Consider the following 72,089-nt stretch of genomic DNA (forward strand, 5'->3'; position numbering starts at 1 on the left):
CACTGCTATACTCACGACACACAACTCTACCTCAATGTCTACCCCTCAAGTTACCTCACTGCCACGGTTGCTCGTCTCAGCTCCTGCTTAGAGGAGATAAACGCATGGATGAGCCAAAACTTCCTGCAGCTGAATGGCTCAAAAACAGAAGCCATCCATATTGGTCCACCCCAACCTCAACAACTCTGCTCTTCCCCCATTATTTCAGTTTCACTCTCAGGCCACAACATTTCCCTCTTGCCATTTGTTACTAGCCTTGGGGTCATGTTTGAACCCCACTTCTCTTTTGACAATCATGTCTTCTACATATTCAAAACCACCTTCTTTCACCTCAGAAACATTTCCAAACTCTGTCCTTTCCTCTCCCTCCCAGCTACAGAGAACCTTGTCCATGCCTTTGTCTTCTCCAGGTTGGATTACTGTAACGCACTTCTCGTCGGGATCCCTGGCAGGAGCCTCCAAAAGCTCCAGTATGTTCAGAACAGCGCTGCCAGGGTCCTGATGAGGGTGCAGAAGTACGAGCACATCACCCCCATCCTCCGCACCCGATTGAAAAAAATCAATGGTTTAGTACTTTTTCCTTTTGTCCATTTTGGCTAATATTTCGTAGGTCATCCATTCTTTCTTTTTGAAATTATACTGTAATGGCAACACTCTCTTCAAAGATGTTTGGATACGTGTTTTCAGAATACCACCTCTTCTTGATGATTTAGTCTTTGGACTATGTCTTCTGTATGTAGTGTGTGTAGATATTTGTGACTTCAGTATTGTACCTGCATTTGTAGTCCTCTTGTAGTTGTAGGTTTATGTTTTGGTGATCTTTTATTTTATTTTTGGTTGATATTTTAAAGTTTGACTTGCATTTTGATCACCACTGAATTATGGTCTGAAATTATGTCTGCACTAGGGTATGTCGATGTGTCATCGAACTGACTTAGAGTTAGACAAACTTTAATGATCCACAAGGGAAATTGTTCCACACAGTAGCTCAGTTACAATGATGGAAAGTGTAAGGATGGAAAGGTATAAATAGACAGGGCAATGTTTGCCCCATGTGGATATGGGTAGTGTCCGTGCGTAATTCTTTCTCAATATGCTGATATGCTGAGGAAATGGGTTCCAACATTAGCACGGCTGTCATCATGGCAATGTGAAATGTATGGAGACAGCCAAATCACATGATAAAATAATTCCTCATTTGTGTAGCTGATAGGCATACCTTGGTAAAATGTCTCCTCTTTAGTTTTGGGCGTACATTAGGCTGCTAAGCAGGCTCTACTTATTTTCACCAGTATAACCATTGCTAGCGTTGGTTGTAGTTTGTTTTAGTCTTTTGTTTTCTGATAGTACTGACAATAACCATATAATTGTCATTTGTTGTGATATTGTACATGACTTCCTGAAAATAGCCTAATTTCTGTGTAAAATGTGTTGTTTAGAGATTTGTTATTGACAAAACACTTGTCTATTCAGCTATTATGTTCCGAGCACCTCAACCCTTAGTAAGAGGCAGTGGAAGTTTGAAGATCCTCGGTGTAGTCCATTCGATCGAGCTGGATTCCACTGCGTATCTGGCAACCTCAGTCAGGGAAAGGGAGGGGACTACAGAATTTTGACTGTGATTGCAGTACCATTTCTGGCCACAATATTACATATGGCTTCTTTAAACATCTGGAATCTGTTTTTGGATGGGGGCTACTGTCATGAATGTCATGGTTTGGACTTTGTTCATTTATTTTACTGTGTTTGGTATTGTTTCCTTTCCAGTGCTCTTATTTTCAGTTCTACTTCCGGTTTGCCTCCACCACTAATCTGGCCTGAGCTCTGTCTCCCTCACCTGATTGGCAATCGGGGCACACCTTTTTCAGGTTGCCAATTAGGTTTCTTTTTATACCAGCCTGCCCTGAACATGCTACTCGATCAGTTTGTGACTACGTTGTCTTGCATGCCATCCCCAGTCTCTGCATCTTGGGGGTCTAGACCGACAGAACATGAATGTACTTTATCTGGTGTGCAGTAAAAGATGGATGTTGTCATTATCTTTAAAAATAGTGCATTACTGCCTCTTGGTAGCTCATTTGTTGTCCCAAATAAAGGTCAAGCGTCCCTGAGGGTCAAATGAAGTTAAGATAGATAATGTATTGACAGTTTGGTTCAAAACCAGCTTTTCCATTGGAAACCACAGAAATCAACGAAACAGGACTTGCAATCAAAAAATCTTTATTATCGACACAAATAACAATGTTATTTTAACATTCTTCATACAATAATCTTAAGAAAGCTTGCCACTGCAAAAAGAAAAACAATCTTAATTTTCGTGATTAATATCACTTGTGCAGGCATCTAACTTTTTAACATTTAAATTGTCACTCTGGTCAAACAAAATTAACTGTTAAAGGTTATTGGTCAAAGGTAAAACCCTGAAATGACTTAACTAAAATAAAATGACAATGCTGTGGTCACACTGGAATGGTACTGCTTTTAACGAGTGTCCACCAACGGAACAAGAACATTGCACTTGAATTTTGACAAATCCATTTTTGGCATATCATGGAGCTTATTGTTAGTAATGTAAGGTGATACCAAAATATAATACTTTATGCTTTCATCTAAGGTATTTAATCTTAGTTGGCTTTCAGTTTGTGCTGTAAAAAAACACAATTGTTTCTCTTGTTCTCTTCATGTGTTCTCTTAACATCACTTTCTGACTGGTCCTCATTTAAGAACCAGACTGAACAAATTGATTTATTGAAATAAATGTGACACAACATGATATTCATCTCTAAACAGTGGTGATACCACGACTCCTAGCTTACATTTCAACACAACATGATATTCATCTATAAACAGTGGTGATACCACGACTCTTAGCTTGCATTTCAACACAACATGATATTCATCTATAAACAGTGGTGATACCACGACTCTTAGCTTGCATTTCAACACAACATGATATTCATCTATAAACAGTGGTGATACCACGACTCTTAGCTTGCATTTCAACACACACTTAAAGATTAAAATCAATAGGAAACACCAAAAACATGATATGATCATAACGCATTTTCTAAGCATCCAAAGGAGACATTGCATGGTAAAGCATGAGTATAATGTATCATGAAGAACAAAGTACATCTCATCTCCAAGTGAAATGATGATGGAGACATCTCGGTGTTCCAGTTCACAAGCAGTCCTGGAGGAAGAAGATGACAGCATATTACCCACAGAAGTGAATCCAAGTTGTAGATCATCTTCACCCAAAGTCCGAAGAACATTTGGAAGGGCAAACAATCCTTGTAAGGTAAAAATCCTTGTAAGGTAACTCACCAGCTGCCGTATCTCACTCAGGCAGCATTCTCATTGAGACAAGGACGACCGGATCGGGAGCTGTCGGACAAACACAGGTTAACATCATCTCTCATTTTTCTGATATTTATCACAAGAACACATGTTAGAGTTAGATACGCGAAACTGTGTCTTGTGTGCTCTTGCAGAAGGTTCACATTACTCCTAGGAAGTGCAGAGAGTGATGCTGCACTGAGAAGAAGACAGGGGAGATATGTCCCTCACCATGTCTCTCTCTGTAACGCTTGACCATCACGATGATGATGGCGATCAACAGATAGACCACCGTCGTAAGGATCACCGACGTGGCAACAACGCAGACGATGCACACCTCGTCTGTTGAGCTCACCTTTTCTGTTGAGAGAAAAAAGCACAACTTGGTTGCTTGTAAACATCAAACATTGTCATCATGACAAAGAATAGAATAGCATTTAAAATATGTATTACAGTTGAATCAATGACTACATTCAATGTCACTGTTGTGCTGCACAGAGAAACACATACACACATACTGCTTTTTGCAAGTTCAGTAAGATTATTATTATCACCATCTTGCACTCATCCAATCACCTCTCTCAATGTTTAAATGACCGCCCTGCATATATTTAGGCGTTGAGTTAAAATCCCATATTTATTGTCTGAAACATTCTATTTGTCTCTGTTTACCTTCCAGATGATCTTTGGACTTGGTGAGCTCAGGAATTGGTTGGGTGGTGTTTTGGTTGCTCTCAGTGGTGACATCCAAGGTGCCACTGGTGGTACTAGGTCGGGTGGTGGGTTTGTTGCTCTCAGTGGTGACATCCAAGGTGCCACTGGTGGTACTAGGTCGGGTGGTGGGTTTGTTGCTCTCAGTGGTGACATCCAAGGTGCCACTGGTGGTACTAGGTCGGGTGGTGGGTTTGTTGCTCTCAGTGGTGACATCCAAGGTGCCACTGGTGGTACTAGGTCGGGTGGTGGGTTTGTTGCTCTCAGTGGTGACATCCAAGGTGCCACTGGTGGTACTAGGTCGAGTGGTGTTTTGGTTGCTCTCTGTGGTGACATCCAAGGTGCCTCTGGTGGTACTAGGTTGGGTGGTGGGTTTGTTGCTCTCAGTGGTGACATCCAAGGTGCCACTGGTGGTACTAGGTCGAGTGGTGTTTTGGTTGCTCTCTGTGGTGACATCCAAGGTGCCACTGGTGGTACTAGGTTGGGTGGTGGGTTTGTTGCTCTCAGTGGTGACATCCAAGGTGCCACTGGTGGTACTAAGTCGGGCGGTGTTTTGGTTGCTCTCAGTGGTGGCATCCAAGGTGCCACTGGTGGTACCAGGTCGGGTGGTGTTTTGGTTGCTCTCAGTGGTGGCATCCAAGGTGCCACTGGTGGTACTAGGTCGGGTGGTGTTTTGGTTGCTCTCAGTGGTGGCATCCAAGGTGCCACTGGTGGTACTAGGTCGGGTGGTGTTTTGGTTGCTCTCAGTGGTGGCATCCAAGGTGCCACTGGTGGTACTAGGTCGGGTGGTGTTTTGGTTGCTCTCAGTGGTGGCATCCAAGGTGCCACTGGTGGTACCAGGTCGGGTGGTGTTTTGGTTGCTCTCAGTGGTGGCATCCAAGGTGCCACTGGTGGTACCAGGTCGGGTGGTGTTTTGGTTGCTCTCAGTGGTGGCATCCAAGGTGCAACTGGTGGTACTAGGTCGGGTGGTGTTTTGGTTGCTCTCAGTGGTGGCATCCAAGGTGCCACTGGTGGTACTAGGTCGGGTGGTGTTTTGGTTGCTCTCAGTGGTGACATCGGAGCTGCCACTGGTGGTACTAGGTCGGGTGGTGTTTTGGTTGCTCTCAGTGGTGGCATCCAAGGTGCCACTGGTGGTACTAGGTCGGGTGGTGTTTTGGTTGCTCTCAGTGGTGACATCGGAGCTGCCACTGGTGGTACTAGGTCGGATCGTGGCTTGGCTCTCAATGGTTGTGTCACCAGATGTGCTTGTATTGAGGTCTGGATAGAAAAAATTATCAAGCACAAAGTTAAAAGTGATTCCCACAATAAATTGATAAACAGGTTTGTTTGTCTGTGTTAGGGTTGATAACCGGACCAAGAAGTAGTCGTACATAGTAGCATCTGAAACAGTAGTGTGCTACTTACATAGCATGGATGAAAAATAGTGATTTAGACTTCTGATGGGAAACATCTACATCATTGTGCAAGTTAACCAAATGTGTCTATCTCACCTTCACCGCTCAGGACGCTTCTGCTCTCCAGCTTGGTGACGATGTCCTCCTTGACACCAGTCATCTGAAACACACATTCGTACTTGCCCTCCATGTCGCCCGCCACCTTCAGGTCCACCGACATCTGGAAGGTCCCGTCCTGATTTTCGAGCATTTCTGTTTGCTCCACACCCTCAAGGAGCTTCTCGCCGTCTTTCCTCCAAAACATGACGGCTTTGTCGGGGTAGAAACCTGTTGCGTTGCAGCTGACTGGAGAAGACGGTGTGTTCTGGTGTAGAGACACCATTGGAAGGTCTGCACAGGAAGTGAGGCCACATATGAACAGAGGACAATATGGAGAGAAAGTGTGGGAGGAAAAAAGATGGAAAAAAAGAGAGAGAATGAAAAGAGTATAGTTTGTAATGCTAGTAATGTTCTAAAAGGGAACAAGCTAACATGGTTACAAATGTGAAAGTGAAAGGTATGGTTCTACCTGTTCTCAATAGGATAGCCAAGTACTTCTTCAAGTCAGAAGGACAATTCTCAATGTGGTCCTTGAAGTACTCTGGTGGTGCTCTGTCGTCCTCCCAGATCAGTTTGGTGGGATCTGCTTGTTCTTTTGCTGCGGTCCATCTCCATGTCTTCCTTTCCTCAATGTTTCCTCTATCATACCTATCCCAATACCAACCTGTGATCTCACCAGTGTCTTCATCCAATTCGCATCCAGAACCCCACATACCGTAGTAAGTAACTAAGAGAGTAACACAAAGTATTTATGTGAAACTAGGTTCATTTTACTGACTTCAGTTCTTAAGAGTCCCTCACTGAAAAATATCTGGGTATTCGAGTCACTCGTCTCAAACAAGTTTCTCCTTAAGACTTGAGTGTTGCTAAAGAACTCGCGAGTCGAGAGTAAAACTAAAGTCCTTTAATTGGTGAGTCAGAGGGACTTACCGAATGAGCGAGTTAATTGTTCGTTTTGTCGAGTTTACGATGCAGCTTGGGCAGGAAGGAAAAAAAATAGATATGATTTGAGACAAGCGCCAGATCTGTAGCTTTACACAACTTGTTACTTGGTTCCCTTTCTTAATTTAGCGAGTGGTAGCAGGTAAGCGAACGAGTTGACTGAGTTGACCGAGAGTCCAGATTCAGTAAAAATCATCCCCACTTAGGGCCTGATCTACTAATGGTTTGTGTGTATAAAAACATGTGCAAACTATCTACCAAACTCTCATGGGCAGAAAATTGTGTCCCTTAAATGAGACACAATTATAAATATAATCTCTCTCTCTCTCGCTCTCCCACTCACACACACACACACACACACACACACACACACACACACAAACACACACGCACACACACACACACACACACACACAAATCTTGTGGTTTTCTTAAAGGTCATCCTGGCATGGAAAGAGACAAGACAACATATCTGTGATATCTTAAAGGTAAATATATCTTAAAGTACAGTATTAAAGAGCACATTCAACACATTTTACTGTCAAAAGTTCAACGTAAACAAACCTTTAGGGTTGGTGTAATACTTCATGTGAGGTTTATACATGCTTCTGCAGAACTGCTCAGCAGCAACACTGGTCTCTGTCGCTCTCTGCCAGTACTGTGGATTCTCTGCTGTGATCTTCTTCATCCAGTTCTGTTTGGGTAGGACGTTCCTGTTGGTGTTGTCGTATTGCCAAATAACATCTCCATCCAGATCGCACCGATCGCTGTACTCTGTGACGTGTGAATCTTCAGATTCTATATTTTGCGAATACAGCATGTAGTGATTCTCTGAAAGAAAACCAAAAAAAAAACCAAGATGACTTAAAAAAAAAACACGTACAATAATCTTTTAGAAGGCGCAAATCAAATTGTGTTTTTTCGATCAAAAATACATTTTATGTTGCCATCCTCATTTTATTAATTGCGTATTAACAGTTGCTCGGAAAACACTTTTCAACACTCATTAGAAATTTTAATAGCAACTTTGCATATTTTAATAGCCTGCTATAAACCAACAAACCTGCTGAAAACATTTGTATTCTTATTATAATTGTATGCAGTCCTCCCCAGTCCTCTGCTGTTCTACTGGGTCATCTCAGTCATGTCTCAGCTACCTCTACCATGAATTGATTAACGTGGACCCCGACTTAAAACAAGTTGAAAAACTTATTTGGGTGTTACCATTTAGTGGTCAATTGTACGGAATATGTACTGTACTGTGCAATCTACTAATAAAAGTTTCAATCAATCAATCAATCAATCAATCCTGCAGCTTAGAGACACAACACTTTTCACAAAATGTGAGCTGTTCCAAGGATGGCCACCATCTGTGCACTTCCAATGATCTCAGGAATAAAAATAGTATTGACAATAACAATAATAACAAATACGTATTTTATTATTGACAATAACAATAATAACAAATAAATATTTTTTATTTTAATCATTATAATAGTAATTATAACAATTATTATATTTATATTGGGCCATCTGTAGAAATTGTAGATAAATATTGTTTTTTGTTTTTTTTTACAGTGGGGGTTGAATAATTTCAAGTGTGTATACGCCCACACAACTTCAACACATTTAAAGGAGCCATATGTAAGAATTGCATGTCAAGTCATCATTAAATGTCCCTGATATGTCAAAAGGCATTAATAAATCATGTTTTTTTCCCCAATACCTCTATAACTGATAACAGTAGTTCAGCCAGGATATGCTCATTTCAAAATTAGATTTACAGCCCCGAAATCTTGTTATTTTCATTTTGATGTCCCGCCCTCCATCGTTTGACCAATTAGAAAGTCTGTTAGTGTGTCACATCCAGGTTGCCAGTCAGGCACCGCCACCTTTGCCTGGCTACTGCCACTGGTAAAGTTACTAAACATGTCAGACTTTGGTAAATCAAAAAGGCCTTGTTACCATTCTCAACTTATTCATGACAAAGCCAGGAACAAAATGAGAATTTGTATCAGGGATGCCTTTGAAAGATGGAGACGATTGAAGGCAGAGAAGATTTTTTTCATCCGACGCCAAACTTACTCATTTCCTCCTTGATAGGCAAGTCAGGCATTTACGTTTTCTTATTACTTGTGATAATTGGAAATGGACATTTGGTATGTAAACTATATTGTCCAATACAGTCTATGATCTTGTCTAACAAAGCTAGTATGTTCCTGCGACCAATGCTTAGTGTGATGGTGCTCAGCTCCTAGTGTAATGCTTAGCATGCTAGCCCGGTCAATGACACATCGACATATAAGCTAACGGGGGAAATATATGCCCGTTAGCCTGTATGTCCATGTGTCATTCAAATGACAGGCCAAAATATATTTTCGATAAATAAAACCTATGTGGATATGGGTAGTGTCAGTGCCTATTTCCTTCTCAACATGCTGATACGCTGAGGAAATGAGTTCCGACATTAGCACGTGAAATGTATGGAGACAGACAAATCACATGATAAAATAATTCCTCATTAATATAGCCTATAGACATACCTTAGTAAAATGTCTCCTCTTTAGTTTTGGGCGTACATTATGCTGCTAAGCATGTTCTACTTATTTTCACCAGTATAACCATTGCTAGTGTTGGTTGTAGTTGGTTTTAGTCTTTGTTTTCTGAAAGTACTGAAAACAACCATATGGTTGCCATTTGTTGTGATATTGTACGCCGGCATGACGTACTTCTTCCTGAAAAGTTCTGTGTTAAATATTTTGTTTAGAGATTTGTTATTGACAAAATGCTTGTCTATTCAGCATTTATGGTCCCAGCACCTCAACTCTTAGTAAGAGGCAGTGGAAGTTGGAAGTTCCTTGGAGTAGCCCAGTCCATCCAGCTGGATTCGGCTGCGTATCTGGCAACCTCAGTCAGGGAGAGAGGGAGGGGATTACAGAATTTTGATCCTTTTCTGGCCACATTATTACATATGGCTCCTTTAACAGTGAATAATAACCATTTTGTGTTTACTCTTACATTTTACTGCTTTCATTTGTTTACAAATATGTCACATTTCTGGTATTGTGGGTTAAATAAAGTGAAGTACTTGGGGATAGGTGGATTGGCAACACTAAATAGTCCCTAGTGCAGGGGTCACCAACCTTTTTGAAACCAAGAGCTACTTCTTGGGTACTGATTAATGCGAAGGGCTACCAGTTTGATACACACTTAAATAAATTGCCAGAAATAGCCAATTTGCTCAATTTACCTTTAACTCTATGTTATTATTAATAATTAATGATATTTACACTTAATTGAACGGTTTAAAAAAGGAGAAAACACGAAAAAAAAATGACAATTAAATTTTGAAACCGTTTATCTTCAATTTCGACTCTTTAAAATTCAAAATTCAACCGAAAAAAAGAAGAGAAAAACTAGCTAATTTGAATCTTTTTGAAAAAATTAAAAAAATAATTCATGGAACATCATTAGTAATTTTTCCTGATTAAGATTCATTTTAGGATTTTGCTGACATGTTTTAAATAGGTTAAAATCCAATGTACACTTTGTTAGAATATATAACAAATTGGACCAAGCTATATTTGTAACAAAGAAAAATCATTATTTCTTCTAGATTTTAAAAAACAAAAATTTTAAAAGAAATTCAAAAGACTTTGAAATAAGATTTAAATGTGATTCTACAGATTTTCTAGATTTCCAGAATAATTTTTTTTGAATTTTAATCATAATAAGTTTGAAGAAATATTTCACAAATATTCTTCGAATTAAATTAAAATTTATTGATTATTCTTTACAATAAAAACAATAAATGTTCTTGAACATTGATTTAAATTGTCAGGAAAGAAGAGGAAGGAATTTAAAAGGTAAAAAGGTATATGTGTTAAAAAATCCTAAAATCATTTTTAAGGTTGTATTTTTTCTCTAAAATTGTCTTTCTGAAAGTTATAAGAAGCAAAGTAAAAAAATTAATGAATTTATTTAAACAAGTGAAGACCAAGTCTTTAAAATATTTTCTTGGATTTTCAAATTCTATTTGAGTTTTGTCTCTCTTAGAATTAAAAATGTTGAGCAAAGTGAGGCCAGCTTGCTAGTAAATAAAAAACATTTTTAAAATAGAGGCAGCTCACTGGTAAGTGCTGCTATTTGAGCTATTTTTAGAACAGTCCAGCGGGCTACTCATCTGGTCCTTACGGGCTACCTGGTGCCCGCGGGCACTGCGTTGGTGACCCCTGGTCTAGTGTGTAAATGTGTTGGCCCTGCAGTAAGGTGGCGACTTCCGCCCCCAGTGCAGCTGCTGGGATAGGCTCCAGCCCGCCCCCTTGCTGACAGGGCAGCACAGTGTGACAGTGGTTAGGGCTTTTGCCTCACAGGGAGAAGGTCTTGGGTTTGATTCCCGGGCTCTTTATTATTTCAGTTGGCATGTTCTCCCCGTGATTGTGTGGGTTCTCTCCGGGTACTCCGGCCTCCTCCCAACCGCCAAAGACATGCACCTGGGGATAGGCTGATTGGCAACATTAAAATTGGCCCTCATTTATTTTACAGTGAATCCCTGGCAAACACACCGGCCACTATTGTACCGTAAATTATTTAGTTTTGTTGTAAACAGGTTAACGATACGTCAGCTTTTTTTTCATAGTAATTTACCGTAAGCAAAAAACAGTTAACTGTTAACTTATCGGATTCAACGCCAACATACCGTCATGTCCTATACATCGTGACTGTATTTTTCAAGGTGACCTCCTGGCAACCTCTGCTGTCGGTATTTCACCGTGAATTGTGCAGTCTTTTTTTTTTTTAAGTGTCATTTTGGGTTATCTACTCTTTCTAGGTTTGCAGGAATCCACTGCTCTGATAAACTATTTTTGATTTTAAGGTGTTTCACTGTTGCTATTTAACAATTGCTTGCCGAAGGTCATTTTTTTACCGTGTGGGTCTCGTCGCTCCTGATTTGTTTCAGTTTCCGTACTCCCACTTTGTCTCATCAACACCCCCCCCCCATCCTCCACACTGTAAAAAATATGATTTGTAATTGTTGGACTAATTAAAGTTTTCAAGTTAGTCAGACTCAGAAATAAGGTTTCACTATGTTTAACTACCAAAACAGTGTCTGGCCAGCAAACTTCTCTCTATCGTTGCATCAAAAGGTATTTTCAAGTCCCTACTACAAGGATTTTTGAGTTGCAGTTAGGCCAGGGGTCGGCAACTCAAAATGTTGAAAGAGCCATATTGGACCAAAAATACAAAAACAAATCTGTCTGGAGCCGCAAAAAATTAAAAGCCATATTACATACAGATAGTGTGTCATGAGATATAAATTGAATTAAGATGCCTTAAAGGACACTAAATTACCTCAAATATACCTACAAATGAGGCATAATGATGCAATATGTACATATAGCTCGCCTAAATAGCATGTTAGCATCGATTAGCTTGCAGTCATGCAGTGACCAAATATGTCTGATTAGCACTCCACACAAGTCAATAACATCAACAAAACTCACCTTTGTGCATTCATGCATAACGTTAAAAGTTTGGTGGACAAAATGAGACAGAAAAAGAAGTGGCGTAAAACACGTCCTAGAAAGTCGGACAAAGTTCTACATGTAAACAAACTATACGGTGAGTTCAAGGACCGCCAAAATTAGTAGGACAAAACGGCGCTCGCCAAATACTTGAATCAGTGAAGCATGTTTAATATAAACAGTGTGCTTTATAACAATTAGGGAGATTTGTGTCATGTTTGTCCTCCTACAGAAACCATATTAAAACAAACAAAAAAAATTTTCCCCCTCATCTTTTTTTCAACATTTCTGAAAAAGCTCCAGAGAGCCACTAGGGCGGCGCTAAAGAGCCGCATGCGGCTCGCCGACCCCTGAGTTAGGCAAACGTCTTTTTGTTGGAAACCCCGTAGATTCCGTTTCAGGGGCACGAGTGAGTGGGTGTCAATATCGACTTCGTGGCCATGCAGAGCTGGATAAGGATCAAGTTTTGACGATTTGTCGAGTATTTATTTGGCTAAAAAGGTAAGTGTTTTTCTTTTGTTTTCTAGACAAGGGATGTTAATGGCAAAGTGCACTGTACTATTTAAATTGAAAGATGGAAAAAATGCTTTGCTAGCTACACTACTGATATTTTGGGGCCGTATGGCCCCAAAATAATAAATTTCACGAACGGGAACAAATGGTCTAGCACTAAGGGCATTTAGTAGGACAACGGTGAGTTCGTGTAATTATGGCATAATGTATTTAGCAGAGAAAAGGTTCCACTCGTGCGTGGAAAAAAGACGGGGTGGGAAGAGGGGTGGGGGCGGTGCGAAGGGTTCGGTTGGGCCTGTCAGTCAAACAAGAAGCGTAGCTCAGGGAGTGCGTGTTTGATGGTGAGGCTCGCCACCGGAGCAGAGACTGAACAACAGGTACCCTGGTTATAATCGACACCCGTGTAATATACATCAGTTGTGTTTTTATTCGAGTTTTCGTTTGCCACTGACATGAAGTCATGACCGTGGTTAAGCGTGTGTCGTCAATGCCCAAGATGGCGGTCGCCGATAGCAATGACTACTAAATGTAAAGCTGGTCACTTTCTGCGTGGGTCGAAACGAGGGTAATACATGTTTATAGCTATGTATGGTAAAGACATTGTGGTGATAACAAACTGTGTGAATGATGAATCGGGTTAATATTTTCGGATACTGAATGAGCAGTGTGTATTGACGGAAGAGCTAAGCTAATTATTACCCCGCCAGAATGCGCTAGCCCAGGGTTCCCCAAACTACGGTCCGCGGGCCGGATCCGGCCCCCCAGCATCCAAAATCCGGCCCACTGTAAGTCCCAAGTTAAAAAATGTGTTTTTAATTTAATTTTAAATTATTATTATTTATTTTTTTTCCTAATCCATTTTCTACTGCTTGTTACTCTCGGTGTCTCCTAGCCGCACAGGCAAATCATATTGTCTAAAAATAAATTTTCCCACCAATAATGTGACAATGTTAAATGTTGATGAACATCAATGTTAATTGATGTTAAATGACAAAACGGATTAACTCGCTGGAATATAAAGACAATGTATTTATATACAGCCCGGCCCCGGGCCAAATTTTTTTAACCCAATGCGGCCCCCGAGTCAAAAAGTTTGGGGACCCCTGCTCTAGCCGTAGGCCGGGAATATCCGCCCCCCCTCGTTCAAATGTGTTGTGGGTACTAGTGCTGCCGTGATTAGTCGACTGAGAATTCACACGGCGGGCGAGAGAGAGAGCATTGTCCCACCCACACAACCATCTGATTGGTATACACGCAGCATTGTCCCACCCACACAACCATCTGATTGGTACACACGCAGCATTGTCCCACCCACACAACCATCTGATTGGTACACACGAAGCATTATCAGCCAATCAGCAGTGCGTATTCATAGCGCATGTAGTCAGCGCTTCAGCGTCGAGCAGATAGGTGTTTAGCAGGTGAGCATCAGGCAGCGGACTCTCCCCAAATGATAATAAACACCTCCCAGTCAACTACTAGTAACATCACTATGAGCCCGTTGACCTACTAGAAACTTAAACTGGAGCTCAGCTCACTCGCAGTCCTGGTTTGAGGTGAAGGCTAATTACCTCTCAGTTCCAGCCACATCGACCCCTTCTGAGCGCCCATTTTCAGCTGCTGGGAATATTGTAAACAAGAAAAGAAGCAAAGCAAGTAGACATGCTAACCTTTCTTCATTACAACTGTTAGTCACTCACTGGAATGAGTAGAATTGGTCATTGTGTACTGTGTTGGACTGGATGTTTATTTTGCACATTTTAAAAGCAATACTTAATGTTTACAGTGCTCCAGAATATTTAGATTGACTGAAGTAACAAGAATTTCCGAGTTAGTTGAAGGTAAAAATACATGGAATTGAAGCATGAACTTTATTGTTGGTCCGACGTAAATATCATAATTAGGTGAACAAGATCGAGTTGGCATAACTCTTATCTAAACTTGGAAATCTTAGTTAGGTCAACAACAGTAGTCAAAGTTCAACAAGAATGTATGAGTTTGCTGAAGGTAAAAGTACATGGAATTGAAGCATGAATTTTATTGTTGGTCCCACAAAAATATCATAATTAGGTGAACAAGAAGATCCGAGTTGACATAACTTTTATCTTAACTTGTAAATCTTAGTTAAGTCAACAATAGTAGTAAAAAGTTGAGAAAACGCAAAAATCTGGTTGCCTTGAAAATGTGCGTTTTCTCAACTTTTTTTTTTTTTTTTACAGTGCAGCACCCTGATTTGCCTTCTCTGCAGCAGCAAAAAAAAAACACACACAAATGTAAATTCATAAGAGCATTTTTTAACAGACTTCATAACAACTTGTTAGTTAGCTTAAAAGGCTCCCGACCTTAACTCCCTCTTTCTTATCTCCTATTCCTGCCACCCTGTCGCTGTTTCATTATTAACTGACTTCAACAGTAGTCATCCAATAATGTTTTTAATTTGGTTTGGAATTTTTGTTTTCTCCAGGCGGTGTTCAGTCAGCCCCCAATACTGGCCTGCAGCTCATTTATACTGGGGCACGTACCCCGGTCAAAGGAGGGCCATGGCTAATACAATAACCAGCATCTTAATACAGCCAAACTCCCTCTATCCATACTTTTTAATTCATGACATGTCAAAAGACAGTGAAGAGCAGATTTATGACAAGATACCAGACAAGCGCTTAAGTGGATGAAACACCGACAGCAACTAAGAGTGTTTTTGAGCTCTGTTTCATATCATCACATATATTAAAAAACAATTAAAAACAGTGCAATACATTTTCATAACATGACAAGAAAAAAGTGTTGACAAAAATACTAAAGAGATAAAGTAAGACTACAATTACCATGAATTGATTAACGTGGACCCCGACTTAAACAAGTTGAAAAACTTATTGGGGTGTTACCATTTAGTGGTCAATTGTACGGAATATGTACTGTACTGTGCAACCTACTAATACAAGTCTCAATCAATCAATACAAATACAACAACATAAGAATAAATAATAAAAATAATACAATGTAAGACAAGAATATGGAACAACTTCAGTCCACTTAAGATGTTACAAAGAAGTTGTAAATAAAAACAACTCACCGGGAGACACGCTCTGCATTTGCACGGCCAGAAGGACGAAAAACAACAAATTCATGACGTCGGCGCAACTTTCAAAGATATTAGACTCTTTTACAAAAGCATAATTAAGCTGTCGTCTTCTTCCAGGTCCTCTGAAAGACTGGGAAGCCACTCGGGCGATGGAGGTCACACCTTTGCAGGCTCCTCCTCCTCCTCCTGCGGCCCGCGACCAGCGCCACGGTGGTGTCACGTGTTCGCACCTTCACCCTGACGTCATCACGCCAAGGTACCTGCCGTCCAGGACCGCATTATTCGTTTAACATGAATACATGTTAAAATGAAAAAAGACTTGTGAAAAAGCTGAAATATTCATTTTTTTGTAAGTACTGCATATTAAATATTTGAAAAAGTAATTAGTGAAGTTAACAGTAATAATACAGTACTGACATTGGTCATTATTACACCATAAATAATATATATATTATAATGTATACAATATATATGGTATTATTATAATAATAATACTAGTAATAACAATGTTAACAAAGAATAATAATATGTATTTATATTATGACCATTACTATCATCTTAAATGTATTAATAACAATACCATCCATCCAGCTTCCTCCGCTTATCCGAAGTCGGGTCGCGGGGGCAGCAGCCCAAGTAGAGAAGCCCAGACTTCCCTCTCCCCAGCTACTTCCAGCTCTAACCGAGGCGTTCCCAGTTCAGCTGGGAGACATAGTCTGTCCACCGTGTCCAGGGTCTTCCCCGTGGTCTCCTACCATTATGATAAAGAATAATAATATTTTACCTTTTATTATCATCATTACTACCAACTTATATGGAGAAATACACTTATTAGATTAAAAAGTAGATTATAGAGAAAGAAGGAGCAAAAACTGAAGAAAAATGTGTAAAAGTATAAAGTGTTATGATAGCTAATGTGTACATATATGTGTGTAATATGTACACTATATTGCCAAAAGTATTTGGCCACCCATCCAAATGATGACAATCAGGTGTCCTAATCACTTGGCCTGGCCACAGGTGTATAAAATGCAGCACTTCGGCATGGAGACTGTTTCTACAAACATTTGTGAAAGAATGAGCCGCTCTCAGTGATTTCCAGCGTGGAACTGTCACAGGATGCCAACTGTGCAACAAATACAGTCGTGAAATTTCCTCGCTCCTAAACATTCCAAAGTCAACTGGACTTTATTATAAGAAAATGGAAGAGTTTGGGAACAACAGCAACTCAGCCACAAAGTGGTAGGCCATGGTACATTTCGGACTGCATTTTGCAGAGTGTGACATTTGGTGGAGGAGGAATTATGGTGTGGGGTTGTTTTTCAGGAGCTGGGCCTGGCCCCTTAGTTCCAGTGACAGGAACTTTGAATGCTCCAGGATACCAAAACATTTTGGACAATTCCATGCTCCCAACCTGGTGGGAACAGTTTGGAGCGGGCCCCTTCCTCTTCCAACATGACCGTGCACCAGTGCACAAAGCAAGGTCCATAAAGACATGGATGACAAGAGTCTGGTGTGGATGAACTTGACTGGCCTGCACAGAGTCCTGACCTAAACCCGATAGAACACCTTTACTATGAATTAGAACGCAGACTGAGAGCCAGGCCTTCTCCACCAACATCAGTGTGTGACCTCACCAATGCGCTTTTGTAAGAATGGTGGAACATTCCTATAAACACACTCTGCAACCTTGTGGACAGCCTTCCCAGAAGAGTTGAAGCTATAATAGTTGCAAAAGGTCATATTGAACCCTATGGGTTAGGAATGGGATGGCACGTCAAGTTCATATGTGAGTCAAAGCTGGTGGCCAAATACTTTTGGCAATATAGTGTATTTTATTCATCTTTAAAATATATTTTTGACCCCACACAAAGACGAAACATCTTTGTGTGTGTTGTGCTATGATACTATCAACACAGCACACTTCTTAGCAGAACTTGTGATGCGGGCCAGACTGAAGACACCAGCAGGCCACACTTGGCCTGCGGTTCGTAGTTTGGACACCCCTGGCATAGCGTGAAGAACAAGGTTGTTTGCAGATATATAAGACTCTCTGATTAGCCATCAGAAGCAGGTGAACCTTCTGGTCACTAATCAATGGCAGGTGAGAATAATCAGTGCTCAAAGTAATCAAAGAAAGGAGCACTGAAACAAAATAGACCTTAGAGATAGGAGAACTACAACAAAACATGTGATAAAGTCACATTCCTTTTGTCCTGGTCTGGACTTCAAAAGCTTGCTTTGGCACAGGACATGTACTTTTGTAGCAACTCATGTTTTAGGGAGTAAAACAAACCAACAGATGTGTCAGTGAAATACATTTGAACCTGTGACAATGTTTCCAATGTTTCCCAGTAAACACACCTGACTGTGATAGTTGGCCACATTGCTCCTGCATTCTTTGCATTTGAATATAGAGCAAAGTCTCCAACAGGTCCTTTGTTGCTGCCAGCAGCTAATCACCTGATTTTGAGTAGCCAATCAAAGGGGCAACGGCTGTTTGCTCCAACTCTTACGCTGCAAAAACTGAAATCTAAGTGAGATTAAAGGCCTACTGAAATGAAATGTTTTTATTTAAACGGGGATAGCAGATCCATTCTATGTGTCATACTTGATCATTTTGCGATATTGCCATATTTTTGCTGAAAGGATTTAGTAGAGAACAACGTCGATAAAGTTCGCAACTTTTGGTCTCTGATAAAAAAAAAAACCCTTGCCTGTACCGGAAGTAGCGTGACGTTGTCAGTTGTTCACTCCCTCATATTTTCCTATTGTTTTCAACGCAGCTAGAGCTATTCGGACCATTACCCCATTAATAAGCGAGGATGAAAGATTTGTGGACGAGGAACGTTAGAGTGACGGACTAGAATGCAGTGAAATACATATTTTTTTTCGCTCTGACCGTAACTTAGGTACAAGCTGGCTCATTGGATTCCACACTCTCCTTTTTCTATTGTGGATCACGGATTTGTATTTTAAACCACCTGGGATACTATATCCTCTTGAAAATGAGAGTCGAGAACGCGAAATGGACATTCAGTGCCTTTTATCTCCACGACAATACATCGGCGAAACGCTTTAGCTACGAGCTAACGTGATAGCATCGTGCTTTAACTGCATATATAAACAAAAAAAATAAACCCCTGACAGGAAGGATAGATAGAAAATCAACAATACTATTAAACCGTGGACATGTAACTACACGGTTAATGCTTTCCAGCCTGGCGAAGGTTAACAATACTGTGCTAACAACGCCATTGAAGCTAACTTAGCAACCAGACCTTACAGAGCTATGCTAAAAACATTACCTCTCCACCTACGCCAGCCAGCCTTCATCTGCTCATCAACACCCGTGCTCACCTGCGTTCCAGCGATCAACAGAAGGACGAAGGACTTCACCCGATGCGTTTGGCGGCCCGGAGACGTAGGAAGTCAAGGTGAGGTCGCGGCTAGCACGTCTGCTCTCCAACAAAGTCGTCCTGGTTGTGTTGCTGTAGTCCACTGCTAATACACCGATCCCACCTACAACTTTCTTCTTTGCAGCCTTCATTGTTCATTAAACAAATTGCAAAAGATGTCCAGAATACTGTGGAATTATGAAATGAAAACAGAGCTATATAGGGATAAAGGATTTATATAAATACAATTCATTCATTCATTCAAAAGTGGAACTGCAATGAGTAATGTGCAGTCATAAAAATACCGGACACATTTTGTCCTGTGACCGTTCAATTTGGAACGCGTACTTTTGTTTCTAAATACGGGACGATTCCCTTTTTCAAGGGACGTTTGGCAACCCTAGGGATGTGACCATAAATGATATTAATAATAACCGCAGTAAAACTCCTGTTTTAGATTTAAATTGCTGAAAAAACGTAATTGATAACTATACTTTGATCAACTCCGGGACCGGCTAGCGCTAGCTGACTAGCTCTATGAAAACAAGAGACATTAATGCCACTCCTCATTAATAAATGACATACCCCAACATAAACTTATACATCACTGTTTTATGATGTACACATTCTAAAATAATATGACTCTTAACAACTATAAATGAAGTTTGATTTGAACATTTCTGTTGCCAACAGGTTGCATGTTTGCGGTGGTCGTGTCCCCAAGATGCAGGAAGGAACGGCAGAGCAGCGTGCAAGTAGGAAACATTTTTAAACTTTCTTCAAGCAAGGCAACTATACAAGAAGTCGTGCTGCTGGGCAACAAACGTGAAGAGTAGCACAAAACTTCAATCGCTAGCAAGACTAGGAACAAACATAAGGGGCCAACAAGACTGCCAGGCTGAGGTATAAATAGCTCTCTGATTAGTGATCAGGAGCAGGTGAGATTCCCCACCACTAATCTGAGGCAGGTGCATTAAAGGAGCCATATGTAATAATTTCATGTCAAGTCATCATTAAATGGCCCTAATATGTCAAAAGGCACTAATAAATCATATTCTTTTGCAATACCTCTATAACTGATTACAGTAGTTCAGCCGGGATATGCTCATTTCAAAATTACATTTACAGCCCCGAAATCGTGTTATTGTTTTCATTTCGATGCCCCGCCCTCCACCGTTTGACCAATTAGAAAGTCAGTGAGTGTGTCACATCCAGGTTGCCAGTTACGCACCTCCACCTTCGTCTGGCTTTTGCCACTGGTAAAGTTACTAAACATGTCAGACCTTAGTAAATCTAAAAGGCCTCGTTACCATTCTCAACTTATTCATGACAAATCCAGGAACAAAACGAGGATTTGTATTGGGGATGCCTTTGAAAGATGGAGACAAATGAAGGTGGAGAAGATTTTTTCATCTGACGCCAAACTTGTTAATTTCCTCCTTGATAGGCAAGTCAGGCATTTATGTTTTCTTATTACTTGTAATAAATGGAAATGGACATTTGGTATGTAAACTATATTGTCCAATACAGTCTATGATCTTGTCTAACAAAGCTAGTATGTTCCTGCAACCAATGGTTAGCATGCTAGCCCGTTCAATGACACATCAACATATAGGCTAACGGGGGAAATATATGCCCGTTAGCCCGTATGTCGATGTGTCATCCAACTGACAGGCCAAAATATATTTTCGACAAATAAAACCTATGTGGATATGTGTAGTGTCAGTGCCTATTTCCTTCTCAACATGCTGATACGCTGAGGAAATGTGTTCCGACATTAGCACGGCTGTCATCATGGCAATGTGAAACGTATGGAGACAGACAAATCACATTATAAAATAATTCCTCATTGGTGTTTGCATATTATGGACTACATGCACCAAGTTATATGGCAATCTGAAACGTTTGAAACAGTAGCCTATAGACTTACCTTGGTAAAATGTCTCCTCTTTAGTTTTGGGCGTACATTAGGCTGCTAAACATGCTCTACTTATTTTCACTTCCGCTCGGGACGGTTTCCTGCTGGCCCCACTATGGACTGGACTCTCGCTGATGTGTTGGATCCACTGTGGACCGGACTTTCACAATATTATGTCAGACCCACTCGACATCCATTGCTTTCGGTCTTCCCTAGAGGGGCCTGGGGGGTTACCCACAAATGCTGTCCTCTCCAAGGTTTCTCATAGTCATTCACATCGACGTCCCACTGGGGTGAGTTTTTCCTTGCCCGTATGTGGGCTCTGTACCGAGGATGTCGTTGTGGCTTGTGCAGCCCTTTGAGACACTTGTGTTTTAACATGTAAAGCGACTTTGGGTACTTAGAAAAGCGCTATATAAATCCCAGTTATTATTATTATTATTATTACTTGGGATTTAGGGCTATATAAATAAACATTGATTGATTGATTGATAGAGTTGGTTGTAGTTTGTTTTAGTCTTTGTTTTCTGATAGTGCTGACAATAACCATATGGTTGCCATTTGTTGTGATATTGTACACAGGCATGTCATACTTCTTCCTGACAATAGCCTAATTTCTGTGTAAAATGGAGTAGCCCAGTCCATCAAGCTGGATTCGGCTGCGTATCTGGCAACCTCAGTCAGAATTTTGACTGTGATTGCAGTACCATTTCTGGCCACATTATTACATATGGCTCCTTTAAATGAGTGTCCGTGGCAACAAAGGGAGCGCTGGAACAGAAAAGAACACTCAACTAAGGAGAAATAATAACAAATACCAGAATATGACCTGGTCATAACAATTTCCCCCGAAAAGTATTTCAAAGGGGAATATTTTGTGAAGTAATTGGAGCCTTAAATAGGTCAATAATTCATAACAAAATTGATTTTGATTTATTATTATATTTTGAGCAAAAACAAGTTTTTAGGACGTCACACTAAAACCCTCAGGGCTCCCACTTATAAATATGTTTTTGTTTTTTTTACTTTAAATCCATACATTTCTAGATTAACTTCAGATCTCTCCATCAATTATACGTTTTTATTATTTTTTTAATTTTTTGTTTTTGTTTTATACCCTTTTTGTGGTAGAAAACTTAGTTTTCTATGGCAAACACAAAATATGCATCATTTCCCCCCCTTATTTAAATATTTCAAAGTGGAATATTTGATGTGAAGTAATTGGAGCCTTCTATAGGTCAACATTGATTTTGATTCATTATTATATTTTGAGCAAAGACAGTTTTTAATCATCAAAATCATACTGAAATCTTCAGGGCCATACTTATAAAAGTGTTAAAAATACATCATATGCTATATATATATATATATATTATTATTATTATTATTTTTTTTAACTTTAAACCTATAAACTTTGATATCAACTTCAGATCTATCCGTCAATTATAAGTTTTTATTTTTTTGTTTTATGCTACTTTTGTCAAAGAAAATGTTGCTTTTTATATGGAAAACACACAAAATATGCAATATTTTTACCCAAAAATAATTCAAAGTAGAATATTTGATGTGAAGTAATTGGAGCCTTAAATAGGTCAATAATCCATAGCAACATTGTTTTTGATTCATTATTATATTTTGACCAAAGAAGGTTTTTAAGAAACAAAATCCTCAGGGCTCCATTTATAAAAGTGTTAAAAATACATCATAAGTTATTTTTGTTTAATTTGTTTACTTTAAACCTATACATTTTGAGATCAACTTCAGATCAATCCGTCAATTATACGTTTTTATATATTTTATTTTATGCTATTTTTGTCAAAGAAAATGTTGTCTTTTATATGGCAAACACACAAAATATGTAATATTTCTACCAAAAAATATTTCAAAGTGGAATATTTGATGTGAAGTCATTGGAGCCTTCAATAAGTCAATAATTCATAACATTATTTTGATTCATTATTATTTTTGGAGCAATGACAATGAGCAAAGAAAAAAAACCACGTTGTGTTATAAGAGTCAACATTGCAACTTTTTCTCGTTACATTTCACCTGTTTGCTCTTTTTTTGTTCGTTTGTTTTTTTGTTTTTTTGTTTTTATGTATGAGTATGAGATGTGGGACCCAAACAGGATGGATTCTGTTTTACCCAAGTGTATGGATAGCATACGTAGCATACGATTGGTTCATATCACCCCGGTGTTGAACATATTGACGGACTATCAGCGCTCAAAAGTCCGTGACTGGCGAATTTATAATAGGACATGTGTTTTTGTAGCCGGGTAAGATGGCAAAAACAGCCCAAAGATGGATAAATATTAGTCATGTTAGGGTAAAGTGAACTGAAAGTGAAATGAAAACCATTGTTTTTTTTGTGCAAGAAGTGAGAAACAGCGCCCTCTGGCGTGAGTGTAAAAGCTTACAACACCTGGTATTCCCAGGCTTGTGCACCTCCGAGTCCAGAAGCTCTGCTCAACAGACCAATCATTGAGCTCTGTTGAGCAGAGAGTTTCCTCAACAGACCAACCAAATAGCTATGTTGAGCAGAGTCGAGGAGACGGTCTTGCTCAACAGACCAATCACAAGAGCTCTGTTGAGCAGCCTTATTATAATACAACATGGCGGCCTCCATGAAACAAGCGATCACTTTTGGAACGATGTGTATTCTCCATAATTATGATACATTGTTATATGGTTATATTGCTACAAACTGTTACTAAAAGAAGTTCCTTTCTTGGGAGGTAGTGGAATGTGATGTGATGATGACAATCCGCTACCTCCCAAGAAAGGAACTTCTTTTCAAAAGAACATTTGATACTTTTTTGACACTAGACCGTACGAAAAATATTGAATTTCCTGCAGCTGATAAGAAGAGGAGAGAGTATTATTAATACGATTACTCTTCACGTTTAGTAACTACAAGAAGTGAATGCAGTAACAGTTTGTAGCAATATAACAATGTATCATAATTATTACACAATATGAGAATGTGTGCTGTATAAATTAATGAATGAATTACTTCATTTAATTATAGCAAATTTATCACAGTAAATATGCAGGGATTACCTAAACTGATGTGTTGTGTTAATTTAGCAATACAAAGTGTAGTTGTTGATTGTTTAATTTCATTTCTAATGAATTAAACACAACATTAAACCAAGTACAAGAGCAAATTGGGCAGATTTTGCTAATGTATTGTGTTAATTAAGCAGTATAAAATATATGACAATGATTTACTCGTCAGTTGCTTTATTTTATTTATAAAAGCTTAGACCACAAATGAAAAGACATACAAGAGGCCGTGTATTTAAAAAGTGTTAGTTTGCATTTCTCTTGAAGGACTTGGATGAATAAAGGCAGACACAACGTCTTCAAATCATGTCAGACTCGGGGTGGACTGCTGGCCTGAAAATGTTTGTCAGCACTGGGACCTGAAAAATACTCCTGACCTAAAAATACTCATACATAAAAACAAAAAAAAAGAGCAAACAGGTGAAAGTAACGAGAAAAAGTTGCAATGTTGACTCTTATAACACAAGGTGTTTTTTTTCTGTCATTGCTCAAAAAATAATAATGAATCAAAATAATGTTGTTATGAATTATTGACTTATTGAAGGCTCCAATGACTTCACATCAAATATTCCACTTTGAAATATTTTTTGGTAGAAATATTACATATTTTGTGTGTTTGCATATAAAAGGCAACATTTTCTTTGACAAAAATAGCATAAAAATAATAATATAAAAACGTATAATTGACGGATTGATCTGAAGTTGATCTCAAAATGTATAGGTTTAAAGTAAAAATTAAAATAAAAAAAATAACGTATGGTGTATTTTTAACACTTTTATAAGTGGAGCCCTGAGGATTTGAGTAGGATTTTGTTTCTTAAAAACTGTCTTTGGTCAAAAAATAATAATGAATCAAAATAATGTTGTTATGAATTATTGACCTATTTTAGGCTCCATTTACTTCACATCAAATATTCTACTTTGAATTATTTGGGGGTAAAAAATTGCATATTTTGTGTGTTTTCCATATAAAAGGCAACATTTTCTTTGACAAAAATAGCACAAACCAAAAATATAAAAACTTATAATTGACGGATAGATCTGAAGTTGATATCAAAGTTTATAGGTTTAAAGTAAAAAAAAAAAAAAAAAGGGTATTTTAACACTTTTATAAGTGGGGCCCTGAAGATTTCAGTAGAATTTAGTTTATTAAAAAGTGTCTTTGCTCCAAATATAATAATGAATCAAAATCAATGTTGACCTACAGAAGGGTCCAATTACTTCACATCAAATATTCCACTTTGAAATATTTAATGGAGGGGAAGTGTCACATATTTTGTGTGTTCGCCATAACAAAACTAAGTTTTCTACCACAAAAAGGGTATAAAACAAAAACAAAATTAATAAAAACGTATAATTGACGGAGAGATCTAAAGTTACTCTAGAAATTGATGGATTTAGAGTAAAAAAACAACAACAACAAAATACTTAACACTTTTATAAGTGGGGCCCTGAGGGTTTTAGTGACTTCCTAAAAACTGTCTTTGCTCATAATATGATAATAAATCAAAATCAATGTTGTTATGAATTATTGACCTATTTAAAGGCCTACTGAAATGACATTTTTTTATTTAAACGGGGATAGCAGATCCATTCTATGTGTCATAGAATGTCATCATTCATGTCATAGTGTCATCATTTCGCGATATTGCCATATTTTTGCTGAAAGGATTTAGTAGAGAACATCGACAATAAAGTTCGCAACTTGTGCTTGCTGATAAAAAAAAGCCTTGCCTGTACCGGAAGTAGCGTGACGTCACCGGTTGAAAGGCTTCTCACAATTCCCCGTTGTTTACAATGGAGCGAGAGAGATTCAGACCGAGAAAGCGACGATTACCCCATTAATTTGAGCGAGGATGAAAGATTTGTGGATGAGGAAAGTGAGAGTGAAGGACTACAGTGCAGTGCAGGGTGTATCTTTTTTGCTCTGACCGTAACTTAGGTACAAGCTGGCTCATTGGATTCCACACTTTCTCCTTTTTCTATTGTGGATCACGGATTTGTACTATATCCTTTTGAAAATGAGAATCGAGAACGCGAAATGGACATTCACAGTGACTTTTATCTCCACGACAATACATCGGTGAAACACTTTAGCTACGGAGCCAACGTGATAGCATCGGGCTCAAATGCAGATAGAAACAAAATACATAAACCCGTGACTGGAAGGATAGACAGAAAATCAACAATACTATTAAACCATGGACATGTAACTACACGGTTAATGCTTTCCAGCTTGGCGAAGCTTAAAAATGCTGTTGCTAACGACGCCATTGAAGCTAACTTAGCAACGGGACCTCACAGAGCTATGATAAAAACATTAGCGCTCCACCTACGCCAGCCAGCCCTCATCTGCTTATCAACACCCGTGCTCACCTGCGTTCCAGCAATTGACGGAAGGACAAAGGACTTCACCCGATCATCCGTGCTGTCGGTGGCTAGCGTCGGCTAGCGCGTCTGCTATCCAAGTCAAAGTCCTCCTGGTTGTGTTGCTGCAGCCAGCCGCTAATACACCGATCCCACCTACAACTTTCTTCTTTGCAGTCTTCATTGTTCATTAAACAAATTGCAAAAGATTCACCAACACAGATGTCCAGAATACTGTGGAATTATGAGATGAAAACAGGGCTATTTTGTATTGGATTCAATGGGGTACCAATACTTCCGTTTCACTGGTGACGTCACGCGCATACGTCATCATACATAGACGTTTTCAACCGGATGTTTAGCGGGAAATTTAAAATTGCACTTTATAAGTTAACCTGCCCGTATTGGCATGTGTTGCAATGTTAAGATTTCATCATTGATATATAAACTATCAGACTGCGTGGTTGCTAGTAGTGGCTTTCAGTAGGCCTTTAAGGCTCCAATTACTTCACAAAATATTCCCCTTTGAAATACATATTGGGGGAAATTGTTATGACCTGTAACACCAGGTCATATTCTGGTATTTGTTATTATTTCTCCTTAGTTGAGTGTTCTTTTCTGTTCCAGCGCTCCCTTTGTTGCCACGGATGCTCATTTAAAGGAGCCATATGTAATCATGTGGCCAGAAATGGTACTGCAATTACAGTCAAAATTCTGACTGAGGTTGCCAGATACGCAGCCGAATCCAGCTCGATGGACTGGGCTACTCCATTTTACACAGAAATTAGGCTATTGTCAGGAAGAAGTACGTCATGTCTGTGTACAATATCACAACAAATGGCAACCATATGGTTATTGTCAGCACTATCAGAAAACAAAGACTAAAACAAACTACAACCAACGCTAGCAATGGTTATACTAGTGAAAATAAGTAGAGTATGTTTAGCGGCCTATTGTACACCCAAAACTAAAGAGGAGACATTTTACCAAGGTAAGTCTATAGGCTACTGTTTCAAATGTTTCAGATTGCCATATAACTTGGTGCATGTAGTCCACAATATGCAAACACCAATGAGGAATTATTTTATCATGTGACTTGGCTGTCTCCATACGTTTCACATTGCCACGATGACAGCCGTGCTAATGTCGGAACACATTTCCTCAGCGTATCAGCATGTTGAGAAGGAAATAGGCACTGACACTACACATATCCACATAGGTTTTATTTGTCGAAAATATATGTCAGTTGGATGACACATCGACATACAAGCTAACGGGCATATATTTCCCCCGTTAGCCTGTATGTCCATGTGTCATTGACCGGGCTAGCATGCTAAGCATTGGTTGCAGGAACATACTAGCTTTGTTAGACAAGATCATAGACTGTATTGGACAATATAGTTTACATACCAAATGTCCATTTCCATTTATTACAAGTAATAAGAAAACGTAGATGCCTGACTTGCCTTTTAAGGAGGAAATTAACAAGTTTGGCATCAGATGAAAAAATGTTCTCCGCCTTCAATGGTCTCCATCTTTCAAAGGCATCCCCGATACAAATCCTCATTTTGTTCCTGGCTTTGTCGTGAATAGGTTGAGAATCCTAACGAGGCCTTTGAGATGTACTAAAGTCTGACATGTTTAGTAACTTTACCAGTGGCAGTAGCCAGACAAAGATGGCAACCTGGATGTGACACACTCACAGACTTTCTAATTGGTCAAACGGTGGAGGGCGGGACATCGAAATGAAAACAATAACAAGATTTCGGGGCTGTAAATGTAATTATGAAATGAGCATATCCCGGCTGAACTACTGTTATCAGTTATAGAGGTATTGGAAAAGAACATGATATAGCAATGCCTTTTGACATATCAGGGACATTTAATGATGACTTAACATGTTTTTTTTTACATATGGCTCCTTTTATGGGTCCCATTTTTATAGTCTTTGGTATGATTCAAACCCCAGCCGAGTCATACCAAAGACTATAAAAATGGGAGCCATTACCTCCTTGCTTGGCACTCAGCATCAAGGGTTGGAATTGGGGGTTAATTCACCAAAATGATTTCCGGGCACGGCACCGCTGCACCTCCCAGGGGGTGATCAAGGGGATGGGTCAAGTGCAGAGGACACATTTCACCACACCTAGTGTGTGTGTGACAAGCATTGCTACTTTAACTTGAACTTTCAGAGCCTTTGCTCAATACTTTGTTGATGCAGGCCCGGCCCTAACCAATCTGGCGCCCTAGGCAAGATTTTAGGTGGCGCCCCCCCACATCGGCAGTGAAGTGCATATACTCACAAGAAACCGAATAGCTTTGTCTTTGACCTTTTTTTTTACTTAAAGAAAGCAAATTAACAATCAGAATTGTTAACAAGATAAAAAAAACTATGGATAAATAAATGAACACAAAAAATAAAAAATGAATATATGAAATACAATATTTTTTACATACATAAACACAAAATAAAATGTGTCAACAAGTTGCATAAAATAAATTAAAAAATACAATATAAATAAGGCACTGCACAAAACAAGATATCAAACCAGTATGACTTTAACAACTATATTACAAAAAAAGGGGATCCAACAGAGTTCTCTATTTGTGCTTTTTAATATTGCATTAACTAGAATGACTTACAAATTACTGTACACCAGGGAGTACAGTAATTACCTAACGTTACATTATTATTTTCCATTACAATTTAGCCCCCTCCACAATATTAACCCGACGTTAAAACAGAACTAGCTATTTATTGAATAGCAATTGCCGAATCATGTAACATTAGCTTAATGCTAAAAGCCAGGTTACTATCACATTCTGTAACAGACAAATAATTTCATGTAGGCTAACGTTACCTCCCTGCTACCTCTGTCTTTTTCTCGTTTTTTCTCCTCCTCTTCTTTTCTCTTTTTTCTTCCCTGGGCACCTGACAGTTTTGGCCGTTTTGACATCTTGTGTTGATTTTTTTATGTGGTGACGTCCAAAAAGAGTCATGATACGGGAAGGGAGGGGGCGCACCGTGCGGAGGGAGGGGGCGTAATGTTGTGATAAATAATATTTCTATTAAATAGGCTTTACTTTGCATTTTAATTAACGTGGGATTATTTTATGTATTTAGAAATAATAGTACCAACTTATTTTTTTTATTTTTTTTTTCTCCAACATTTGTGGCACTGGCGTGGCGCCCCCTGATGGATGGCGCCCTTAGCATTTGCCTATACGGCCTATGCCACGGGCCGGCCCTGCTTCTCCTATCTCTAAGGTCTATTTCTGTTTCAGTGCTCCTTTCTTTCTTTACTTTGAGCACCGATTATTCTCACCTGCCATTGATTAGTGACCTGCTTCTGATGGCTAATCAGAGAGTCTTATATATCTGCAAGCAACCTTGTTCTTCACGCTATGCCAGGGGTGTCCAAACTACGAACCGCAGGCCAAGTGTGGCCTGCTGGTGTCTTCAGTCTGGCCCGCATCACAAGTTCTGCTAAGAAGTGTGCTGTGTTGATAGTATCATAGCACAACACACGCAAAGATGTTTCGTCTTTGTGTGGGGTCAAAAATATATTTTAAAGATGAATAAAATACACTATATTGCCAAAAGTATTTGGCCACCTGCCTTGACTCACATATGAACTTGAAGTGCCATCCCATTCCTAACCCATAGGGTTCAATATGACCTTTTGAAGCTATTACACCTTCAACTCTTCTGGGAAGGCTGTCCACAAGGTTGCGGAGTGTGTTTATAGGAATGTTCCACCATTCTTCCAAAAGCGCATTGGTGAGGTCACACACTGATGTTGGTGGACAAGGCCTGGCTCTCAGTCTGCGTTCTAATTCATAGTAAAGGTGTTCTATCTGGTTCAGGTCAGGACTCTGTGCAGGCCAGTCAAGTTCATCCACGCCAGACTCTTGTCATCCATGTCTTTATGGACCTTGCATTGTGCACGGATGCATTGTCATGTCGGAAGAGGAAGGGGCCCGCTCCAAACTGTTCCCACCAGGTTGGGAGCATGGAATTGTCCAAAATGTTTTGGTATCCTGGAGCATTCAAAGTTCCTTTCACTGGAACTAAGTGGCCAAGCCCAGCTCCTGAAAAACAACCCCACACCATAATTCCTCCTCCACCAAATGTCACACTCGGCACAATGCAGTCCGAAATGTACCAGGGCCTACCACTTTGTGGCTGAGTTGCTGTTGTTCCCAAACTCTTCCATTTTCTTGTAATTTGGAATGTTTAGGAGCGAGGAAATTTCACGACTGGATTTGTTGCACAGTTGGCATCCTATGACAGTTCCACGCTGGAAATCACTGAGAGCGGCCCATTCTTTCACAAATGTTTGTAGAAACAGTCTCCATGCTTAAGTGCTTGATTTGATACACCTGTGATTAGTGATTCTCATCATTTGGATGGGTGGCCAAATACTTTTGGCAACAAAGTGTACATATTACACACATATATGTACACATTAGCTATCATAACACTTTATACTTTTATATATTTTTCTTCCTTTTTTGCTCCTTCTTTCTCTATAATCTACTTTTTAATCTAATAAGTGTATTTCTCCATATAAGTTGGTAGTAATGATGATAATAAAGGTAAAATATTATTATTCTTTATCATAATGGTAGGAGACCACGGGAAAGACCCTGGACACGGTGGACAGACTATGTCTCCCAGCTGAACTGGGAACACCTTGGGAAGAGCTGGAAGAAGTAGCTGGGGAGAGGGAAGTCTGGGCTTCTCTGCTTGGGCTGCTGCCCCCGCGACCCGACTTCGGAAAAGATGGATGGTATTGTTAATACATTTGAGATTATAGTAATGGTGATAATATAAATATATATAATTATTCATTGTTGACATTGTTATTACTAGTAATATTGTTATAATAATATTATTATAAAATATAACCTTATTATGGTGTAATAATGACCAATGTCAGTACTGTATTATTACTGTTTACTTCACTAATTACTTTTTCAAATATTTAATATGCAGTATTTACAAACATGTGAATATTTTCAGTCTTTTTTCTTCTTAACATTTATTCATGTTAAACACAAATAATGCGGTCCTGGACGGCAGGTACCTTGGCGTGATGACGTCAGGGTGAAGGTGCGAACACGTGACACCACCGTGGCGCCAAGCGACATCATCACGCTGGTGGCGGGCCGCAGGAGGAGGAGGAGCCTGGAAAGGTGTGACCTCCATCGCCCGAGTGGCTTCCGAGTCATTCAGAGGACCTGGAAGAAGACGACAGCTTCATTTTGCTTTTGTAAAAGAGTCTATTATCTTTTAAAGTTGCGCCGACGTCATGAATTTGTTGTTTTTCGTCCTTCTGGCCGTGCAAATGCAGAGCGTTTCTCCCGGTGAGTTGTTTTTATTTACAACTTCTTTGTAACATCTTAAGTGGACTGAAGTTGTTCCGTATTTGTCACACCCCGCCTCGGGTGAAGGTAATGTAACCGTTGCAAACCAGACTTTCAAATCAAGGATGGCAAGGCACGCAGTTGGTAACAGTTTACAAACATTTATTGAAATCCCAAAAAGTGTCAAAAGGTGAACAATGACAGGAAAACAAAGCACCTACAATCTGTAATGGTAATAAACAGAGGCAATATTAGTATTGTATATTATACATAGTACATTTATATTCTAAATACATTTCAAAGTTGCATGCTTTAAATAGGCCTATATAATTCATCAAAATAAGCATATTAAAAATAATCAAAATGTAAATCATCCATTATAACAAAATACATGTATTCATAATCAAAGGTCAATAATCAAATATGTCAAAGTAAAGAATTAAATAATCAAAACAGATTTAGCAAAATCTATTAGCAATCAACAAAACTCATTTAACCGGTTACAACACAACATCTCATCAAAATAATCACCTCAGTAGATGATGCATGAAGATCTAAACTCCTGCTCAGGACAGAGAACCTCCTCTGGCAGTGACCAACAGCAGACTGTCAGAAAAACGGCATTTTCCAACTTAAATAGCCCATAGCTCCGCCCACTAGCTGGGACCAATTTGACAGGGGGAATTAAGAAAACAGTTATTTTGCAAATTACACCATAAATAACCATCACATGTCTAAAAAGTATTCACATAGTACTTTTGCATGTGTAGAGCAGTCATTTTTGTACACAGTATATTCAGGCTTTAGACAACACAACTTTCAAATGTCCAGTGTCCTTCTGTAATACCCAGCTTTTGATAATCATGGTTCGACCCAAATTTGGCCTAATTAGTGAATGCAGGTGTGTTCACCTATATAACGCCCTCAACCCCACCCTGACTCTTTTAGTCAACTGTTCAGAGCCATGGTGGGTGACAGGTAACAATTTGTTTGTTGAGCACATGCTTTTCACTAGCTAACAAGATTGAATGTTTGTAGTTTGTCCATGTTGAGCTTCCCAACAAATGTGCACGGTTTGTGAGGAAGTCCAAAGGTCAAACAGTGACAGTGTGGGGTCAAACTGTCACATTACCTCCCTCCTCTCCAGCGACAGCAAGTTCAGGGAGACGAGACAGGTAATCAGCTAGCAAGTTAGTTTTGCCAGCTCGATGTGTGATATTGAAGCAAAAGGGCTGTAACGCCAAGCACCATCTGGTGACACGGGAGTTCTTATCCCTCATGGAGTTGATCCAGCTCAATGCTCTGTGGTCCGTTTCCAGATCAAAGGTCCGTCCCAGAAGGTAATAACGTAGGCTGTCCAATGCCCACTTGATGGCAAGACATTCCTTTTCGATGGCAGAGTACCTAGTTTCTCTGGGATGCAGTTTACGGCTCAGATATAGAAGCGGTTGTTCCTCGCCCTCCTTTCCTTGGGCTAGGACGGCTCCAAGGCCCACACCGGAGGCATCAACTTGAACAAGGAATCGCTGGTTGAAGTCAGGACTTTGTAAGACCGGGAAAGAGCATAGAATAGCTTTGACCTTTGTGAAGGCAGTTTCACATTTTTCTGTCCATTTGACTGGATTAGAGGATGCTTTGGTAGTCAGCTCGACAAGAGGAGCTGTGATGGTAGAGAAGTGGGGCACAAATCTTCTGTACCACCCAGAAAGCCCCAAGAATGACCGGACCTGCTTCTTTGTCCGGGGTCTAGGACTGTCTTGGATAGCCTTCACCTTGTCCACCTGAGGGCGTATCTGCCCGTTGCCAAGATGGTAACCTAGGTAGCACACCTCAGTTTTGGCCCACTCACATTTCTGGGTGTTAAGAGTGAGCCCAGCAGAATGGATCCGGAGCAGGACTTGACGCAGGTGAGAGAGGTGGTCTTTCCAGGAAGTGCTGAAAACCACCACATCATCACTGGACCAGCTTGTCTGACCACGGAGTAAGGACCTTGCCATTGGGCCAGCAGTTTATGGCTTGAGGTTGGAAGCAAGAGCATGACCTTTTGACCTGGGTATAGCACCCTGTGACGTGCTTTTTGGTCATACCAGGTCTTCTGTTTCATCTGGGCCTTTCCAAGATTTTCTCTTGCCTTGGCTCTGTATTGCTCCAGCCGGTCTCGCATCTGCAGCACATAAGAAAGTACCCCTTGTGGTGCAGGTGGTTTGGATTCCCAGGATTTCTTCAAGAGGTCCAAGGGGCCTTGAACATGGAACCCATAAAGAAGCTCAAAAGGCGAAAACCCGGTAGAGGCTTGGGGTACCTCTCGATAGGCAAAGAGCAAGAAGGGAAGCCATTTCTCCCAGTCTCGACCGGTGTCGTCTACAAACTTCCTCAGCATGGACTTCAGGGTTTGGTTGAAGCGTTCCACCAACCCGTCAGTTTGTGGATGATAGGGGGTGGTGCGAATGCCAGTAATTCCAAGTTGTTTGTGAAGCTGCTTCATGAGCTTTGAGGTGAAGTTGGTTCCTTGATCCGTGATTATTTCATCTGGAATTCCTACTCGTGAGAAGAATTGTACAAGTGCAGAGATGACTTTCGGAGTCTTGATACTCCTTAGTGGGAAGGCCTCGGGAAATCTGGTGGCATAGTCACAGAGGACAAGGATGTATTCATGGCCTCCACTGCTTTTCTCCAGGGGTCCAACGATATCCATTGCAATCCTCCGGAAAGGAACATCAATGAGAGGAAGAGGGAGTAGTGGGGCTTTCTCAGGTCGTCTCGGAGAGGTCTTCTGGCACTGTAGACAGGTTTGACAGTACTCAATAACATCTTTGACCATTAAAGGCCAAAAGAAGCGAGCTTTGACTCGAGCAAGAGTCTTGTCTTGCCCAAGATGACCAGCCCAAGGTATGGAATGAGCAAGATGCAGTACAAGGGGCCTACAGCAGGTAGGGACCACCAAGCGATTCTCTGACTGATCTGCTACATACAGAACTCCATCCTCCAAGACATACTTTTCACCCTGGTTTGGCTGCAAGGGGATGTTTGCATCTTTCCTCTTAGCCAGCAGGGGAGCCAGTGAGACGTCAGCTCTCTGTAGCTCTCGGATGTCTTCAGGTACTTGCCACTCTTCATCGGGTTTCAAGCTTGACACATTACCCAACAGTGGAGTACCTTGGATTTTCTCCAGGCGGCGCTGGCTCTTACTTTTGGGCGGGCCCTTCAGACCACCCTGGCATAGAGAAGGGTCCAAGTCAGGAAGAGGCTCCAGCCCTATCTTGGCTGTCTGGGCACGGGTGAGTACTGGATAAGCCTCTTGAATGGCTGGAATAAAACTGGACTTCACTTTCTGCGTGTGTGTCTGATGAACAAGATCATGCAGAATAGGCAAGTCTCTGCCCAAGATCATGTCATGGGGCATGTGATCAAGAACCCCCACACGGAGCAAGAAAGCCTGGTCATCGATGACGATGGTCACATCAGCCACGGGATATATTCTTTGATCACCATGGACACATTGAATGGCTGTGGCATGCTGATAGTCAAGATTACCAAGTGACACAAAAGAATGGTTCAACAGTGTCATGGAGCTACCTGTGTCCAACAATGCTTGCACTGGACGGCCATTAACACAAGCTGGCACCATGATAGGTTTGGCCTCAGGTTCAGAATTGGGTGCAAGAGCAGGTGCCATGACTGAAGCTGGGACAGATGGATGGGGAACATGACAGAAGCTGGACAGCTTGGGACCTTTCAAGGGGCAGACTGGGGCTCGATGCCCTGGCTGTTGGCAGTGGTAGCAGATGAGATCCTTCACTGGACTCTGTCTCGAGAGCAGTCTGTTGTCCCCTGAGGTGCTATAACCACCTGCTTTCTGCACACCTCTTTGGTGTGACAGGTCGGCTGCACCTTGGGCTGCTACACGGTTGTTCTGCTGCCTTGGCATTCGGAGTCCTTTACGAGCATTCAAGTACTGGCCTGCAAGTTTAGCAACAGTAAGTCCGTCTTCTGGCTCATGTTCCTTCACCCAAGTCTTCATTTCGTTGGGCAGCATGCGAAGCATTTGCTCCAGAATGAAGAGCTCTGCAATGTCTTCTTTGGAATGCTGCTCTGGCTTGATCCATCTTCTGTAGAGACCTTTGAGTCTGTTGTAAGTCTCCTTGGGAGATTCACCAGGGGGAATGTAGGTTGACCGGAACTGGAGTCTATAAGTCTCAGGAGAGATATCAAACTTAGCAAGGAGGGCTTCTTTAAGGTCAGTATAGACGTTGGAAGCATCTTCCTCCATCGCAGAATAGGCATCCAGAGCTTTGCCGGTCAAGAGTGGAACAAGTCGGCAGGCCCAGTCAGACTGAGGCCAGCCCCAGGTGCGAGCGATGCGCTCGAAGCGGACAAGAAAGTTTTCGATGTCCTCACCCTGCTGGAAAGGGAGCATCTTTGGGCCTTGTCGGAGATGATGGTCAGGTGGCAAGGAATCTCTGGACGGCGACGCTTGAGGACTAGGAGTTGGCTGTGGGCGAGTTCTGGGTTTGGGCAACTGCTCATAACGACTATCATCAGTAGTACGGTTAGCATTTTGGTTAGTGAGTGAGTGATCTAGGCTAGGCCTTGTACAGACATTTTTTAACTCCTGGAGTTCACGGACTATGATAGCTTCCCTACGTTGCTGTCCAATCAAAAAGTCTTGGAACATGTTAACCAGGGTAGGTTCACTTAGCACTCTTTCAGTCTTTGGTGGCTCAGCAGACCACCTAGCCTTCCCAGAACCCTTCCTATGCTGCTTACGCCTAGCCCCAGAGTTCTCAAAACCTTTGACGTCTTCTTCAGACTCCTCTGTGTTCCATCCAACTTCACGCTCCTCAGCCATAGTCGTCCGGTCCAGCCTCATCGCCGTGGCCCCTCGACCAGCCATCTCATCAGTCTCCTCTGTCATTGCCACCTTCGACACTTGGGATCTCAAACCAGTTCTGGCCTGCCCTCTGCCAGATTTGTTGTAAACTCTGCGGCTTGCCATCCCACCACTGCCACCATATGTCACACCCCGCCTCGGGTGAAGGTAATGTAACCGTTGCAAACCAGACTTTCAAATCAAGGATGGCAAGGCACGCAGTTGGTAACAGTTTACAAACATTTATTGAAATCCCAAAAAGTGTCAAAAGGTGAACAATGACAGGAAAACAAAGCACCTACACTCTGTAATGGTAATAAACAGAGGCAATATTAGTATAGTATATTATATATAGTACATTTATATTCTAAATACATTTCAAAGTTGCATGCTTTAAATAGGCCTATATAATTCATCAAAATAAGCATATTAAAAATAATCAAAATGTAAATCATCCATTATAACAAAATACATGTATTCATAATCAAAGGTCAATAATCAAATATGTCAAAGTAAAGAATTAAATAATCAAAACAGATTTAGCAAAATCTATTAGCAATCAACAAAACTCATTTAACCGGTTACAACACAACATCTCATCAAAATAATCACCTCAGTAGATGATGCATGAAGATCTAAACTCCTGCTCAGGACAGAGAACCTCCTCTGGCAGTGACCAACAGCAGACTGTCAGAAAAACGGCATTTTCCAACTTAAATAGCCCATAGCTCCGCCCACTAGCTGGGACCAATTTGACAGGGGGAATTAAGAAAACAGTTATTTTGCAAATTACACCATAAATAACCATCACATGTCTAAAAAGTATTCACATAGTACTTTTGCATGTGTAGAGCAGTCATTTTTGTACACAGTATATTCAGGCTTTAGACAACACAACTTTCAAATGTCCAGTGTCCTTCTGTAATACCCAGCTTTTGATAATCATGGTTCGACCCAAATTTGGCCTAATTAGTGAATGCAGGTGTGTTCACCTATATAACGCCCTCAACCCCACCCTGACTCTTTTAGTCAACTGTTCAGAGCCATGGTGGGTGACAGGTAACAATTTGTTTGTTGAGCACATGCTTTTCACTAGCTAACAAGATTGAATGTTTGTAGTTTGTCCATGTTGAGCTTCCCAACAAATGTGCACGGTTTGTGAGGAAGTCCAAAGGTCAAACAGTGACAGTGTGGGGTCAAACTGTCACAGTATTCTTGTCTTATTTTTCTTCTTTATTCTTCTGTTGTTGTAGTCTTACTTTATCTCATTATTATTTTTGTCAACACTTTTTTTCTTGTCTTTCCTTCGTCATTGAATAAGTTATCTAGCTACTTTCCCTTCCCGTCAGGGCCGGCCCGTGGCATAGGCCGTATAGGCAAATGCTAAGGGCGCCGTCCATCAGGGGGCGCCATTACTGTGCCACAAATGTTGGAGAAAAAAAAAAAGGAAAAAAAAGTTGGTACTATTACTTCTAAATACAAAAAATAATCCCACGTTAATTAAAATGCAAAGTAAAGCCTTTTTAATAGAAATATTATTTGTTACAACATTACGCCCCTCCCCCCGCACGGTGCGCCCCCTCCCTTCCCGTATCATGACTCTTTTTGGACGTCACCACATAAAAAAATCAACACAAGATGTCAAAACGGCCAAAACTGTCAGGTGCCCAGGGAAGAGAAAAGAAGAGGAGGAGAAACGAGAAAAAGACAAAGGTAGCAGGTAGGTAACATTAGCCTACATTAAATTATTTGTCTGTTACAGAATGTGATAGTAACCTGGCTTTTTAGCATTAAGCTAATGTTACATGATTCGGCAATTGCTAAACAATAAATATGTCATGATCCATGGTCCGGATCATGTTTTTGTGTTTTCTGTTAATTTTGGACTCCTTTTGTTATTTGTTGTGCTCCTGTGAGTTTGTTTTGGTTGTCATGGTCACTCTTTGTGTGCACCTGTCTCTGATTAGTGCTCGCCCGCTCACCTGCTTCCCAAACGCTAATCAGAGGCATTATTTAAGTTGCCTTTGCCAGTCACTCGTCCTGCTCTCATTGTGTTTGCTCCATGCACTTGTCACGTGAGTTTTTGAGTTCTAGTGTTCCTTGTCTTTTGCCTATGCTAAGTAATAGTTCCTTAACTTCCCGTGCGCTCTGCACGCATCCTTGTTGTTTTTGTTTATTGGATGATTTATGATAAATAAATCACTTCCTACCTTACGCCTTCGTCCGGAGCCGTTCCTTTGCATTGGGAGAACAACCGCGCAGCAAGCTGCGACCCCCCGTTCGTGACAGAATGAGAGCAGCTTCCGTTCTCCCGCAAACGGACCAGAGGGAGATGGATGAAGGTACGCGCATGGTGTTGCGAGCGATGGAAGTGGAGACGCTTCGCTATTCGACGGAGGAGAGGTCGAACCTTATGTGGGGACCTGGAGGCTCCCTGATCCCCATCGACTCCCTCTGGTCCGAAGACATCGCCGCTACACAGCAGTACCGGACGCGCAGGCAAAGGCGGAAGCCGTCCAGAAGGGCTTCGCCTCGCCGTCAGAACGCGTCACTCCCGCAAGCTCCTCCCCCGGACTGAAGCAAGTTGCAGGCAGCCCAGTATCCTTCCCCCGATGACGTCACTCCGTCCACGGCTGATGACGTCATGGCCCAGAATTTTTTTTTTCTGAATTCTGTCTCTTTGCGTCAACAACCTCCTAAAGACTTTAATTCTAAAATTATACCTTGTCAGGACATTCTTTTGAAATTTAGATGTCAGCCACAGTCTCCTTCTGAGTGCCAAGCTCCGCCCCCTAGGACTCTAGCCCCGCCCACGTCAGTGACTTTTTCCTCTCATCCTCCCAAAAGACCTCAGGTGGGGGGTGGGAAAAGACATTTTGGACAATTTAGAGGGGAGGATTTTGCCCCCCTCCTGACTTCCCGCCACCCACCCGTAAAGACTGTTCCAGACCGCAAGCAGCGCGTCTGGTATCCGCCCCTTGAGGGGGGGGCTGGGGCCGGGAGCTGTGCTGGTGGGGCTGCTCGGCTGCGCCCAGCCAGGCAGCAACCTCCATCCCGGCCGCCACCACCAGTCTTTCGGCCTGCCAAGCCGCAACCTCCAGCCCGTCCTCCACCACCAGTCCGTCGGCATGCCAAGCCGCAACCCCCAGCGAGACCACCTCTGCCATGCTCATGTCTAACCTCAGCCCGGGTGGGCCTGCAGACGCCACCAGCACCTCCGGTGGGCCTGCAGACGCCACCAGCATCTCCGGTGGGCCTGCAGAAGCCGCCAGCATCTCCGGTGGGCCTGCAGACGCCACCATCTCCAGTTCCTGTACCTGCTCCTCGGCTGGCACCCGTACCTGCTCCTCGGCAGACGCCTGCACCTGCTCCTCGGCAGACGCCTGCACCTCCTCCTCGGCAGACGCCTGCACCTCCTCCTCGGCAGACGCCTGCACCTGCTCCTCGGCTGACGCCTGCACCTCCTCCTCGGCAGACGCCTGCACCTGCTCCTCGGCTGACGCCTGCACCTGCTCCTCGGCTGACGCCTGCACCTGCTCCTCGGCAGACGCCTGCACCTCCTCCTCGGCAGACGCCTGCACCTGCTCCTCGGCTGACGCCTGCACCTGCTCCTCGGCAGACGCCTGCACCTGCTCCTCGGCAGACGCCTGCACCTGCTCCTCGCCAGACGCCTGCACCTCCTCCTCGCCAGACGCCTGCACCTCCTCCTCGGCAGACGCCTGCACCTCCTCCTCGGCAGACGCCTGCACCTGCTCCTCGGCTGACGCCTGCACCTGCTCCTCGGCAGACGCCTGCACCTGCTCCTCGGCAGACGCCTGCACCTGCTCCTCGCCAGACGCCTGCACCTGCTCCTCGCCAGACGCCTGCACCTGCTCCTCGCCAGACGCCTGCACCTGCTCCTCGCCAGACGCCTGCACCTGCTCCTCGCCAGACGCCTGCACCTCGGCAGACGCCTGCACCTCGGCAGACGCCTGCACCTCGGCAGACGCCTGCACCTCGGCAGACGCCTGCACCTCGGCAGACGCCTGCACCTCGGCAGACGCCTGCGCCTCGGCAGACGCCTGCGCCTGCTCCTCGGCAGACGCCTGCACCTGCTCCTCGGCAGACGCCTGCACCTGCACCACGCCAGACGCCGGTGGTACCTGCAAGCACGCCAGACTCACCGGTGGTACCTGCAAGCACGCCAGACTCGCCGGTGGTACCTGCAATCACGCCAAACTCGCCGGTGGTACCTGCAACCACACCAGACTCGCCAGTGGTACCTGCAACCACGCCTGACTCGCCGCCGGTGCATGCTGCCACGCCTGCCTCGCCGCCGGTGCCTGCTGCCACGCCTGCCATGACGGCGCCGGTGCCTGCTGCCACGCCTGCCATGACGGCGCCGACACGCCCACCTCCTCGTCGACCACGGATGTGGCCGCTCCCTGGTCGTCCGCCTCGCCAAGTGCGCCCACCTCCCCGTCGGCCACGAATGTGGCCATTCCCTGGTCGCCCGCCTCGCTTGCTGCAGCGGCGTTCCACTCGCCGCCGCCACTTGACTTTGCCTCGGTGGATTCGGGGACACTTGGCCTGGCGACCCACCTCCAAGTCCTCCCTCCGCCCGCCCGTGACTTTTGACCCTGCTTGTTTTTTGTTTTTGTTTTCATATGGACATCTTGTATCTGTCCTTGAGGAGGGGGTACTGTCATGATCCATGGTCCGGATCATGTTTTTGTGTTTTCTGTTAATTTTGGACTCCTTTTGTTATTTGTTGTGCTCCTGTGAGTTTGTTTTGGTTGTCATGGTCACTCTTTGTGTGCACCTGTCTCTGATTAGTGCTCGCCCGCGCACCTGCTTCCCGAGCGCTAATCAGAGGCATTATTTAAGTTGCCTTTGCCAGTCACTCGTCCTGCTCTCATTGTGTTTGCTCCATGCACTTGTCACGTGAGTTTTTGAGTTCTAGTGTTCCTTGTCTTTTGCCTATGCTAAGTAATAGTTCCTTAACTTCCCGTGCGCTCTGCACGCATCCTTGTTGTTTTTGTTTATTGGATGATTTATGATAAATAAATCACTTCCTACCTTACGCCTTCGTCCGGAGCCGTTCCTTTGCATTGGGAGAACAACCGCGCAGCAAGCTGCGACCCCCTGATCGTGATAAAATAGCTAGTTCTGTTTTAACGTCGGGTTAATATTGTGGAGGGGGCTAAATTGTTATGGAAAATAATAATGTAACGTTAGGTAATTACAGTACTCCCACCTTACATTCCTCAGGGACATTTGTATTAGATCTTTTAAGCAGGTGTTTTTTGTTTACATTGTTATTGCCTTCTGGTTAGCTAATGTTTGCCCTGCAGGTAATAGTCACTTTTCCACCCCTTTATATATTAGGTATAGTTGTAAACCTAGTTGTTAAAGTGCACATCATTAATGTTAATTAAGCAATATCACATGAGAGGGAATGCTGTTTTTTAATTTGAGCACAGCTGTGATTCGGTTAAAGATAATCATAACATAACATTCTCATATAATATGTTAATTTGCTTTCTTTAAGTAAAAAAAAAGGTCAAAGACAAAGCTATTCGGTTTCTTGTGAGTATATACACTTCTCTGCCGATGTGGGGGGCGCCACCTAAAATCTTGCCTAGGGCGCCAGATTGGTTAGGGCCAGGCCTGCTCCCCGTTATAAAATGTTATTTTTAATGCCAACATAATATAAATGAGCGTGTATTCATATTAATAAAGTCTATGATATAGATCAGACCTGGGCAAAATAAGGCCCGGGGGCCACATGCGGCCCGTTGAGCTTTTCAATCTGGCCCGCCGGACATTCCCAAATAATTTTTTTAGGTCTTTAAGATGGAAAGTGTAGCTGCCATTATGATGTCCAGTGATGTTTTCTAACGACCGTAAGTCTTCAACTATACAAAGTATTTCAATGGTTGGAATCTGTGTTTATGGATGATATACCAGTTACTATGGTAATCTAATTAGTTATTATGGTCATCTAATTAGTTACTATGGTCATCTACGTCACAGCAGCTCAGACGAGGCACCAAGCCGTGTGGGTGGGAAGCGTTTCCACAGACGCGGAAGGAGATTTTCACAATAAAGTTCTAAAGCTTAGTGATATATCAGATTGTAGGTGGGTTTATTTTGTACCCTTCGCGTTCATATGTCACTGTTTGTTGCGTTTCACTTGATTGTAAAATATGTCGATCGAAAGGGGGTGTGACTGTCATATTTTGTCAATATTCAGTGTTTTATCGTTCATAGAAAAATGTAAAATTCCATTACCTTTTTTAAGGCGGTCTGTCATAACGTTTTTAGCATGCAATCAGACATTATTGTGAGGTTTTGTATTAGTGTTCTTAAAAATACATATACCAGCCCCAGACACATTTTTTTCTCTAAATGTGGCCCCCGAGTCAAAATAATTGCCCAGGCCTGATATAGATAGATAGACTTTATTGATACCTTCAGGAGAGTTCCCTCAGAGAAATTAAAATTCCAGCAGCAGTGTACAGGATTGAGATGGAATTTTAAAAGTAAATAATGCGGGTATAAATGGAAATAAAATAGAAAATATAACAATAGCAATAAAAAGCAACAATAAGAATAAAAATAAGAATATAACAGGAGAAACTAGGTAGTAGTGACCATGTTATGAAAATGTATTGCACTGTTTTTAATTGCTTTTGTTGATGATATGAAACAGAGCTCAAAAACACTCTTTGTTGCTGTCGGTGTTTCATCCACCAAAGCGCTTGTCTGGTATCTTGTCATAAATCTGCTCTTTACTGTCTTTTGACATGTCATGAATGAAAAATTATGGATAGAGGGAGTCACAGAAGGGTGGCTACCGCTGGTGCTCCAGCTTGGCTGTATTAAGATGCTGGTTGATGGCCGTCACCAGACCCCTTTAACGTGCCCCAGGATAAATGAGCTGCAGGTAGGGTGACCATTACCATGACACCAAAAAGGAGGACATTATGCGGCATATCAATAAATTACTATGGTGTACATAGGACTCTGGTATACTCTTATTTATAGTACAATTTTGAGTGGTTTAAAGATGATGTTTTTGTGGCTGAATAGGAAAAAATATTAAAGTCAAGTGTTTGTTAACAGTATTTGTATTTATTCAATACATTGTGGTGTTCAAAAAGTGACCACTGAGATGAATATTTTCAAGTGCAGAGTGCCACAAAGCATAACATGTGTGGACTTAAATGTAAACAACAATTAACAGGTAACATATATAACAAAAAAAATGCTTTGTAAAAAAGCCCGAATAACCTTTTATATAAACAACAAAGGAGATTGTAACAAACAAGAAAACATTCAACTGCTCAAAAAGCATAGCATTTCTAAAGTGCTTCAGTCTTTTGGGGACTTGTATTCAGCAGAGGTGGGTAGAGTAGCCAGAAATTGTACTCAAGTAAGAGTACTGTTACTTTAGAGATTTATTACGCAAGTAAAAGTAAGGAGTAGTCACCCAAATATTTACTTGAGTAAAAGTAATAAGTATGTTGTGAAAAAACTACTCAAGTACTGAGTAACTGATGAGTAACATATACAGTATATAATTTATATTTATTTATTTTGCCGTTTTTGTTTACATGTTAAAGGTGTTTTAATGAATATACATGCATGTTTAATGTTTACTTTGTACAAAGAGAGCGCAGTCTACTGAAGTTAAATTCCATGTGTGTTAAACATAACTGGACAATAAAGCTGATTCTGATTCACTTTATTATTTTTGGTAACAAAAACCTGAAACAGCAATGTGCAAAAATAATTCGTAGTGCAAGAAAAACAAAGTGCAACAATAAAATCACTTAAATATATATAAAAAGGAACAAATTCAATTGTACAAAAAAAATTAAATTAAATATCAAGCAAATACTTAAATAATATTAATGAACAGAGTTACCAGAAACAAGGTAACATAACGGTTTATAAACAAATATAAAGTTACTACATATTAACACTATGTAAATGTACATAACGATGTGCAAAAAATTTTGGGGGAAAAAATCAAAATAAACTACCTTAAATTAAGGTCCTTAATTCACACATTTGACCATCACATCACAGTTTTGTTCCTCTGTTCTTCACCACCCACACCACTCCACCCACTCCTTAAAACCTGTGCTTCCTGGCTTTTCTGGAGGCAAAGTCATTTATGACATCACTGTAAGAAATCTGATGGCCGACTTTGTTAATAATACTAATCACTGCCATGTACGAGTCTGACTCAGACTCCTACATGCAAAAAATAAGAATTTTTTTGTTAATTGCTTTTGGGGGCCCCCTGGTGGCCGCGGGGCCCTAAGCAAGCGCTTAGTACGCTTATGCCTTGGGCTCTGTGTGTAGATATTCATAATTCACTTTTATACTTATTCATAATAGTGTTTTTCATATGTTTTTTGAAATAATGAAGTGTTACATATTTTATTTTCTAATTGTAGATGATTCCATAGATCAGGGGTCACCAACACGGTGCCCGTGGGCACCAGGTAGCCCGTAAGGACCAGATGAGTAGCCCGCTGGCCTGTTCTAAAAATAGCTCAAATAGCAGCACTTAACAGTGAGCTGCCTCTATTTTTTAAATTTTATTTATTTACTAGCAAGCTGGTCTCGCTTTGTCTGACATTTTTAATTCTAAGAGAGACAAAACTCAAATAGAATTTGAAAATCCAAGAAAATATTTTAAAGACTTGGTCTTCACTTGTTTAAATAAATTCATTCATTTTTTTACTTTGCTTCTTATAACTTCCATAAAGACAATTTTAGAGAAAAAATACAACCTTTGATTTTAGGATTTTTAAACACATATACCTTTTTACCTTTTAAATTCCTTCCTCTTCTTTCCTGACAATTTAAATCAATGTTCAAGTAAATTTATTTTGTTTATTGTAAAGAATAATAAATACATTTTAATTTAATTCTTCATTTTAGCTTCTGTTTTTTTGACGAAGAATATTTGTGAAATATTTCTTCAAACCTGTTATGATTAAAATTCAAAAAAATTATTCTGGCAAATCTAGAAAATCTGTAGAATCAAATTTAAATCTTATTTTAAAGTCTTTTGAATTTCTTTTAAAATTTTTGTTCTCGAAAATCTAGAAGAAATAATGATTTGTCTTTTTTAGAAATATAGCCTTTTACAATTTGTTATATATTCTAACAAAGTGTAAGATTGGATTTTAACCTATTTAAAACATATGTCATCAAAATTCTAAAATTAATCTTAATCAGGAAAAATTACTAATGATGTTCCATAAATTATTTTTTTAAGTTTTTCTCTTCTTTTTTTCGGTTGAATTTTGAATTTTAAAGAGTCGAAATTGAAGATAAACTATGTTTCAAAATTTAATTGTCATTTTTTTCGTGTTTTCTCCTCTTTTAAACCGTTCAATTAAATGTAAATATCATTAATTATTAATAATAACATAGAGTTAAAGGTAAATTGAGCAAATTGGCTATTTCTGGCAATTTATTTAAGTGTGTATCAAACTGGTAGCCCTTCGCATTAATCACTACCCAAGAAGTAGCTCTTGGTTTCAAAAAGGTTGGTGACCCCTGGTCTAGACTAAGTCAGCCTGGAGGATGTGTGTAATGTTGAGATGTATTGGAGATGCCTTGGTTTGTTTGGATGTTGTCAACCTGTCAATTGTTCTATTTAAAATGTTGTCAGATCTCACGAGAGAAACAAGCAACCAGCTCTATTACTTCTTCTTACTGGCAGTTTGCGAGCCATGACTTGAAAGGTTCATACTGCCACCTACTGGACTGTAGAATGTAGTGTGGGCCATAGGACAGAAGGAGGAAATCCCGTTTAAGAACCTGTGGAGGGCAGCAATACACCTAAGATCAAACCTGGGCAAATGAAGGCCCGGGGGCCACATGCGGCCCGTTGAGCTTTTCAATCTGGCCCGCCGGACATCTCCAAATAATTTTTTTTTACAAACCCCATTTCCATATGAGTTGGGAAATTGTGTTAGATGTAAATATAAACGGAATACAATGATTTGCAAATCATTTTCAACCCATATTCAATTGAATATGCTACAAAGACAACATATTTGATGTTCAAACTGATAAACATTTTTTTTTGTGCAAATAATCATTAACTTTAGAATTTGATGCCAGCAACACGTGACAAAGAAGTTGGGAAAGGTGGCAATAAATACTGATAAAGTTGAGGAATGCTCATCAAACACTTATTTGGAACATCCCACAGGTGTGCAGGCTAATTGGGAACAGGTGGGTGCCATGATTGGGTATAAAAACAGCTTCCCAAAAAAAATGCTCAGTCTTTCACAAGAAAGGATGGGGCGAGGTACACCACTTTGTCCACAACTGCGCGAGCAAATTGTTGAACAGTTTAAGAACAACATTTCTCAAAGTGCAATTGCAAGAACTTTAGGGATTTCAACATCTACAGTCCATAATATCATCAAAGGGTTCAGAGAATCTGGAGAAATCACTCCACGTAAGCAGCATGGCCGGAAACCAACATTGAATGACCGTGACCTTCGATCCCTCAGACGGCACTGTATCAAAAACCGACATCAATCTCTAAAGGATATCACCACATGGGCTCAGGAACACTTCAGAAAACCACTGTCAGTAACTACAGTTGGTCGCTACATCTGTAAGTGCAAGTTAAAGCTCTACTATGCAAAGCGAAAGCCATTTATCAACAACACCCAGAAACGCCGCCGGCTTCTCTGGGCCCGAGATCATCCAAGATGGACTCATGCAAAGTGGAAAAGTGTTCTGTGGTCTGACGAGTCCACATTTCAAATTGTTTTTGGAAACTGTGGACGTCGTGTCATCCGGACCAAAGAGGAAAAGAACCATCCAGACTGTTATCGACGCAAAGTTTAAAAGACAGCATCTGTGATGGTATGGGGGTGCATTAGTGGCCAAGGCATGGGTAACTTACACATCTGTGAAGGCGCCATTAATGCTGAAAGGTACATACAGCTTTTGGAGCAACATATGCTGCCATCTAAGCGCCGTCTTTTTCATGGACGCCCCTGCTTATTTCAGCAAGACAATGCCAAGCCACATTCAGCACGTGTTACAACAGTGTGGCTTCGTAAAAAAAGAGTGCGGGTACTTTCCTGGCCCGCCTGCAGTCCAGACCTGTCTCCCATCGAAAATGTGTGGCGCATTATGAAGCGTAAAATAAGACAGCGGACTGTTGAACGACTGAAGCTCTACATAAAACAAGAATGGGAAAGAATTCCACTTTCAAAGCTTCAACAATTAGTTTCCTCAGTTCCCAATCCTTTATTGAGTGTTGTTAAAAGAAAAGGTGATGTAACACAGTGGTGAACATGCCCTTTCCCAACTACTTTGGCACGTGTTGCAGACATGAAATTCTAAGTTAATTATTATTTGCAAAAAAATAATAAAGTTTATGAGTTTGAACATCAAATATGTTGTCTTTGTAGCATATTCAACTGAATATGGCTTGAAAAGGATTTGCAAATCGTTGTATTCCGTTTATATTTACATCTAACACAATTTCCCAACTCATATGGAAACGGTGTTTGTATATGTATGTATATATGAATGTGTGTGTGTGTGTGTATATGTGTGTATATTTATTTTTTTATATACAGTATGTGTGTGTGTTTGTGTGTATAGTGTGTAATAAATGTGTGTGTTTATATGTGTATATCCATCCATCCATCTTCTTCCGCTTATCCAAGGTCGGATATATATGTGTATGTATGTATATATATATATATATATATATATATATATATATATATATATATATATATATATATATATATATATATATATATATATATATATATATATATATATATATATATATATGTATGTATGTGTATATATATATATGTGTGTATATGTATATATATATACACACACACATATAAACATACACATTTATATATGTACATGTAGGTAACAATTATTGACCTTATTATTTTAAGGTATAAATTAAGGTATTTTAAGGTAAGAATTATTTACCTTGTTATTATTTACATTAAAATAATACATTTTAAGGTAATAATTATTTACCTTATTATTATTTTAAGGTACAAACTAAGGTATTTTAAGGTAAACATGATTAACTTTATTATTATTTACCTTAAAATAATAAATGATAAAATTAAATAAGAAAACTACAAATCAAGGTATTTTAAGGTAAAAATAATTTACCTTATTATTATTTACCTTAAAATAATCAATTTTAAAGCAACAATTATTTACCTTATTATTTTATGGTACAAATATTTACCTTATTATTTACCTTGAAAATAAAAAAATAATACATTTTAAGATATTAATTATTTACCTTATTATTATTTTAAGGTAGAAATTAAGGTATTTCAAGGTAAAAATGATGTACCTTGTCATTTACCTTAAAATAATACATTTTAAGGTAACAATTATTTCCCTTATTATTTTAAGGTACAAATTAAGGTATTTTAAGATAAAAAAATTATTAACCTTATTATTATTTACCTTAAGATAATACATTGTAAGGTAACAATTATTTACACTATTATTTTAAGGTAATTTAAGGTCAAATTATTTACTTTAAAATAATCAATTTTAAGGTAACAATTATTTACCTTAAAATAATGCATTTTAAGGTAACAATTATTTACTTTATTATTTTAAGGTACCAATTAAGGTATGTTAAGGTAAAAAAAAAATTTACCTTTTGAATATTTACCTTTAAAATAATACATTTTTAAGTAAAATGTTGGCAACTGAGCTGTCTTTGTTTTTTTTACTGTAAAATCTAATGTAAAATGTGAGGTGTACTTCCTGTTGTGTCATGTACAGTGTTATTGAGGGTGTTGACATGTACAGTATTATTGAGGGTGTTGTCATTTGAGGGTGTTGACATGTACAGTATTATTGAGGGTGTTGACATGTACAGTATTATTGAGGGTGTTGTCATTTGAGGGTGTTGACATGTACAGTGTTATTGAGGGTGTTGACATGTACAGTATTATTGAGGGTGTTGACATGTACAGTATTATTGAGGGTGTTGTCGTTTGAGGGTGTTGACATGTACAGTATTATTGAGGGTGTTGACATGTACAGTATTATTGAGGGTGTTGTCATTTGAGGGTGTTGACATGTACAGTGTTATTGAGGGTGTTGACATGTACAGTATTATTGAGGGTGTTGTCATTTGAGGGTGTTGACATGTACAGTATTATTGAGGGTGTTGACATGTACAGTATTATTGAGGGTGTTGTCATTTGAGGGTGTTGACATGTACAGTATTATTGAGGGTGTTGACATGTACAGTATTATTAAGGGTTTTGACACATACAGTATTATTGAGGGTGTTGACATGTACAGTGTTATTGAGGGTGTTGACATGTACAGTATTATTGAGGGTGTTGTCATTTGAGGGTGTTGACATGTACAGTATTATTGAGGGTGTTGACATGTACAGTGTTATTGAGGGTGTTGACATGTACAGTGTTATTGAGGGTGTTGACATGTACAGTATTATTGAGGGTGTTGTCATTTGAGGGTGTTGACATGTACAGTATTATTGAGGGTGTTGACATGTACAGTGTTATTGAGGGTGGTGACATGTACAGTATTATTGAGGGTGTTGACATGTACAGTGTTATTGAGGGGGTTGACATGTACAGTGTTATTGAGGGTGTTGACATGTACAGTATTATTGAGGGTGTTGACATGTACAGTGTTATTGAGGGGGTTGACATGTACAGTGTTATTGAGGGTGTTGACATGTACAGTGTTATTGAGGGTGTTGACATGTACAGTGTTATTGAGGGTGTTGACATGTACAGTATTATTGAGGGTGTTGACATGTACAGTGTTATTGAGGGGGTTGACATGTACAGTGTTATTGAGGGTGTTGTCATTTGAGGGTGTTGACATGTACAGTATTATTGAGGGTGTTGACATGTACAGTGTTATTGAGGGTGGTGACATGTACAGTATTATTGAGGGTGTTGACATGTACAGTGTTATTGAGGGGGTTGACATGTACAGTGTTATTGAGGGTGTTGACATGTACAGTATTATTGAGGGTGTTGACATGTACAGTGTTATTGAGGGGGTTGACATGTACAGTGTTATTGAGGGTGTTGTCATTTGAGGGTGTTGACATGTACAGTATTATTGAGGGTGTTGACATGTACAGTGTTATTGAGGGGGTTGACATGTACAGTGTTATTGAGGATGTTGTCATTTGAGGGTGTTGACATGTACAGTATTATTGAGGGTGTTGACATGTACAGTATTATTAAGGGTGTTGACACGTACAGTATTATTGAGGGTGTTGACATGTACAGTTTTATTGAGGGTGTTGACATGTACAGTATTATTGAGGGTGTTGACATGTACAGTATTATTGAGGGTGTTGACATGTACAGTGTTATTGAGGGTGTTGACATGTACAGTGTTATTGAGGGTGTTGACATGTACAGTATTATTGAGGGTGTTGTCATTTGAGGGTGTTGACATGTACAGTATTATTGAGGGTGTTGACATGTACAGTATTATTGAGGGTGTTGTCATTTGAGGGTGTTGACATGTATAGTATTATTGAGGGTGTTGACATATACAGTATTATTGAGGGTGTTGACATGTAGAGTGTTATTGAGGGTGTTAAAATGTACAGTATTATTGAGGGTGTTGACAATTTTGGCGTGTGGAATCTTCTCACAGTGTGACCAAGCATGAAAATATCATGTATTTATTGTGTCAAATTGAGTTTTGCAGGACAAAATGTCCACACCTATTTTCTTCATACACAATAAAAGTGGAGTTGATTAGTTTTAGGAAGTGATGAGTTGGAAGCAGACAAAGGACGCCCAGTGGGAGTGGAACAGAGCGGCCTCAGTGTGTGTGCAGGAATCAGGAGAATGGCACTCGTCTGCCCACAACTCCCATCATGCATTGCTGCCTCTCCTGCGTCCTGCTCACACTCTCTCTGACAGCAGCAAGACGACGCCAACAAATCTCCATCAGCAGGTTAGTAACTCATCTTTTTTATCAAATGTTCAACTCATTACTGCACAGGTGGGGAGAGTACACACACAAGTTGTACTTAAGTAAAAGTACCGTTACTTTAGAGCAGGGGTGTACAAACTTCTTGACTTGGGTGGTTGGGGGGGCACATTGGGATAAAAAAAAAATGTCGGTCAAGGGTCGAAAAGCATTTAAAGTAACATTTATGTGTGTGTGTGTATATATATATATATATATATATATATATATATATATATATATATATATATATATATATATATATATATATATATATATATACAGTATATATATGTATATATATATATTTGTGTATGTATATATATATATACATGTGTGTATATGTATGTATACAAAAGCAGTGAAGTTGTCACGTTGTGTAAATGGTAAATAAAAAGAGAATACAATGATTTTCAAATCCTTTTCAACTTATATTCAATTGAATAGACTGCAAAGACAAGATATTTCATGTTCAATCTGAAAAAACTTTGTTGTTTGGTTTTTTTGCAAATAATCATGAACTTAGAATTTAATGGCAGCAACACATTGCAAAAAAGTTGTCACAGGGGCATTTTTACCACTGTGTTACATGGCCTTTCCTTTAAACAACACTCAGTAAAGGTTTGGGAACTGAGGAGACACATTTTTGAAGTGGAATTCTTTCCCATTCTTGCTTGATGTACAGCTTAAGTTGTTCAACAGTCCGGGGGTCTCCGTTGTGCTATTTTAGGCTTCATAATAACACGTGGCTTGGCATTGTCTTGCTGAAATAAGCAGGGGCGTCCATGATAACGTTGCTTGGATGGCAACATATGTTGCTCCAAAAGCTGTATGTACCTTTCAGCATTAATGGCGCCTTCACAGATGTGTAAGTTACCCATGTCTTGGCCACTAATACACCCCCATACCACCACACATGCTGCCTTTTGAACTTTGCGCCTAAAACAATCCAGATGGTTCTTTTCCTCTTTGGTCCGGAGGACACGACTTCCACAGTTTCCAAAAACAATTTGAAATGTGGACTCGTCAGACCACAGAACACTTTTCCACTTTGCATGAGTCCATCTTAGATGAGCTCGGGCCCAGCAAAGCCGGCGGCGTTTCTGGGTGTTGTTGATAAATGGCTTTGGCTTTGCATAGTAGAGTTTTAACTTGCACTTACAGATGTAGCGACCAACTGTAGTTACTGACAGTGGGTTTCTGAAGCGTTCCGGAGCCCATGTGGTGATATCCTTCACACACTGATGTCGCTTTTTGATGCAGTACCGCCTGAGGGATCGAAGGTCTGCAATATCGTTGCTTACTGGCAGTGATTTCTCCAGATTCTCTGAACCTTTTGATGATATTACGGAGCGTAGATGGTGAAATCCCTAAATTCCTTGCAATAGCTGGTTGAGAAATGTTGTTCTTAAACAATTTGCTCAGGCATTTGTTGACAAAGTGGTGACCCTCGCCCCATCCTTGTTTGTGAATGACTGAGCATTTCATGGCAGCTGCTTTTATACCCAATCATGGCACCCACCTGTTCCCAATTAGCCTGTTCACCTGTGGAATGTTCCAAATAAGTGCTTGATGAGCATTCCTCAACTTTCTCACTCTTTTTTGCCACTTGTACCAGATTTTTTGAAACATGTTGCAGGCATCAAATTCCAAATGAGCTAATATTTGCAAAAAACAACAAAGTTTCTCAGTGTGAACATGAAATATCTTGTCTTTGCAGTCTATTCAATTGAATATAAGTTGAAAAGGATTTGTTGTATTCTCTTTTTATTTACCATTTACACAACGTGACAACTTCACTGCTTTTGGGTTGGGTATTACTTTTGGTACGGTATGTAACTTTAATAGTAATCAATATATATCATGTTTCTTTTCTTGTTCCCATCCCATGTCCAAGCTGAGAAGAAGAATGGATGTCTTTGACCGTCTGTCACCTTTCATCTCCCGGGTCTCAGCATCCTCAAAAGAAGAAGGTCCTCCTCATCCTCCATCTTCTCGCTGGTCTTCCCTCGCCGCTTTTTCATCGCCTGTCATGAAAAAGAAAGTCACTTCATTCCCGTTTGATGAGAAATGTCATGACAAACGATCAACTTCAGACAGGTAAAAAAAAATTCTCACAGGGTTGAACCCTCAGGAGACATGTTTGTTTCTTTTAGGATATTTAGTTTTGATAAAGAATTGTCTACACAGAAAACAACACAATTGTTCCTTAAAGAGGTCATATTATGTTGTTATGCTTCCTTGTGGTCTACATAAGATGTCATCATCAAATATACCTAAAAGGCAGGGCCTCATAGAAACTGATGAAAAATACATTTACATACAGTTATGCAGTGATAAAATACATACATTCTAACTAAATTAATAGTAATATATATTTCCTAAATACAATGTCGATAAAATTAAAAATAAATACATTCTAACTAAATTAACAATATATATATATATATATATATATATACATATATATACTGTTATAATGAATACATTCTAACTAATTTTATAATTACATATATATATATATATATATATATAATTAATTTAGTTTTACACTGAATTTCTATACACTTAATTTTTCAGCACTGAAATGTTTACACTGAATTTTTAAACACTCAATTTTTCACACTGAATTTGCATACACTGAATTTTTAGACACTGAATTTTACAGCACTAAGTTTTTATACACTGAATTTTTAAACTGAATTTCTCACACTGAACTTTTATACGCTGAATTTTGAAACACAGATTTTTTATACACTGAATTTTTGAACCACTGAATTTTTCAGCACAAATTTTTTAAACACTGAACTTTTATACACTGAATTTTTAAAAACGTAATTTTTATACAGTGAATTTTTTTAATCAATTTTTTAACTACTAAATGTTTTACACTGAATTTCTATACACTTAATTTTTCAGCACTGAAATGTTTTACACTGAATTTTTAAACACTCAATTTTTCACACTGAATTTTTAGACACTGAATTTTTAGACACTGAATTGTTATACACTGAAATTTTAGACACTGAATTTTTCAGCACTAAGTTTATATACACTGAATTTTTAAACTGAATTTTTCACACTGAACTTTTATACGCTGAATTTTGAAACACAGATTTTTTATACACTGAATTTTTGAACCACTGAATTTTTCAGCACAAATTTTTTAAACACTGAACTTTTATACACTGAATTTTTAAAAACGTAATTTTTATACAGTGAATTTTTTTAATCAATGTTTTAACTACTAAATGTTTTACACTGAATTTCTATACACTTAATTTTTCAGCACTGAAATGTTTTACACTGAATTTTTAAACACTCAATTTTTCACACTGAATTTTTAGACACTGAATTTTTAGACACTGAATTGTTATACACTGAAATTTTGGACACTGAATTTTTCAGCACTAAGTTTTTATACACTGAATTTTTAAACTGAATTTCTCACACTGAACTTTTATACGCTGAATTTTGAAACACAGATTTTTTATACACTGAATTTTTGAACCACTGAATTTTTCAGCACAAATTTTTTAAACACTAAACTTTTATACACTGAATTTTTAAAAACGTAATTTTTATACAGTGAATTTTTTTAATCAATGTTTTAACTACTAAATGTTTTACACTGAATTTCTATACACTTAATTTTTCAGCACTGAAATGTTTTACACTGAATTTTTAAACACTCAATTTTTCACACTGAATTTTTAGACACTGAATTTTTAGACACTGAATTGTTATACACTGAAATTTTGGACACTGAATTTTTCAGCACTAAGTTTTTAATACACTGAATTTTTAAACTGAATTTCTCACACTGAACTTTTATACGCTGAATTTTGAAACACAGATTTTTTATACACTGAATTTTTGAACCACTGAATTTTTCAGCACAAATTTTTTAAACACTGAACTTTTATACACTGAATTTTTAAAAACGTAATTTTTATACAGTGAATTTTTTTAATCAATGTTTTAACTACTAAATGTTTTACACTGAATTTCTATACACTTAATTTTTCAGCACTGAAATGTTTTACACTGTATTTTTAAACACTCAATTTTTCACACTGAATTTTTAGACACAGAATTTTTAGACACTGAATTGTTATACACTGAAATTTTGGACACTGAATTTTTCAGCACTAAGTTTTTATACACTGAATTTTTAAACTGAATTTCTCACACTGAACTTTTATACGCTGAATTTTGAAACACAGAGTTTTTATACACTGAATTTTTGAACCATTGAATTTTTCAGCACAATTTTTTTAAACACTGAACTTTTATTACACTGAATTTTTAAAAACGTAATTTTTATACAGTGAATTTTTTTAATGAATTTTTTAACCACTAAATGTTTTACACTGAATTTCTATACACTTAATTTTTCAGCACTGAAATGTTTTACACTGAATTTTTAAACACTCAATTTTTCCCACTGAATTTGTATACACTGAATTTTTAAACACTGAATTGTTATACACTGAATTTTTCAGCACTAAGTTTTTATACACTGAATTTTTAAACTGAATTTTTCACACTGAACTTTTATACGCTGAATTTTTAAACACAGATTTTTTTGTACACTGAATTTTTGAACCACCAAATTTTTTAGCACAAAGTTTTTAAACACTGAATTTTTGTAAACACTGAATTTTTCACACTGAATTTTTATACACTGAAATTTTAAACACTGATTTTTTTTATACACTGAATTTTAAAGCACTGAACTTTTATACACTGAATTCTTCACACTGACTTTTTTTACACTGAATTTTTGAACACTGAATTTTTTAGCACTAAATTTTTAAACAGGGAATTTTTATACACTGAATTTTTCAGCACTGCATTTTTAAACAGAACTCCCTTAGTTCTGTTTTCAGCACCCCTGGGTTTGTGTTTTTTAGTTGCTATAGGTGCTGATTATTTTCACCTGCCTCTGATTAGTGTTCGGGATGCTCACCTGCTCCCGGGCACTAATCAGAGAGCTATTTATTCCTGCCTTTCGCCACACTCGGGCTGGCTGTCGTGTTTGCTTCACGCAACAGTTACGTACTTCTTGTTTTCTATGCTAAGCTAGTTCCATTCTGTTTTGACTGATTTATGGTAAATAAATCATTGTCCTACCTGCACACTGCCTCCGGAGTTTCGTCTGCATCTTGGGAAAACGGTCCTCGCATTAACATGCGACGCCGCCGTAACAATAGGTCCTTTACCAGAACTAAGACAAACATTTTTGGTCAACATTTTTAAAAGCTGGTTTGGTTTAAGCTGACATGTTGTTGATGTTAGGGAGAAAACGAGTGAAGACTTCCTTGAAGCTAATAAAAAAAATCATACAGTTTTGAAGATTTAACGGTAATATTCTCCATTTCAGCTCCTTTGGATCTGGTTCCTGTTCTTCCACATTTGTTTCAGACCACGTCAGTCAGGTCTCTGGGAGAACACCGGGTCTTGAGAAGAACAACAACAAACACTCTTCAAAAGGTCCGGCAAAGTCCTCCACCGTCTTCTCTCCTGCCCAGACCAACACTTCTCCCTCCGACCTTCTTGAACCAAAGCCAAGCTATTCTCGCTTTGCGTTCCCGGTCAAGACCGAGGCGACTCCAAGTGCCATCTTCCAATCCCCCAGACACCATCCGTCCGGCAACATTCAAGCTGAAACGCTTGAAGGAGCAGCTTTCTTGGACTTTTCCGTGGCAAGTCTGAGTCTGCGTACAACTGACATCTCAAATATGCACCGAGGAAGGAGGTCGGCTTGTTCTAGTCACGCTGCGTACGAGAAAATGCACTCTGAGAGGACTGCAACTCTCCGGGTCACTCCCGCAAATCCTGCAGAGCATCTGTCGTCTCAGCCAACCAGGAGAAGGTGCTTACGGGATCAGAAAAAAACTGGACGGACAACACCAGAGAAGAACCCTGCGTTGACAACAGGTGCTCAGATGGATGTGGAGGACCAAGTCAGGCGGTCTTGCTCTGTTTGGAATGATCAGAGCAGCCATGGCTGGACCTACAGGGGAGATCCAAACAAGACATGTATGGTGCACCCTTTGCGACACGCATCTGCTGACGTCCATGATCCAGGTCTTCTAGACACGTCTTTCACATCTGCTGGCATCCGTGATCCAGGTATTCTAGACATGTCTATCACACCTGCTGACGTCCATGATCCAGGTCTTCTAGACATGTCTTTCACATCTGCTGACGTCCGTGATCCAGGTCTTCTAGACATGTCTTTCACATCTGCTGACGTCCGTGATCCAGGTCTTCTAGACATGTCTTTCACATCTGCTGACGTCCGTGACCCAGGTCTTCTAGACATGTCTTTCACATCTGCTGATGTCCGTGATCCAGGTCTTCTAGACATGTCTTTCACATCTGCTGACGTCCGAGATCCAGGTCTTCTAGACATGTCTTTCACATCTGCTGACATCCGTGATCCAGGTATTCTAGACATTTCTTTCACATCTGCTGACGTCCGTGACCCAGGTCTTCTAGACATGTCTTTCACATCTGCTGACGTCCGTGATCCAGGTCTTCTAGACATGTCTTTCACACCTGCTGACGTCCGTGACCCAGGTCTTCTAGAAATGTCTTTCACATCTGCTGACGTCCATGACCCAGGTCTTCTAGACATGTCTTTCACATCTGCTGACGTCCGTGATCCAGGTATTCTAGACATGTCTTTCACATCTGCTGACGTCCGTGATCCAGGTCTTCTAGACATGTCTTTCACACCTGCTGACGTCCGTAATCCAGGTCTTCTAGACATGTCTTTCACATCTGCTGACGTCCGTGACCCAGGTCTTCTAGACATGTCTTTCACATCTGCTGACGTCCGTGATCCAGGTCTTCTAGACATGTCTTTCACACCTGCTGACGTCCGTGATCCAGGTATTCTAGACATGTCTTTCACATCTGCTAAAGTCCGTGATCCAGGTCTTCTAGACATGTCTTTTACATCTGCTGATGTCCGTGATCCAGGTCTTCTAGACATGTCGTTCACATCTGCTGACGTCCGTGATCCAGGTATTCTAGACATGTCTTTCACATCTGCTGATGTCCGTGATCCAGGTCTTCTAGACATGTCTTTTACATCTGCTGATGTCCGTGATCCAGGTCTTCTAGATACATCTCAAGAACATCCCTTCAACTTGGCCAAGTCTAGCGCGTCACCAAGCAGAGGTCGTGTGGAGGAGCACCCCTACTATTACATCACCTTGGATGATTCTGATTATGAGGGTAAGTGGAGAGACAGAAAGGGGGCGTGGCACTGAGACATCAGCGGAGGAACAGACGTTTAGTTACTGACCTTTAGTGACTGACGTTTAGTTACTGACCTTTAGTGACTGACGTTTAGTTACTGACCTTTAGTTACTGACATTTAGTTACAAACCTTGTGTCTGACTGATTTATTAACTTTTAGTTACTAACCTTCAGTTACTAACCTTCAGTTAGTAACTGAAGGCTAGTAACAAAAGGTTCATAACTAAAGGTCAGTCACTCAAGGTCAGTAACTAAATGTTAGCAACTCAAGGTTAGCAACTCAAGGTTAGTAACTAAATGTTAGTAACCAAAGGTTAGTAACTAAAAGTTAGTAACTAAATAGTAGTAACGCAAGATCACCAGCTTAAGGTTACTAACTAAAGATCAGTAACTCAAGGTCACTAACTTAATGTTACTACCTAAAAGTCAGTAACTCAAGGTCAGTAACTCAAGGTTAGTAACTAAAGGTTAGTAACTCAAGTTCGGTAACTAAAGGTAAGTAACTAAAGGTCAGTAACTCAAGGTCAGTAACTAAAGGTCAGTAACAGAAGGTTAGTAACTCAAGGTCAGTAACTCAAGGTTAGTAACTCAAGGTCAATAACTCAAGGTTAAGAACTAAAGGTTAGTAACTCAGGGTCAGTAACTTAATGTCACTAACTTAAGGTTAGTAACTAAAGGTTAGTAACTAAAGGTTTGTAACTAAAGGTCAGTAACTAAAGGTCAGTAACTGAAGGTGAGTAACTTAAGGTGAGTAACTAAAGGTGAGTAATTAAAGGTCAGTAACTAAATGTTGGTAACTAGAGGTTAGTTACTAAAAGTTAGTAACTAAAGGTCACTTTAGGTCAGTAACTAAAGGTCACTTGAGGTCAGTAACTAAAGGATAGTAACTAAAGGTCACTCGAGGTCAGTGACTAAAGATCAATAACTAAAAGTTGGTAACTAAAGGTTAGTAACTAAAGGTTAGTAACTAAAGGTTTGTAACTAAAGGTTTGTAACTTAAGATCAGTAACTGAAGGTTAGTAACTCAAGGTCAGTAACTAAAGGTCAGTAACTAAATGTTAGCACCTCAAGGTTAGTAACTCTAGGTTAGTAACTAAATGTTAGAAACTAAATGTTAGTAACTAAAAGTTAGTAGCTAAAGGTTAGTAACTAAAGGTCAGTAACTCAAGGTCAGTAAATCAAGGTCACTAACTTAAGGTTACTAACTAAAAGTCAGTAACTCAAGGTCAGTAACTCAAGGTTAGTAACTCAAGGTCCGTAACAAAAGGTCAGTAAATCAAGGTTAGTAACTGGAGGTTAGTAACTGGAGGTTAGTAACTGGAGGTTAGTAACTCAAGGTCAGTAACTAAAGGTCAGTAACTAAAAGTCATTAACTCAACGTCACTAACTCAAGGACAGTAACTCAAGGTCAGTAACCAAAGGTCAGTAACAAAAGGTTAGCAACTCAAGGTCAGTAACTCAAGGTTAGCAACTCAAGGTTAGTAACTCAAGGTTAGTAACTAAATGTTAGAAACTAAATTTTAGTAACTAAAAGTTAGTAACTAAAGGTTAGTAACTAATGGTCAGTAACTCAGGGGCAGTAACTCAAGGTCACTAACTTAAGGTTACTAACTAAAAGTCAGTAACTCAAGGTCAGTAACTGAAGGTTAGTAACTAAAGGTCAGTAACTAAAGGTTAGTAGCTACATTTTAGTAACTAAAAGTCAGTAACTAAAGGTCAGTAACTAAATGTTAGTAACTAAAGGTTAGTAAGTAAAGGTCAGTAACTAAAGGTTTGTAATTAAATTTTATGTAACTAAAGGTTTTAACTAAATGTTAGTAACTATAGGTTAGTAACTCAAGGGTAAAAACTTAAGGTTAAAAACTCAAAGTTAAAAGTTAAAGTTAAAGTACCAATGATTGTCACACACACACACTAGGTGTGGCGAAATTATTCTCTGCATTTGACCCATCACCCTTGATCACCCCCTGGGAGGTGAGGGGAGCAGTGGGCAGCAGCGGTGGCCGCGCCCGGGAATAATTTTCGGTGATTTAACCCCCAATTCCAACCCTTGATGCTGAGGGCCAAGCAGGGAGGTAATGGCTCCCATTTTTATAGTCTTTGGTATGACTCGGCCGGGGTTTGAACTCACGATCTCAGGGCGGACACTCTAACCACTAGGCCACTGAGTAGGCCTAGTGGTTAGAGTAAAAACTCAAGGTTAGTAACTAAATGTTGGTAACTAAAGGTTCGTACCTAAAGGTTAGTAACTTAAGGTTAGTAATTAAAGGTCAATAACTAATGTTTAGTAACTAAAGGTCTGTAACTAAATATTAGTAACTTAAAGTTAGTAATTCATGATTTGTAACACAAGGTCAGTAACTGAAGGTTAGTAACTAAAGGTTAGTAACTAAATGTTTGTAACTAACTTTTGCAACTAACTTTTTGTAACAAAAATAATTGTATTATTATTATATCTTTATGGGTTTTCAAATGTTATTTTCCATGGCTTCTTTAGACTTAGACTAACTTTATTGATCCACAAGGGAAATTGTTCCAATAGATAAGTGATAAAAAAAAGCAAAAAAAAGTTGAGAATAATACCAAAAATTAGGGATGTCCGATAATGCCTTTTTGCCGATATCCGATATTCCGATATTGTCCAACTCTTTAATTACCGATACCGATATCAACCGATACCGATATCAACCGATATATACAGTCGTGGAATTAACACATTATTATGCCTAATTTGGAAAACCAGGTATGGTGAAGATAAGGTACTTTTAAAAAAAATTAATAAAATAAGATAAATAAATTTAAAAAAAAATTTTGAATAAAAAAGAAAGTAAAACAATATAAAAACAGTCACATAGAAACTAGTAATTAATGAAAATGAGTACAATTAAGTGTTAAAGGTTAGTACTATTAGTGGACCAGCAGCACACACAACCATGTGTGCTTACGGACTGTATCCCTTGCAAACTGTATTGATATATATTGATATATAATGTGGGAACCAGAATATTAATAACAGAAAGAAACAACCCTTTTGTGTGAATGAGTGTGAATGGGGGAGGGAGGTTTTTTGGGTTGGTGCACTAATTGTAAGTGTATCTTGTGTTTTTTATGTTGATTTAATAAAAAAATTAATTAAAAAAAATAATTAAAAAATAACCGATACCGATAATAAAAAAAACCGATACCGATAATTTCCGATATTACATTTTAACGCATTTATTGGCCGATAATATCGGCAGACCGATATTATCGGACATATGTACCAAAAATAAAGTAAAAAAAATGAAGGAACTCAAAGGAGCTACTGTGAAGTGCTGCCACTTTTCAGGCACATCAAAGGGAAAAAAAGTATTTTTTTTATCGATATCGATGCAAAATATAATAGTCCACAATATTTTAAAGCAGGGGTCACCAACCTTTTTGAAACCAAGAGCTACTTCTTGGGTACTGATTAATGCGAAGGGCTACCAGTTTGAAACACACTTAAATAAATTGCCAGAAATAGCCAATTTGCTCAATTTACCTTTAACTCTATGTTTTTATTAATAATTAATGATTTACACTTAATTGAACGGTTTAAAAGAGGAGAAAACACGAAAAAAATGACAATTAAATTTTGAAACATAGTTTATCTTCATTTTCGACTTTTTAAAATTCAAAATTCAACCGAAAAAAAGAAGAGAAAAACTAGCTAATTCGAATCTTTTTGAAAAAAATTTAAAAAAAGAATTTATGGAACATCATTAGTAATTTTTCCTGATTAAGATTAATTTTAGAATTTTGATGACATGTTTTAAATAGGTTAAAATCCAATCTGCACTTTGTTAGAATATATAACAAATTGGACCGAGCTATATTTCTAACAAAGACAAATCATTATTTCTTCTAGATTTTCCAGAACAAAAATTTTAAAAGAAATTCAAAAGACTTTGAAATAAGATTTAAATTTGATTCTACAGATTTTCTAGATTTGCCAGAATAATTTTTTTGAATTTTAATCATAATAAGTTTGAAGAAATATTTCACAAATATTCTTCGTAGAAAAAACAAGCTAAAATGAAGAATTAAATTAAAATGTATTTATTATTCTTTACAATAATAATAATAAAAAAATACTTGAACATTGATTTAAATTGTCAGGAAAGAAGAGGAAGGAATTTAAAAGGTAAAAAGGTATATGTGTTTAAAAATCCTAAAATCATTTTTAAGGTTGTATTTTTCCTCTAAAATTGTCTTTCTGAAAGTTATAAGAAGCAAAGTAAAGCAATTTATGAATTTATTTAAACAAGTGAAGACCAAGTCTTTAAAATATTTTCTTGGATTTTCAAATTCTATTTGAGTTTTGTCTCTCTTAGAATTAAAAATGTCAGCCAAAGCGAGACCAGCTTGTTAGTAAATAAATACAATTCAAAAAATAGAGGCAGCTCACTGGTAAGTGCTGCTATTTGAGCTATTTTTAGAACAGGCCAGCGGGCTACTCATCTGGTCCTTACGGGCTACCTGGTGCCTGCGGGCACCGCGTTGGTGACCCCTGTTTTAAAGGCCTACTGAAAGCCACTACTACCGACCACGCAGTCTGATAGTTTATATATCAATGATGAAATCTTAACATTATAACACATGCCAATACGGCCGGGTTAACTTATAAAGTGACATTTTAAATTTGCCGCTAAACTTCCGGTTCGAAACGCCTCTGAGGATGACGTATGCGCGTGACGTAGACCGGGGAACACGGGTATGCCTTCCACATTGAAGCCAATACGAAAAAGCTCTGTTTTCATTTCATAATTCCACAGTATTCTGGACATCTGTGTTCGTGAATCTGTTGCAATCATGTTCATTGCATTATGGAGAAGGAAGCTGAGCAAGCAAAGAAGAAAGTTGTCGGTGCGAAATGGACGTATTTTTCGAACGTAGTCAGCAACAACAGTACACAGCCGGCGCTTCTTTGTTTACATTCCCGAAAGATGCAGTCAAGATGGAAGAACTCGGATAACAGAGACTCTAACCAGGAGGACTTTTGACTTTGATACACAGACGCCTGTAGAGAACTGGGACAACACAGACTCTTACCAGGATTACTTTGATTTGGATGACAAAGACGCAGACGTGCTACTGTGAGTATGCAGCTTTGGCTTCTAAACATTTGATCGCTTGACCGTATGTGCGCAACTTTTTTTTGCGTATGTACGTAACTTTTTTAAAATATATAAGCTTTATGAACCTTGGGTTAGGTGAACGGTCTTTTGGGCTGAGTGATTGTGTGTGTTGATCAGGTGTTTGAATTGTATTGGCATGTTCTATGGAGCTAGGAGCTAGCATAGGAGCTAGGAGCTAGCATAACAAACACGCAGGTGTTTTTATGCAGGATTAATTTGTGGCATATTAAATATAAGCCTGGTTGTGTTGTGGCTAATAGAGTATATATATGTCTTGTGTTTATTTACTGTTGTAGTCATTCCCAGCTGAATATCAGGTCACCCCCTGCTCTCACAGCATCTTCCCTATCTGAATAGCTTCAACTCCCCACTAGTCCTTCACTTGCACTTTACTCATCCACAAATCTTTCATCCTCGCTCAAATTAATGGGGAAATTGTCGCTTTCTCGGTCCGAATCTCTCTCACTTCATGCGGCCATCATTGTAAACAATAGGGAACTTTGCGTATATGTTCAACTGACTACGTCACGCTACTTCCGGTAGGTGCAAGCCTTTTTTTTTATCAGATACCAAAAGTTGCAATCATTATCGTCGTTGTTCTATACTAAATCCTTTCAGCAAAAATATGGCAATATCGCGAAATGATCAAGTATGACACATAGAATAGATCTGCTATCCCCGTTTAAATAAAAAAAAATCATTTCAGTAGGCCTTTAAAGCTTTGCTGTAATTTAAAAAAGATTCTTATAACTTACCTTTTCTGCTAAAACCGCTCTATTACGCAGAAATAGTTGCACTTATTCGACAAAGAAAAGGATGTACTGCAAGGTTTAAGTATGTTGAATATGATATTTATTGTTTTTACGTCCACCAATAAAACCAAACGTCGTCCCAAAAGAGATAAAGTAGTTCCTCGCAGGCATGGTTTTTGATCTGCGCATGCGCACTGCATCTCACCCCACTTCCCGCCCTTGTCGCCATGGTAACGGAGGAGAAGAAAGGGAGGAGGTAGTTCGGGCCAGAAGGAAGGGACAAGTGGAGGCGCCACAACAATCTGCTCACGCCGACCAGGACCCACGTCCTTATTTTCCACGCCACGTTCACGGACTCCTCGCGGCCTCCAGGTCAGTTCCACGCGCGGCTCTTAGCCTCCAGCTAGCGGCGTTAGCATGCTAGCGGCGTTAGCATGGCGCCGACTACCTCACGTTCTGTGCTGGAAGCACCTCAAACTGCATGGGTGTGGGCTTCTTAATTATCGCCTGGTAATAATAATAATAATAATTATAGATTTTTTTTGTATACGATGTTATTAATTAAGGAGTGAAACAGCTCGCAGGTTTTGACGTGTGCCGTCATGTGGCTTTAATTAGATGAGCGTGGATGCACTAAACACTAGCTGTGTGTGTGTGTGTGTGTGTGTGTGTACACGATGGGTGACGCTGTAAATGAAAGTGACAACCAGAGCCAGGATGACCTGCATCATGTGGTCTGCAACACTGTTTTTCAACCACTGTGCCGCGGCACACTAGTGTGCTGTGAGATACAGTCTGGTGTGCCGTGGGAGATGATCTAATTTCACCTATCCGGGTTAAAAATATTATTTTCAAACCAGTAATTATAGTCTGCAAATGATGTGTTGTTGTTGAGTGTCGGTAGAGTAACTATGTTATACTCTTCCATATCAGTAGGTGGCAGCAGGTAGCTAATTGCTTTGTAGATGTCGGAAACAGCGGGAGGCAGTGTGCAGGTAAAATGGTATCTAATGCTTAAACCAAAAATAAACAAAAGGGGAGTGCCCCTAAGAAAAGGCAGTGAAGCTTAGGAATGGCTTTGCAGAACGAAACAAAAACTGAACTGGCTACTAAGTAAACAAAAACAGAATGCTGGACGACAGCAAAGACTTACTGTGGAGCAGAGATGGCGTCCACAAAGTACATCCGTACATGACATGACAATCAACAATGTCCCCACAAAGAAGGATGAAAACAACTGAAATATTCTTGATTGCTAAAACAAAGTAGATGCGGGGAATATCGCTCAAAGTAAGACATGAAACTGCTACAGAGTAAAACAACTTGCACTGAGCCCAGTCTATAAAATCCGCTACACCTCCCTGATACCGAAGTACATGTCAAACTACTTCCTTAATGTTAATGACCGCCATAACCACAACACCAGGGGGAGCTCCACTAACCACGTTAAACCCAGATTCCCATCTGACAAAGGTCTTAACTCATTCTCCTTCTATGCCACATCAATATGGAATGCACTCCCAACAGGTGTAAAAGAAAGGGCATCTCTATCCTCCTTCAAAACCGCACTAAAACAACACCTCCAGGCAACTTCAACCCTTAACTAACACCCTCCCTTCCACAGCCCACCTCCCCAGATTGTAAATAATGTAAATAATTCAATGTATATACTCTGATGATTAACTTGTGTGATGACTGTATTATGCTGATAGTATATATTTGTACCATGAATTGATTACCCCGACTTAAAGAAGTTGAAAAACTTATTGGGGTGTTACCATTTAGTGGTCAATTGTACGGTATATGTACTGAATTGTGCAATCTACTAATAAAAGTTTCAATCAATCAATCAGTCTAGAGCTTGGCAGAGTAACCGTGTAATACTCTTCCATATCAGTAGGTGGCAGCAGGTAGCTAATTGCTTTGTAGATGTCGGAAACAGTGGGAGGCAGTGTGCAGGTAAAATGGTATCTAATGCTTAAACCAAAAATTAAAAAAAGGTGAGTGCCCCTAAGAAAAGGCATTGAAGCTTAGGGAAGGCTATGCAGAATGAAAATAAAACTGAACTGGCTACAAAGTAAACAAAAACAGAATGCTGGACTACAGCAAAGACTTACTGTGGAGCAGAGATGGCGTCCACAAAGTACATCTGTACATGACATGACAATCAACAATGTCCACACAAAGAAGGATAGCAACAACTGAAATATTCTTGATTGCTAAAACAAAGCAGGTGCGGGGAATATCGCTCAAAGGAAGACATGAAACTGCTACAGGAAAATACCAACAAAACAGGAAAAGCCACCAAAATAAGAGCGCAAGACAAGAACTAAAACACTACACACAGGAAAACACAAAAAAACTCCAAATAAGTCAGGGTGTGATGTGACAGGTGGTGACAGTACACCTACTTTGAGACATGTATAGTGATGCTTGGTTATGCTTTAAATTCCATCCATCCATTTTCTACCGGTTGTCCCTTTTGGGGTGGCGGGGGGTCGCTGGAGCCTATCTCAGCTGCATTCGGGCGGTAGGCGGGGTACACCCTGGACAAGTCGCCACCTCATCGCAGTGGTTTGAATTCATATCAAACAATTGCGACGACGACTTTTTACTGTCCATAACGAGTTACATTTTGTAATGATTTCTGCTGGTGTTGTGCCTTCTGAGTTTTTCCATGAGAAAAATGTGCCTTGGCTCAAATAAGGTTGAAAAGCACTGGTCTGCAACATGGCGGCCTGTAGATCCATGTGCAAGCCTGCAGGCCGGACTTGTCTCCCCCCCCCCCAATGTTTACCATCTGTTCACACTTTTTGATTCATCCTCCGCACTATTTTCTCACTTGTCTGGCGAGTCACACGTTTGTATTCATGCCTGACAGTCCATCCATCCATCCATTTTCTACCGCTTGTCCCTTTCGGGGTGGCGGGGGGTTGCTGGAGCCTATCTCAACTCCTCCTGGCAAATATCTACCATTGGAACACCTCTAAAGCCAAACTCGGTTTCCTCATCAGTTGTCATGCAAATTTAGGGAAACAAATCCATGTATTGCATGCAATTTATTTTCAACTTTAATATTATCTAATAATGCAACAAATATAATAATTTCAATCTTTTTCTTAGTTAAAATATAATAATAATAATAAACAGTTGCTTGACCTATAATTTCAAAGCAAGTTATTCAACAAATGGTCCATGCATCCATTTTCTACCGCTTGTCCCTTTTTTGGGGTCGTAAAAATGATAATACATTTTACAGTAGAAAACTGACACCTCAGAATTTTACTGTAAAAAAAACCCTATAGTAACGCTTTTCCATTCACAGTAAAATGCTTCAAAAGTTACCATTGATATTTCTGTAAAAGTGAGCTGTGTGTGTAAAAACTATATAATAATCCACATGTGTCAAACTCAAGGCCCGCGGACCAGATCCGGCCCTCCCATGTCATTTTATATGGCCCTCAAAAGCCTGGAAATAATGTGTGTCAATAAAATACCTTATATTTTCTTTCTTATTTTCTTACTAAAGGTATTAGGTTGTTTTGTTCTAGTTTGACAGGGGGAAAATAGTGTCCAATATTGCAACAAATATTATGTAATTTTGTCGGTCAAAATCCAAATAAATACTTAAATATCTGCGGAACTCATGATTTCGAAGCAAGTTATCCATCAAATTGTACACTATAAAAATAATAATATTAATAATAATAATCCATTTTATTTGGTATAGCGCTTTTCAGTGTACGCAAAGACGCTTTACAGGTAAAAAAATGTTTAAATATAAAACAGTTCAAAGTAATAATATATAATACAAGAAATATAAAAGCAGCAGTGTTTCCCATAAACTGCCAAGGTACCTGTGGCGGTGGGGGCGTGGTTATGGGCGTAGTCACCATGACATCATCGAGTAATTTGCATAATTTACTACAATGATATGATTTTCTCTAAAAAGGCTCAAAAAATGTATACTTACTAATTAATAATAACAGTTTTGTTTTAAACGTCCATCCATCCATCCATTTTACAATATAATTACAACACTTTATGTACATATTTATATACAGATTTGAACAATAAGTTATTCACTGAAATATATTTATTAATTGTGGTTCTTACAAAAAATATATCTTATAAAAATATAAAAGCTAAAATGTCTCTTAACGCTCTGCCCCTTTAATTAGTGCGTACTAAATAATTTAACTTTAGCCTACTACTACAACCATATTATTTACCAGCAACATAAAGTGAAACAGAGGCAGAGGTGTCCTGCCACAGTCAGTAACAAAAAAACAGAAAACAGTAGTGGTGGTAGATAGACACAAAGCTTCATCAAACATCTGATCCACTGAACCAAGAGCTCCAAAAATCTTGATCCTACACTTCTCTTTTGTAAAGTAAATCTGAACAGCCGATATGGGCATCTACATCAACTATATGGTTTGCCTGAGAAGCTGGACAGGACAAAAAAAACAAACAAAAAAATAAAAATAAAAATAAAAAAATAAAATAAAAAAAAGGAAGCAAAATCTATTTGTGGCGGCCTTAATTCTTTCGTGGCGGGCCGCCACAAATAAATGAATGTGTGGAAAACACTGAAAGCAGTACATAGTAAAATACATAATAACACTGGACATTAAAGACGGGACATTACAAGACACAGAACACTAATCACAAGTTAAAAGCAGATCTGAAGACGAAAATTACCAATACATTTGACTGTAAAATTTAGGGAGTTTTTTACAGCATATTATTGTAAGTTGGAAAAAAAAAACGACCAATGTTTGTTTTTTTACAGTAAAATTCTGTCGACTGAGCTGTCAGTTTTTGTTTTGTTTTTTTACTGTAAAATCCACGGTTGATGATTTTATGGTACCACAATTTATTATGGTACAACACTGGCAGCTGAGTTGCCAAAATACAATTAAACAATGGTACGGTATTTCTGTTTACAGTAATATGTTGTAAAAATAATAATAATAAAAAAAACACCATATATTTTACGGTAAAATCTGCCATCTAAGCTGCAAGTTTTTTTCTGTAAAAAACTGTGATAAAATCCACAATTTTTTTCTACTGTTTATGTTAAAAAAATGTAAAATATTTAAATTCATAGGCAAATTCATGAATTATTTAGTGTTAGAAGCGGCCCTCTAATGGCATCCATGACTGCGGTGTGGCCCTCGATGAAAACCAGTTTGACACCCCAGTAATAATCAAATGCATAGGTCATTGTATTATAATATCAGGAGCTGAATCCTTATATATTTATATTCATAAATGATTCACCGTCAAATGTGGCCCTCTGAGAGCAGCTACAACTGCGATACGGCCCTCAACGAAGATTAGTTTGACACCCCTGGTGTAGATCCATGTGGAAGCCTGCAGGCCGGACTTGTGGTTTTTTTCCAGTGTTTACCATCTGTTCACACTTTTTGATTCATCCTCAACACTATTTTCTCACTAGTCACACGTTTGTACTCATGCCTGAGAGTCCTCCTGGCAAACATCTACCATTTGAACACCTCGAAAGCCAAACTTAGTTTCCTCAGCAGTTCTATTGCAAATTTAGGGAAACGTTTCATTTTTCACACACAGAAAAATCATTGCTTAAACAAAACACTCAGGTCTTAAAGGGGAACCGCACTTTTTTTCAGAATGTTTAGTCTATCATTCTCACTCCTTATGTAAGACAAGAACACAAGTTTTTTCTTCTTAATGCATTCTAAATCGTAAATAAACGTTAGCAAGAGTCAGTTAACAATGGAAGCAATAGGATTTGCTCTATATTAAAACAATCAATAAAATAATTAATTTAAAAAATATATATATTTAAAAAAAAAAAATTACATACATATATATATATATATATATATATATATATATATATATATATATATATATATATATATATATATATATATATATAATTATATACCATATATATACACATACAGGTAAAAGCCAGTAAATTAGAATATTTTGAAAAACTTGATTTATTTCAGTAATTGCATTCAAAAGGTGTAACTTGTACATTATATTTATTCATTGCACACAGACTGATGCATTCAAATGTTTATTTCATTTAATTTTGATGATTTGAAGTGGCAACAAATGAAAATCCAAAATTCCGTGTGTCACAAAATTAGAATATTACTTAAGGCTAATACAAAAAAGGGATTTTTAGAAATGTTGGCCAACTGAAAAGTATGAAAATGAAAAATATGAGCATGTACAATACTCAATACTTGGTTGGAGCTCCTTTTGCCTCAATTACTGCGTTAATGCGGCGTGGCATGGAGTCGATGAGTTTCTGGCACTGCTCAGGTGTTATGAGAGCCCAGGTTGCTCTGATAGTGGCCTTCAACTCTTCTGCGTTTTTGGGTCTGGCATTCTGCATCTTCCTTTTCACAATACCCCACAGATTTTCTATGGGGCTAAGGTCAGGGGAGTTGGCGGGCCAATTTAGAACAGAAATACCATGGTCCGTAAACCAGGCACGGGTAGATTTTGCGCTGTGTGCAGGCGCCAAGTCCTGTTGGAACTTGAAATCTCCATCTCCATAGAGCAGGTCAGCAGCAGGAAGCATGAAGTGCTCTAAAACTTGCTGGTAGACGGCTGCGTTGACCCTGGATCTCAGGAAACAGAGTGGACCGACACCAGCAGATGACATGGCACCCCAAACCATCACTGATGGTGGAAACTTTACACTAGACTTCAGGCAACGTGGATCCTGTGCCTCTCCTGTCTTCCTCCAGACTCTGGGACAAGTCTAGTGTAAAGTTTCCACCATCAGTGATGGTTTGGGGTGCCATGTCATCTGCTGGTGTCGGTCCACTCTGTTTCCTGAGATCCAGGGTCAACGCAGCCGTCTACCAGCAAGTTTTAGAGCACTTCATGTTTCCTGCTGCTGACCTGCTCTATGGAGATGGAGATTTCAAGTTCCAACAGGACTTGGCGCCTGCACACAGCGCAAAATCTACCCGTGCCTGGTTTACGGACCATGGTATTTCTGTTCTAAATTGGCCCGCCAACTCCCCTGACCTTAGCCCCATAGAAAATCTGTGGGGTATTGTGAAAAGGAAGATGCAGAATGCCAGACCCAAAAACGCAGAAGAGTTGAAGGCCACTATCAGAGCAACCTGGGCTCTCATAACACCTGAGCAGTGCCAGAAACTCATGGACTCCATGCCACGCCGCATTAACGCAGTAATTGAGGCAAAAAGAGCTCCAACCAAGTATTGAGTATTGTACATGCTCATATTTTTCATTTTCATACTTTTCAGTTGGCC

The 72,089-nt window shown here is 39.5% G+C and overlaps 3 protein-coding genes and 1 long non-coding RNA gene across 4 annotated transcripts in view; 3 read left to right on the forward strand and 1 right to left on the reverse strand.

Moving 5' to 3' along the window:
- Nucleotides 1-2,211: 2,211 nt before the first annotated feature.
- On the reverse strand, nt 2,212-18,068 carry LOC133634207 (mucin-2-like). Its single transcript, XM_062027295.1, has 10 exons — nt 17,970-18,068; nt 16,186-16,356; nt 15,597-15,865; nt 7,050-7,316; nt 6,013-6,270; nt 5,541-5,834; nt 4,012-5,307; nt 3,571-3,699; nt 3,328-3,387; nt 2,212-3,193 (listed from the first exon to the last, which is right to left on the reverse strand). The coding sequence occupies exons 3-9, from the start codon at nt 15,649-15,651 to the stop codon at nt 3,341-3,343; spliced, it is 2,346 nt and encodes a 781-aa protein (XP_061883279.1). The 5' UTR covers nt 15,652-15,865; nt 16,186-16,356; nt 17,970-18,068; the 3' UTR covers nt 2,212-3,193; nt 3,328-3,340.
- On the forward strand, nt 15,728-31,783 carry LOC133634208 (uncharacterized). Its single transcript, XR_009821908.1, has 5 exons — nt 15,728-15,861; nt 18,931-19,042; nt 19,697-19,758; nt 30,989-31,149; nt 31,443-31,783. It is a non-coding gene; the product is annotated as an uncharacterized LOC133634208 (long non-coding RNA).
- A 19,523-nt stretch (nt 31,784-51,306) lies between these two features.
- On the forward strand, nt 51,307-58,900 carry LOC133633437 (uncharacterized). The gene is made up of 3 exons (XM_062025963.1): nt 51,307-51,599; nt 53,512-53,714; nt 57,001-58,900. Exons 1-3 carry the CDS (start codon nt 51,414-51,416, stop codon nt 58,898-58,900), a joined length of 2,289 nt encoding a protein of 762 aa, XP_061881947.1. The 5' UTR covers nt 51,307-51,413.
- A 6,100-nt stretch (nt 58,901-65,000) lies between these two features.
- septin3 (septin 3) overlaps nt 65,001-72,089 on the forward strand; it is a 43,490-nt gene continuing 36,401 nt past the window's right edge. Inside the window, exon 1 of the mRNA XM_062026224.1 lies at nt 65,001-65,172. The gene's annotated coding sequence lies outside the window, so the exon portion shown is untranslated. The remainder of the gene's footprint in view (nt 65,173-72,089) is intronic.

The sequence above is a fragment of the Entelurus aequoreus genome, linkage group LG18, assembly GCF_033978785.1.
Source record: "Entelurus aequoreus isolate RoL-2023_Sb linkage group LG18, RoL_Eaeq_v1.1, whole genome shotgun sequence".
In the NCBI taxonomy this organism is placed as follows: Eukaryota; Metazoa; Chordata; class Actinopteri; order Syngnathiformes; family Syngnathidae; genus Entelurus; species Entelurus aequoreus.

Excerpts from the sequence above, each read along its gene's own strand:
- LOC133633437 (XM_062025963.1), top strand. The coding sequence starts at position 51,414 with ATGAGTTGGAAGCAGACAAAGGACGCCCAGTGGGAGTGGAACAGAGCG. Across the intron at positions 51,600-53,511 it reads CAACAAATCTCCATCAGCAG|CTGAGAAGAAGAATGGATGT; the intron begins GTTAGTAACTCA and ends CCCATGTCCAAG. Across the intron at positions 53,715-57,000 it reads AAACGATCAACTTCAGACAG|CTCCTTTGGATCTGGTTCCT; the intron begins GTAAAAAAAAAT and ends TCTCCATTTCAG.
- LOC133634207 (XM_062027295.1), bottom strand. The coding sequence starts at position 15,651 with ATGAATTTGTTGTTTTTCGTCCTTCTGGCCGTGCAAATGCAGAGCGTG. Across the intron at positions 6,271-7,049 it reads GTATTACACCAACCCTAAAG|TTACTTACTACGGTATGTGG; the intron begins GTTTGTTTACGT and ends TTACTCTCTTAG. Across the intron at positions 5,308-5,540 it reads AAGCGTCCTGAGCGGTGAAG|ACCTCAATACAAGCACATCT; the intron begins GTGAGATAGACA and ends TTTTCTATCCAG.